This window comes from Labrus bergylta, chromosome 22 (genome assembly GCF_963930695.1).
Source record: "Labrus bergylta chromosome 22, fLabBer1.1, whole genome shotgun sequence".
Classification (NCBI taxonomy): domain Eukaryota; kingdom Metazoa; phylum Chordata; class Actinopteri; order Labriformes; family Labridae; genus Labrus; species Labrus bergylta.
In genome coordinates, this window is record NC_089216.1 from 17,137,770 (window position 1) to 17,207,597 (window position 69,828).

The 69,828-nt window shown below is 42.3% G+C and overlaps 7 protein-coding genes and 1 long non-coding RNA gene across 9 annotated transcripts; 5 read left to right on the forward strand and 3 right to left on the reverse strand.

Moving 5' to 3' along the window:
* Positions 1-5,539: 5,539 nt before the first annotated feature.
* Positions 5,540-9,849, forward strand: LOC136177462 (uncharacterized). The gene is made up of 3 exons (XM_065950769.1): positions 5,540-6,190; positions 7,251-9,608; positions 9,718-9,849. The coding sequence occupies exons 2-3, from the start codon at positions 7,265-7,267 to the stop codon at positions 9,762-9,764; spliced, it is 2,391 nt and encodes a 796-aa protein (XP_065806841.1). The 5' UTR covers positions 5,540-6,190; positions 7,251-7,264; the 3' UTR covers positions 9,765-9,849.
* Positions 9,850-12,922: 3,073 nt separating this feature from the next.
* On the reverse strand, positions 12,923-17,722 carry LOC114921845 (uncharacterized). The gene is made up of 2 exons (XR_003810157.2): positions 17,423-17,722; positions 12,923-14,112 (listed from the first exon to the last, which is right to left on the reverse strand). It is a non-coding gene; the product is annotated as an uncharacterized lncRNA (long non-coding RNA).
* rwdd (RWD domain containing 4) lies at positions 15,461-20,931 on the forward strand. The gene is made up of 7 exons (XM_065950615.1): positions 15,461-15,658; positions 16,327-16,407; positions 16,559-16,668; positions 18,704-18,854; positions 19,149-19,257; positions 20,183-20,232; positions 20,347-20,931. Exons 1-7 carry the CDS (start codon positions 15,635-15,637, stop codon positions 20,398-20,400), a joined length of 579 nt encoding a protein of 192 aa, XP_065806687.1. The 5' UTR covers positions 15,461-15,634; the 3' UTR covers positions 20,401-20,931.
* Positions 20,932-21,920: 989 nt separating this feature from the next.
* Positions 21,921-25,408, reverse strand: ing2 (inhibitor of growth family, member 2). Its single transcript, XM_020658949.3, has 2 exons — positions 25,103-25,408; positions 21,921-23,090 (listed from the first exon to the last, which is right to left on the reverse strand). Exons 1-2 carry the CDS (start codon positions 25,245-25,247, stop codon positions 22,390-22,392), a joined length of 846 nt encoding a protein of 281 aa, XP_020514605.1. The 5' UTR covers positions 25,248-25,408; the 3' UTR covers positions 21,921-22,389.
* Positions 25,409-29,741: 4,333 nt separating this feature from the next.
* On the forward strand, positions 29,742-42,899 carry cd68 (CD68 molecule). Its single transcript, XM_020658947.3, has 6 exons — positions 29,742-29,866; positions 34,256-34,704; positions 34,994-35,113; positions 36,455-36,518; positions 36,924-37,094; positions 39,948-42,899. The coding sequence occupies exons 1-6, from the start codon at positions 29,818-29,820 to the stop codon at positions 40,085-40,087; spliced, it is 993 nt and encodes a 330-aa protein (XP_020514603.1). The 5' UTR covers positions 29,742-29,817; the 3' UTR covers positions 40,088-42,899.
* Positions 42,900-43,397: 498 nt separating this feature from the next.
* Positions 43,398-48,291, forward strand: LOC110003387 (membrane-spanning 4-domains subfamily A member 4A). Its single transcript, XM_020658950.3, has 7 exons — positions 43,398-43,556; positions 43,792-43,913; positions 44,099-44,209; positions 44,867-44,920; positions 45,885-46,043; positions 47,504-47,626; positions 47,880-48,291. The coding sequence occupies exons 1-7, from the start codon at positions 43,550-43,552 to the stop codon at positions 47,916-47,918; spliced, it is 615 nt and encodes a 204-aa protein (XP_020514606.1). The 5' UTR covers positions 43,398-43,549; the 3' UTR covers positions 47,919-48,291.
* A 700-nt stretch (positions 48,292-48,991) lies between these two features.
* Positions 48,992-55,479, reverse strand: slx1b (SLX1 homolog B, structure-specific endonuclease subunit). The gene is made up of 5 exons (XM_020658951.3): positions 54,442-55,479; positions 53,311-53,362; positions 51,254-51,580; positions 50,022-50,237; positions 48,992-49,237 (listed from the first exon to the last, which is right to left on the reverse strand). Exons 1-5 carry the CDS (start codon positions 54,612-54,614, stop codon positions 49,208-49,210), a joined length of 798 nt encoding a protein of 265 aa, XP_020514607.2. The 5' UTR covers positions 54,615-55,479; the 3' UTR covers positions 48,992-49,207.
* A 138-nt stretch (positions 55,480-55,617) lies between these two features.
* zgc:112271 (uncharacterized protein LOC553698 homolog) lies at positions 55,618-58,417 on the forward strand. 2 transcript variants are annotated; one of them, XM_065950135.1, is made up of 4 exons: positions 55,618-55,687; positions 56,591-56,655; positions 56,994-57,091; positions 58,180-58,417. In XM_065950135.1, exons 1-4 carry the CDS (start codon positions 55,633-55,635, stop codon positions 58,277-58,279), a joined length of 318 nt encoding a protein of 105 aa, XP_065806207.1. In that variant the 5' UTR covers positions 55,618-55,632; the 3' UTR covers positions 58,280-58,417. The 2 variants fall into 2 exon arrangements, with proteins under 2 accessions (XP_065806207.1, XP_020514608.1); XM_020658952.3 differs by lacking the exon at positions 55,618-55,687 and adding an exon at positions 56,255-56,441.
* The last annotated feature ends 11,411 nt before the right edge of the window (positions 58,418-69,828 follow it).

Below are 69,828 nucleotides of genomic sequence, written 5' to 3' on the forward strand. Positions count from 1 at the left end.
TTAAAAAAGCCCAATACTTCCCTTTACAAGTCACTGGGATGGATGGAACAGAGCCAGTTTGATTAGGAGGGTAACACAAGGAGGAGGAGGATGAAGCCCGTGGTGGGAATAGACACGCCGTCATGCAGACAGCCTCGCTCTGAGCTGGTTTGTTTGACTCCAGATAAGAAGCATCTGTGTCTGCTGAAGTCCTCGAGCTGATCGTCACTCATTTCTGCAGAGCTGCATTCACGCTGAGTTAGCAGCTAGCTTAGGGGGGAAAGAGAAGCTGGATGTGGGGATGCTGATTTTACACGCTAGGCTAATGTGTCCAGTTACCAAAGGACAAGACAACAACACCAACTGCTTTGTTCCAACAGCAAAACAACCAATGAAATGAAAGCTCCGGCATGAGTTTGTTCGGCCTTCAGCTGCTACTGTGTCTTTCAACGTGGCGTTGCAGATATAGCGTAGCCACCTCATTTCCAGCAACGGGAGAAGAGAGCGACAGCAGATATCTAACATGTCCTCACCTCTGACCGCCGTTGGCTGTGACCTTTATACTGGTGTGACTAACATACCAGTATAAGATGCTGACACGCACGCCGTCACTACCAAGAGAGCAGCTGCCACCAACACACACTGCACGCGGCAGCACCATCTTTTCTTTGTCGTGAGGTCATAATGGAGCGTTTAAAGCAAACAGTGGTTAACTGGTCAGTAATTTAAGCTTGTGGAGTTCAGGGGAGGAATGGGTGAAGATACTCAGCCGTGATTGGTCATCATGGAGTTCATCGATTCAGAGTGGTCGTCACCTTTCGTCTTTTCCCAAAGTGATCTGACTCGATCCAGCGTACGTGTTGTTGAAACCCAAGTCATGTAGCCTGTTCACCATCTAAACTTCCATTTGGATCTTTCATTCCCGAACTTCTTTGTCGCTCCAGAAATAAGATGCTCTCGTTTCCGCCGCATGTTTGTTTTGTCTCCAGCTCACATGTCATCAGATTTATATAAATCTCCTCAGCTCCCACGGACAAAAGACGTCTAATGAGCTATCTCAGCCTCTTCCTTTATTTAAACATCAAACTGTTATGTTGGCAAACTCATGTATGAAATCAATAACAGTTAACTCCAATGATTGGGACAACATGTGCAAGAAGGAAACATCGGCTCACAGCTCATCACCGAGTTCAAACCGCTAACACGGAGCTGTTAGCTAAACGCAGCCTGGAGAAAGCGCGCTCTCTCTGCAGATGACTTATTTATACATGCCATATGTTTTCAGAGTGCTCTGTGTGTTTGCTTTGTCGTCTCTGAAGAGGAATCAAAAGTGCCAGTGACATCCTGTGTGAGAAAGACACTCAAACACATCCGCTCCGCTAATGTTATTAGCAGACCTGTCTAGGGAGCATGACACACTTCACACAACTCCAACAGGCCCAGTTTTTATCAGTCAGGGCTGAGCTGCATCCCCAAACGACACAAAGTCTGCATAAAGTTTACCCTCCTCTGCTCAGAACAAAGAACCCCTTCTCGCTCTTGTCTCCTCTGCAGAGTGCGAAAACGGAGCAAGTTATTCTGAGGTATCCTGGAGAGGGAGATGTTTATTTGGATTATCACATCTCCAGAGGAGAAGCTCGCCTCCCTCAGCCAATTTAGAGTTTGCCCTATAGGCCGGAAATCTTTTGCAGAGTGGATAAGTTAATTAAGAACAGTGAGGGGATGATAACGGCCTTGTATTCTGCTCCCGCTGTACAGTAATTGCATTTCATGCTCGGCTTTTATGGCAGGGGGTCGTCGTGTATCAGAGGACTGTGTTCAAAGAAGATAAAAACACTTAATTATTGTACAAGAGCAGACTGGAAGAGAGCCAACCAACAGACAAATATCTCAAACGTCTCCAGAACAGATGGGCCGAGAACAAAGCAAACTTTCGCCTGGTGTTACCTTCCGGAGCTCGACCTTCGGATCATTTTTTTTTTTTTTAAACTTAAATATGATCATGCAAATATTTGTCCTTCCAGACCTGTCTGAAAACAAAACACTGTCATATCTGGGTTAATTAAATCCTACGAGGGCAAAGCTCGTTTAATCTCCGTCCTCCTCCATGAACTGTATCCGAACTCTGAGGCCGACCAGATCCCGGTCTGATGACCTGTTAGCTAGGATCAGTACCAGGTCCCAGTTTGATGACCTGTTAGCTAAGGATCAGTACCAGGTCCCGGTCTGATGACCTGTTAGCTAGGATCAGTACCAGGTCCCAGTTTGATGACCTGTTAGCTAAGGATCAGTACCAGGTCCCGGTCTGATGACCTGTTAGCTACGGATCAGTACCAGGTCCCAGTCAAACATTAACTGATGAGGTGCCGTATGGACTAACGGTTATGTCGCGCGTCCTGTCTACAGAGGCTGCAGTTCGTGGCGGCCGTGGGTTTGGGTCCGAGCTCGGCCCTTTGCTGCATGTAATCCCCTCCTCTCTCTTCTCAACATTTCCCTGTCTCTCTTTCGTTATCCTCTCTGATTTAAGGTAAAAAAAAGGGCAGTTGTGGGGCGCGCTGGTGGAGCAATAGTTAGGGTGCACGTCCTATGTGTTGAGACTCTCGTCTCGAGCAGTAGGCCCGGGTTCACCTCCACCCGTGGCCCCCTTCCGCATGTCATTCCCCGCTCTCTCTCCCTGGTTTCCAACTCTATCCACTGTCCTCTCTCTGCATTAAAGGCACGAAAAGCCCCCAAAAAAGGGCAGTTGAACAAATTGGAACGATTCTAAAATGTTTGCACCCGTTAGGCATAAAGAACCCCAAACATGTAAGAGGTTGAAAAACAGAAGACTCTCTTTAAAGCCAGATGTCTTCATGAACATTAAAGCTTGGAAACACTTGATGAGGTCTGCATTGATTTATCGACTCTGTCTTGGCTTGCAAGCAGCCAAATGCAGCCAAACATTGTTACAAATATTGGTTATCAGCAAGTACAATCCAGAAATATTGACGTGAGTATATACATTTACCTCTGCTGTAGAGGGCAGAATCTCATTACCGAGAGCAACATGTTGTACGGCCCGAGTGCTCATTGGTTCTGTCAGTATGAGCTCATTAGTATGGAGAGGATGGAGGACAGGAGGGCTCACTTTCTGCTTCAGCTAAAAGAAACAAACATTTACCTTCTCTTCAATTACCTCTTCCACTGAATCCAATCTGACTGAAATTGACACGAAAGCTTGCTCCGTATCTGCTCTCATGGAAATGTTAATATTGGGGAGCAAAGAGAGGCACTCAGGCTTGCCGAGGTTGAACCGGTCTGAGCAAACCAATCGATCTTTACTGAAAGGAGGGGAGCGGTGATTGGACTCGGCTGGTCATGTTTTTTTTGTTTTTTTTGTCCAGTTTGATAAAAAGAAACAGGCTGCAGCTGAAACTTCAGGAAAGAAAGACTATTATAAAATCACCAAAACTTGGAATAGAAATCACTTTGGATGTTTTGCTGTTGGTTTTTCACCAAGGCCATAAGATACTTTTTTGTAGGTTTTGATGTGATACATCCCACCAATTTTGATGCATGTGGGGGCAAGCTGCTTCAGGGGCTGATTTTTGTTTTAACTCTGCAGGACACTGAAGAGACAATTTGCCAACATCATGATGCAGATCCAGGCTGGACTACTGCAACTCACTTGTAATTGGGATGCCTAGCAAGAGCCTCCAAAAGCTTGGGGGAGAATAGGTCTAAAACTGAGTGTGCGAAAAAAATATGATCACATCACATGGCTGTGGCTCAGTTGGTAGAGTCAGTCGTCTCTCAACAGGAAGGTTGGGGGTTATATCCCCAGCTCCTGCAGCCACATGTCCTATGTGTCCTTGGTCAAGACACTTAAACCCAGATTTCTCCCGCTGCTTTGTCAGCAACGTATGAATGGATGAGTTAATACTGATGGACTCTTTACTCAGCAGCCTCTACCATCAGTGTGTGAATGTGTAGCGGTGTAAAAGCGCTTTGAGTAGTCAGAAGACAAGAAAATAAATATACAAGTTCAAGTCCATTACACCCATCCTCCACAACCACCACTGGATTCCCGTTCACCCCAGCATCGAATAAAACTCTCCCTGCTGACCCATCAATGCATCCGTGGAAATGCCCCAACCTGCCTCAAGGACCTGCTCACCCCTCAAAACAGCCACAAGAAAGATCCGCTCCACCAACACCAACCGTCCCCAGTCCACCCAGTCTCCCCAGAACACACAATAGGTGATAGGCCTCACAGACCACCTGAGGGCGCAACAGACTTTCCTTTAAAGAAAAGCCTTCTTAATGCTTCCATCATCGCGTTTATTCTCTTGTTTTTGAATTTTTCTGCTCTTGATCATGTTTCCTTGATTCTGCAGCTCTTTGAGATTTGTATGAAAATGAAAAGTTATACTTTATTAAAGATTTTACAGATATGAAAACTATCTGTAACTCAGACTGACTGAGTATAAACTGACCTGCTTTGAAACAGTTTGACGAGGTCTCTAAATATCCCATTAGTCGTGTTTACGTCTTCATATATGAGACTTCCCATTCTTTCAACACATCAGCGTCACAGTGTCATGAAATATCAGGACCCCGAGAAGATACTGCAGGAAACTGGATCTTTTCTGAAGAAAGAACCACGCTGACCTGCAGGAAATTGTCGCTTTAGTGGAAATGTCTTTGTTCCCCTTTCATCTTTTTCACGCAGGCGGGCGGCTCCTGATACAACCTTTCAGAATAATCATTTCAACCACAGCCTCATTTAAATCCAATTACAAATGTAATACTGTAAATTAAAGACTTTAATCTCCTAAATGTACGACTTTAATCTCAAAATTGTAGACAATTTTTTTCTGTAACGTTGCCCTAATATACTCCATCGTATGATAACATATAGAACACAAAGTATTAGTATGAACACAATTAGTCAAAGCTGTTTTATGTTTCTTTAACCGACAGCATCTCCCAACAAAATATAGCAAAACACACAAAAAAAGTCCAACAAGTTAACTAAATTTACCTCAGCCTGGTACCTGAGCACATGTCAGAATCTGAATCAGATTTATGAATCAGATTTATTTAATTTATGAATCCAGGTAGAAATGTGGTCATTAGAGAAGCTCTTAACACAATATAGAAGCAGGAAATATAGAAATATAAACAGAGTAAGCTATAAGTACCAAAGTGCAGAGTAAATGAAGACATAATAAGCTTTGTACAAGCCCAGGGAATCTCATATACAGTTAGACATGCGTATTAGAGCAGAAAATTAACGACAGTGCAGGTAGACTAAAAATTTAAATCAGAAATATACAGTGTCCATTTAAATACAAAAATCAAAATAGATAAAAATAGGAGACATAAGTGGACAGTGATCAGACTATTTATTTATTTAAATAGGGACAGTGCACATTAATGAACATGACCATGTTAATTTGCCAGATTATTGCCACAGGCTAATTTCCACCTGTAGTCCCTTGGCAGGTTGGTGGTAAACAGGTAAACAAAGTAACATAAACCCAAGATGACAAGCAAAACCAATACAACAAGTAATGACTAAACAACAACATATACCTGTGGAATCTTATATTCTTTATACTTTTATGTTTGCTCATTAACTGATCCAATGCATTACACATAGCATTACACATATCACGTATACATGCACCGTGTCCTTATATGACCACTGCAACACACAAACCTTGCACGATACTCACCTCACCACAGGTGTTTTATCTCACGTACACAGACTCAACAACAGCTCCTTATAAGGACTATTTTTTAAACTCTCAAGGACAAGTTACTGCTACATTCACATATTTATACACTGACCACAAGGTGCTGACACAGATAAAGCTGCACCTGTTTCTTTGATTCTCCTCTGTAAGTTTCGATCACACTATATGCTCAAGTATATAAAGATTGTACGCCCCAAGAGCGGGCAGAGAACTTACTTTGTGTATCCTGTACGCATAGCTGAACTTCTCTCCATGCTGCATGTAATAAACTGGGTGACTTAGCAACTCAACAGTTTCTGAAAGTCTCTTTTATTTGCTCTCGTCCCAAGGTTCGGAGGGTTTTCTCTTTCTGCTGATTTTCTGCAGGCACAGTTCTACCACAATTACATGGCGACGAGGATGGGATTCCTAACATCAACCGGGTAGTTTCCTCCGAAACAACTTCTCCACCCAAATCAACTGAGGAATAGGTAAGTCAAACACCTTTTCTAAAGGTGTACTGTACTCCCTCAGAGACGTCTGAGGGAGTACAGTGAAAACAGAAATTAAGCAAAGAATTGCAAAAACAAGGATAAAGTAAAATGGCTATGCTGAAGTGATAAAATAAAACAAACAAATAAAAGGAACAATGGGAAAATCAACCAGTAAACTGAAGCCTGATGGCGAAGGTAATACTCCGGATAGATCAATCTTAATGCAAATAAAAACAGGGTACCCTGACATAAATTGGTTTAAAATTTTCAAACGTTGGAACAAAGAAACAGGAAAAGAATGGCCGGTACTGGGCACTTGCGACCCAAAGAAATGCGCAAAAGTGGATAAAATGTTGAAAGAAAAGTGGTGGGGAAAAGATGGCAAAGGAAAAGCAGGACCAAAGAAGAGTGAAGACCTCCATTGGGGGCTTGTGAAAGGTCATGTTGAAAAGAAAGCAGCAGTAAGTAGGGAGAGAACAGCGCTGAAAACAGCGGCTGAAATGTAAACTAAGACACAGAAATAAGGGAAAGAAAGACAAACGTAAACAATATTCTGGTGCTGTAAAACAAATGATTGTGCAACAGCCTCAGCAGGCTGCCCCTACCCAACCCTCCTCTCTCTCACAGACACAGTTTTTATCTCCAGCTCCCACACAGTGGCCAGTTTATCACCCCTTTCCAGCAGCTCAAGGAACCAACCCCTTTCACAGTCGAGAGCCACCCCAAGGTCAACAGGTAAGACCAGATCAATGTCTGTACTGTGGCCAAAGTGGACATTGGGCCAAAGACTGTAGATTGAAGGCCAGCCAACGAGGGCGTGGCCGAGGAGGAGCCCCAGGTTTAAACAAACCCGCCTACAGAAGTAACTGGGTTCCTCCTAGAGGAGGGGGCGGAGGTAGAGGCATGAATAGACAGCAAATGGGTTCCCCTGGTGGACCATTCCTGCACCCACAATAGGCCAGCGAGGCTCCACACCTAGGCTCACAGGGAAGTAAGCCACCCACACTTACACAAACACTAATTCCCCTTTTATTAGCTCCTCTTTCTGTTTCTCCAGATCCGAAGGCAGTGATGGAAATAAACAGGACCTCAACTGAGATGCTAGTAGACACTGGGGCTACTGTTTCTACCCTGACTCCCTCTGATGCAGCTGCTGCTAATGTTGCACCCACCACAGAAACCCTAAGTACCATAGGAGTGGCTGGAATTACGCAACAAAATTATGTCTCACAACCTGCTGCAGTGTCTTTTCAGGGTCAAAATCTGGAGCACTCTTTTCTACTTATGGGCGACAACTCACCAGTAAGTTTAATGGGAAGAGATTTATTAGGTAAGTTAAAAGCCACTTTGGTATGCCATGCTAATTCTGTTGAATTACAGCTCCCTCCAACTTCCCAGATGTCCATGACAGTTAACCAGCCTGGACTTTTCTACAGCCTAATGTATAATGACTTTCAGTCAGATATTATTATAAGAAGCATGGTGCCTTTTACATTTGATCTATTGCAGGAGTTTCTCTCAGACAGCCCAGACCTCCCTGATGTTTCCTCAGCTTGTGTCCCTCCACACCGCATGCACTGGACTTTGCACGTTGACCCTACAGGACGAGACCTTGAGTATTTCCATCATTTTTCTCCCTTCTTAGGACAGGCCTGTAGTGTTTTTGCGTGCACCATTTTGTTGTGTAAGCAGGGGGGTGCCCTATTGACACATCAATTGGGCCCAGTAGCCTCCAGCTTGTTCCAGCAACCTGACTCCGCCCCACACCTGACTCTCTACACCTGTGAAGGTTACGAGCCTAAAGACTTAGGTCCCATAGCAAAGACCTTACAGACTCTGACTCCAACCATCTCACATTTGTACCAAGGAATGGTGTACTCCCACTATGAGGGCGTGGCATGGACAGTGACAGTAGATGACTCATGGTTAGCTGATGACGAAGATCCTGTATGCACCATTTCACCTTTTAAGACCACTGACATGTCTCACCCTCTTTCTCTGTTCTCAGTTTCTGTTCCTCCTCAGTCCCCTGCCACAGCGGGAGTCCCAGACACATTGTGGTCTCAGTACTCTAATGAGTGTGGCCTAATGTTGTCTCATCCTCCTGTGTCAATTCCTGTAAAATCAGGTCTTGCTCCCAGAAAACAGCAGTACCCCCTCTCACAGGCCTCTCTGGAAGGCATTAAGCCTGTCATCGCTACCCTTTTAGACCAAGGAGTTTTGGTGCCGTGTCAGAGCCCCTGTAACACCCCTATTCTACCCGTTAAGAAACCTAACTCCCCTGACTGGCGGTTTGTTCAAGATCTCCGCCTGATTAATGACTATGTGGCTCCCATGACTCCTGTAGTACCCAGCCCCACCACCATCCTAACCTCTATTCCTCCCTCTACTCAGTGGTACTCTGTTGTTGACCTCTGTTCTGCTTTTTTCAGCATCCCTGTCTCCCCAGAGTCCCAGTACCTGTTTGCTTTCACCTACGGTGGGCATCAGTACACGTGGACTCGCCTCCCACAAGGTTTTATTCACAGCCCCACTCTTTTTGCCCGAGCTCTTCTTACAGATCTAGCTGACGTTCAACTCCCTGGAGGCAGTGCCTTGATCCAGTACGTGGACGACCTGTTGGTAGCCAGCCCCACCAAAGAGGCATGCGAAACGGACACAAGAGCTCTGTTGTTGTCATTGGCTGAGAAGGGACACAAGGCCAGCGCCACGAAAACCCAGCTGGTGCAACAAGAAGTGATCTACCTGGGCCATGTTCTCAAAGGTAACACCCGCCAAGTCAGTAGTAAACGTGTTTCTGCTGTTTTGAACATTCCAAAACCCCACACCAAGAAGCAGCTGAAGTCGTTCCTAGGCATCCTCGGGTACTCCAGACCATGGATCATGGACTTTGCCCCTCGAGCCAGGCCCCTTCAAGACATGCTCCTGCAGGCAGCTCCTGAGCACCTCCAATGGACGGAGGATGCAGAGACAGCGTTCACTGACTTAAAACAAGCACTTTCACAGGCCCCGGCGCTGGGTCTCCCTGATTACAGCAAACCTTTCCAGCTGTACGTTCACGAACGCAATGGGTTTGCCTCTGGTGTTCTCACTCAACAACATGGCTCTAACAAACGCCCAGTAGGTTACTATTCCACTCGCCTTGACAACACTGAGCTGGGTTTGCCCCCGTGTCTCCGAGCTGTGGCGGTTGCTGCTTTCATGGTAAGAACCGTGTCTGACCTGGTATTGGACTCTCAGTGTAAACTTTATGTTCCCCATGCAGTGAGTGCTCTGCTTACCAGAGCCAGCACACAACGCCTTTCCGCAGCCAGACAAAGTCATTATGAATTGTTGCTGCTGTCTATGCCTAATCTTACTATTCACAGATCTCCAACTCTCGATCCCTCTTCTCTCCTTCCTACTGCTGCTGACGGTGAGCCCCATGACTGCCAGGCGACGGTAACAATGACCTACACCATTCGTGAAGATCTCTTTGACACCCCTTTGTCTAACCCTGACCTTACCCTGTTCACTGACGGCAGCTCTTCTAGAAACCTGCAGGGCACCCTTGATTCAGGTTGGGCTGTAGTTTCTCCCACTGGCACCATTCTTACAGGTAAACTACCAGACCACTTCTCTGCTCAACAGGCGGAGCTAGTGGCTCTCACTCAGGCATGTATCTATGCAAAGAATAAATCTGTTAACATCTACACTGACTCTCGGTATGCTTTAGGTGTCTGCCTTGATTTTGGTGGAATCTGGAGACATCGTGATTTCTTAACATCTGCAGGCACCCCTATTAAAAATGCTTCCCTAGTAGAGGCTCTCCTAAAAGCTCTCCTTCTTCCTTCTAAAGTTGCTATTCTCAAATGTGACGCCCATACATCTTCCAAAGATCCTGTGAGCCTCTGTAACGCAAGAGCTGATACTGCAGCAAAAGCCGCTGCGGTGTCAGGAGCCCTCGCTCCCGTGTTGGCGACCTCAACACTGGTTTCTCCCAGCCCGGATCCCTCCGTCCATGACGTAGCTGCCTTACAGTTAGCTGCCGAACCCTTGGAACGATCTCACTGGCAGACAAAATGTGTTCTTGTAAATAATGTATATTACTCTGTCGACGGGCGCCCGTGTTGCCCTCAGTCGCTCCTCCCCTACCTCTTACAGATTGTTCACGGTGTGACACACGTGAACAAAGGGGGGATGGAAGCGATAATTAGACGTGTATGGTATGCAAATAATGTATCCCAGGCATGTGCTGATTTTGTACAAAGATGTGCCATTTGCCAACAACACAACGTTGGAAAGACAACAAAAGTGAAACAAGGTGCTCATCCTGCTCAACCAGGACCATTTTCAAATTTACAGATTGATTTTATCCAAATGCCAAAACACGGACGGTTTCAATACGTCCTGGTCATGGTGGACACATTCTCAGGATGGCCCGAAGCTTTTCCTACTGCAAAAGCAGACACAACAGCAGTATCAAAAGCCTTACTCAAAGAGTTCATTCCAAGGTTTGGTATCCCAGTATCCATTAATAGTGACAGAGGGACTCATTTTACTGGACAAATAGTGCAAGATGTTGTTACAGCACTAGGAATCAAACACCACCTGCACACACCTTACCATCCACAAAGTGCAGGGAAAGTTGAAAGGTTGAACCAGACTCTGAAACTCAACGACCTACATGGATCCACGCATCCCACTGTAAGAAGGTAACACCACCTGCTGCAACGGCTGACAAGACAGCATTAGAGCGTTGAGGAATTAGTCGACAGGAGTGTACGACGTGCTCTGCTCCTACAGCAGGCAACATGGCTCCAACTCCAACCCTCCTGCCATTGACTGAGAGGCAGCCACGCGGTCAGAAGAGATACAGGCCCAGATCATGGCATCCTTTTAGAAATCATAAAGGCCTGTGTGGCCTCCGAGGCACGACAGGTATCCTCCTAATTTTTGCTAGCATTGTGCTAGCACCTTGGTTATGGTATCAGCTGCAAGAAACTAACACTAAATCTGTAACCACTCCCACTAAACCCTCTCTCACCAACTCTACAGCACCCGATGTTAACACCACTTTTTCTCCACAGCAACAACCACGTGAAAGACGGTCTGTATCCTCTACCACTGTCTCTTGTTTCACACCTTCTCCCAAACAAACTCATAAGACCATTCCTCCTAGAAATCAGACCTCTAGCAGGCCTGACCTCCCTTAGTGAAGAAATGGCTGAAAACTCAGGTATAGATAACCCTTTCTCCTCATTGATGAGCAATTTGTTTGGTAAATGGAAAGGTCTAATTATGTCTGTCCTACTTTCAATTGCAGTCATGGCTGCGATTCTCATTCTCTGTGGTTGTTGCTGTATCCCATGTATTAGAGCTCTTATGACTCGCTTGATTGACTGTGCTATTTCACCCCCACATCCTGAAGATGCTGTGCAAAATTTCCCGCTGCTAGCGGTTAATGGTGATGCTAATGACGCTGATGATGAAAATGAAGGCTACCCCGATCTCAGTTTCTTCCCCTTTGATGAGTGATGTGTGAAGAATGTTTTATGTTTTATTTTATTTTGTTTTATTGTAGTTTGTTCTAAAGAACAAAAGGGGGGAATGTGGAATCTTATATTCTTTATACTTTTATGTTTGCTCATTAACTGATCCAATGCATTACACATAGCATTACACATATCACGTATACATGCACCGTGTCCTTATATGACCACTGCAACACACAAACCTTGCACGATACTCACCTCACCACAGGTGTTTTATCTCACGTACACAGACTCAACAACAGCTCCTTATAAGGACTATTTTTTAAACTCTCAAGGACAAGTTACTGCTACATTCACATATTTATACACTGACCACAAGGTGCTGACACAGATAAAGCTGCACCTGTTTCTTTGATCCTCCTCTGTAAGTTTCGATCACACTATATGCTCAAGTATATAAAGATTGTACGCCCCAAGAGCGGGCAGAGAACTTACTTTGTGTATCCTGTACGCATAGCTGAACTTCTCTCCATGCTGCATGTAATAAACTGGGTGACTTAGCAACTCAACAGTTTCTGAAAGTCTCTTTTATTTGCTCTCGTCCCAAGGTTCGGAGGGTTTTCTCTTTCTGCTGATTTTCTGCAGGCACAGTTCTACCACATACCGTTCATTAGTTAACAGAGACACATGAATATATATCAGTATAAAGATAAAGTAGAATAAAGTGATTGTAGTGCATGAAGACCAAATAAAGCAGAAGGCGGTTAAGGTGTATGGCATGTAGAAAAAGGAGGTAGATACATTGAACAAAGTTCATGTAGTGTGGAAAATAGTAGATATTGTATTGCACATAAAGCTCAATGATGACAGTGTTATCCAGCTTTTATCAGTACTGCTCATATGGATGACTGAGAAAACCTGGTGACCGGTTTACAGACAGATTGAACACTTACAGTTTTGAGTGTAAATGAGTCCAGGGTTATACTACAGTGTCGGACTCAGAGGGAGGAGTTATGAGTTATCAGAGAACCTATTCATGAAAATATTCAACCAGAAGATAAGCCAGCAAGGCCACCATACTCCAAACATTGAACACCTTCTGAAAGTTAAGCTCCAGGCGCCCCCTTGTGTCTCTGAAGAATAATGGAGTCCATCCGCTCCTATTTCCTCTGTGATCGGAACAGACATACAGTCCCCAAAGAGCACAAAATAAGCCATAACATGCAATTTAACAAAAAGACTACAAACTCCCTCCTCAAAGTGACCATGGGTTTAATAAGACATTCTGACGCAGCTCACTCATTATAATGATGCACTTCACTCTCAGTCTGGTCACACACTCAGTGAAAGCAGGAAATTACGAAGAGCACACAAGCAGCATGTCTGCAGATAAGAAGTTCTTTCAGTTGCAATAATAGTTTACAATGTGAGAGAGAGACAACAAGAACAGAAAACGATGTAAAATGTGAAAAGAATGAGAGAAGGTGTTTAGCAAATGCAGCCTTCAGCTACCACAAATACTTTTTAAAGGTGACATATTCTCCACCTCTTCAACCAGTTTAAATAAGTCTCAGAGCTCCTCAAAACATGTGTGTGAAGTTTCTTGTTCTAAATCCAGTCTGATCATGTCTATAAACCCCTCTATTTCAGCCCTGCTTAAAACAGACTGTTTCTGTGTCTGTACCTTTAAATAGGTAAAAGAGCTGTGTCTGACCACACCCCCTCTCTGGAAGGGCTTGGGTGTACTTCGGCTTTCTCGCTCCATGTCCAATTGTTTACGGTGAGAAAGCAGACTCAGAGGGCAGAACAACCACCTAGCTGTGGGAGTGTCACCCACCTGGGGGAGGGGTTACTGCCCTTTGTGATTTCATGAAGGGAAAATCTCCAAACAGCCTGTTTAAGCACACATTTTCTGAAAACTTTGTTCATCATTGGGGGGTTTGTAGACAGACTAGAGACACATATTGGAGTTAGAGAAACATGGTGAAGTGGATTTTACAGAATATTTGACCTTTTAAGGCATCAAATGTGGATTAGTCTGCAGATGAAATAGTCCCACTCTAAAGCAACATTTCTCTTTTTTGGCAAGGTTTTTTAAAAACTATAAAACTGGAAATCACAGAGCCCCTGTTTCAGAAGTGATGCTGAGCTTTATTATTTTTAGAAACATTTTTTAGGGACCAAAGAGGAGAGAGAGTTTTTAGTAATACAGTCACATTTAAAAAAAAAAGATCAGCCTCGTCCCTTAAAATATAAATAACGCTGAAAAGAACAAGTTCCCCTTTGTGTTCCTGGTTTATTAGAACAAGTAAACCCTCTGATCTTTTAAGACAAGAAGCAATAACTGAATCCTCTCCGCAGCTAAATCCAGAACCGTCTCAGCCTCCTCCTCTGTCTTCGTCTCTCTTCAGCCTCCTCCTCTTCCATCAGAAGCCGTCTCTCCACCTGAGGGGAATAACTCAGAGGATCAGTGTAATCACAAGTCAAACACCATGTGTCATATTGAGCTGCACAGTGGAAATTATCCCCGCTTCCCCCTCACCGAACTCTGCTGCTGGCTTTGAAACATGTCTCATCTGTCCGTGTACTCAGAGATAATTCACTTTTACATCAGTCAGATTAACTGTAACTTTAGGAGAGTGTTGCACCAGCCGTCTCTTCACAGGGAGGTGGGGATGCCGTCATCACAGAGTATATTTTAAATGTCTTACAGTAAAACCTTCTCTGTCATGAATCCTCTGACATTCAATCTAAGTTAACTCAACAGAAAAGTGAGAAAAAGTAAAATAATACAACAGGCGACCAGGAGGCATCCTGATCAGATGCCCGAACCACCTCAGCTGGCTCCTTCCAATATGAAGGAGTAGCAACAATCGCGTTTGTCCTTGTTTGCTTGTTTTAAAGGTCACATATTTTGCAAAATCCTCTTCTCCATGTTTCTCTAACACTAATATGTGTCTCTAGTCTGTCTACAACCCCCCCAATGATGAACAAAGTTTTCAGAAAATGTGAGCTCAAACAGGCCGTTTGGAGATTTTCCCTTCATGACATCACAAAGGGCAGTAACCCCTCCCCCAGGTGGGTGACACTCCCACAGCTAGGTGTTTGTTCTGCCCTCTGAGTCTGCCTTCTCACTGTAAACAATTGGACATGGAGCGAGAAAGCCCAAGCACACCCAAGCCCTTCCAGAGAGGGGCGTGAGATTTAGCTAGTAACAGAATCAAGTGTCTGATGATGACGTAGTATTGATTTGGTTTGGACAGTGAGTACATAAAAATAAAAACAATGTTTCATAAGTAAGTGAAACTTCTGAGTCAACATGTTGGCAAATAAGAGCACTAATCTCTTAACATCTAGAGGAGTGGGGACCTGTCTGAAAATGACTAAAACTTAACGAGTCGCTCTCATTGGATGATTATAAGAGCATGCAAAATGACTTGGAGGCGGACACATCTGGCTGCAGATGTTCTCTCGGATGTTTTATGGTTGCTTGTCGTTTTTCAGAAACTCTAATAAAGTCAAATTAATTAAAAAAAATCCAGGGTTCAGAAAATAGTTGACAAAATGAGCAGTACACATCAATATCCTTCGGAGCCCCGGAATCCCAAAGAAATAAAAAATATTCTCTTTAGTTTTTTAATTTGTTTAATTTTTGGGACTACGTGATATCCTGTGTAAACCTTTGTATGAATAATGTGGAGGGAAATTGTTTTTTTTTTTTTTGTTGTTTTTTTTAATTATTACGATTTCATCAATAATACTGCATCCTGCGATGACGCGGTCCACGCAGATCGCCTACCGCGCCTGCGTATTATATCATGGTGGCTCTGGCTGTTCCAGCTGGATAAGTTGTGAGGTTATAAACATAGTTAAGTTTAAATGAAACAAATGGGTCATTAAGTCCGGATTTTGTCCACTCTTTGAACTCTAAACGGAGAGTTCATACGACAGAAACTGAGGGGAAATCATGACAGCGAACGAGGATCAGGAGGTATGACTGGATGTTCCGTTAGCTAGCTGCTGTTAGCGGCTAAATGCTATCCAGTTGACACAAGCGTGACTGCTAGCATGTTAGCCTGAAAGACTTTATGCTCATTATACAGCAGAATGAGTAAACACATTTGATTTTATTCAATATTCAAGACCTCTATTTAGCCAACAACAGTCAGCTCGCAGTGTCAAATGTCTGTAGCTGCGCTTAAGCGCTAATTCCTAATGGAGAATACGTCACGCCAAATTCCGTTTAAAATATTGTTAAATTAATAGTTTTTGATTAAAAGACATTTTTTGGACAACAACAATTTAAATCGTTTTCTAATCACTTAAAAATGTTATCGGGGAAATTCGGCTTCTAGGTTTGTTATTACAGATCAACATAATGCTAATTACACAACGCAGTTCAACTGAGGCCAGCTGCCTCCACATCCTGTAAAAACAAAGGCTTACAGGTAGATAAAGGATAGAACTAGTGTCTGCTATTTATTGCCTGGAGGATAACATGTATGTTTGAGCTATAAGTGACAATTATGTCGTTTTAGAAGCCCAGTCTTGGTTCTTTCACCGTTTTTTTAATTAATCTTTTTTTTTTGAATGGGGTTTGGTGGGCAGTGGTTTGTTTTTATATCTTCTAACCTTGTATCTGACTCTCTTCTCTCACAGATGGAGCTGGAGGCTCTTCGCTCCATCTACGAGGGAGATGAGTGTTTCAAGGAAATCAGTCCAGTATCCTTTCAGTTCAGGGTGAGTACTGTCAGATTAAAAAGGCCTGAATTCAGGAGTAGGCATTTTAAGACAATGTTTGATTACTGCTACTTTAAATGACTGTGCTACATAGTCTATAATTAATGATCTGATGGCATCTTGGTGCTTTTATTTTCATGGTATTCATCAGATAGGAGAGCTCGAGGACACCAAAGCCTTCCTCCTGGACGTCAGCTGGCCGGAGACGTACCCCGAGACATCCCCTCAAATCACCCTAGATGCCTTCTTCAACAACAGAATGTAAGCTGCATGCACAGCGTTGTTTTATCAACTAGTCTGTAGCGTAACTGAAGGCTAGCAATTATTTGGTTTGTCAAAATTAGGCACCAAGGTCCTTCAAAATCTCAGGGCAGACATTATATATTTAAGGCCTAAATTAAATACGAAAATCACCTCGGTTTGTCAGATATGAGAGCAGTTATCAGGTCAACAGGTGTTGCAGCGATGGAAGAGGGCAAGAGAAGTGGTTCAGATAGAAGTGATTGTACCCGACCTAAAAAGCCTCTGCATGTTTCTAATAAGCTCCACGAGCAGAAACGTGCTCAAACTAGGATCAATATTGGAGATGCTTTGAAAAATGGAGAGAGGTTAGAACACAGAAAGGTTTACAGACCGATGCAGAGCTGGATAAACACTGAAGCTTCAGTATTCACCACATGGTGACCTGTGAGAGCATCGACTCTAGAGGAGGGGGCGGGGGGAGACAGCTCTCTACAATGTTTAGAATTTGGACTGCAGTACCCATTTTAAATACTAGGTGTCAGAGTTACACACTGCTCCTTTAAAGCAGAGATAAAAAAAAAAAGCTATGCTGGTTAAAAAAAAGTTGTGCTTGTTCTCATTTTGTCAGACAAAGTGAGAGCATTCATTCAATTTTAAGTTCAAATGTCCTAAAACTTTAAGTCCATGAAGCAAATGTTAAATGAGTCAAATGTGCCAGTGCACAGAATGAAACACAAATTAAACATGTGAACTAAAGGCTGTGTTTGAATACCTTGTGTGAGATGGGAGTCTTGAAGTTGTGAGTTTAAAGAGGGCGCTGAGGTGTTGAAAGTCAGTCTAAGAGGATCTCACAACTGCACGATCATCCAGGAAGTAAACTTTAAAACTCTAGCAAAATAAATAACAATCCGCCAACTCTTGTTGTCCACAAGCACGTCCTCTTAATCCTGGGCAGCACAAAAACTTTACACTCCTCCTGAAATCCAGCAAACACTCATCCATGTGTCAGTCCTTTTGTCTCCCCTCACACACACACACACCGACAGGTCCCAGGTGCTAGCAATCACCTCTCTCTCCTGTGCTGGGCCACACCCACTGCCTCACAGAAGCTCAGCTTCAACTTCATTTGTCCCCGAAGGGCGGGCTGGTTGGTTTTGCAGCAGGGTATTAAAATGACTGAAAAAATACATTTTAAAAAGCTAACGAGGTAAAAATGTTAAGAGGCATTGAATGTGGAAGCTTTGGAGAAACAACCGAGATCCTTGAGTGAAGCTCTGAGCAGCTTCCATTACAGACGGAATAAAGTGCTGAGTCAACAAGAAATATAAACATGTCACTGTTAAATATGAATTCCTAGTAGTAAAACTCACAAGTACACATTTTAACACAGTCAGATACATCCATTATCTTTACCTCGTTTTCCCATTTGGGGTTGTGGGGAGGCTGGATCCGATCCCAGCTGTCATTGGGCTGAGAGGCGGGGTTACACCCTGGAATGGTCGCCAGCCAATCACAGGGCTGACATATAGAGACAGACAACCAGACAACACATGAACGGGGAGAACATGTAAACTCCACACATACACACACATACTTAATACATACTATACAAAACCAAAATAATATAATATTAGCCTGCATACAGAAGAGAGAGGTGAAAATGTTTCCGACACAAACAGACCAAAGCAACACAGCCGAGGTCGGATACAAACTGAAACAATAGCATCATCATCACCGGTACCAGCATAACCAGCCCAAATATCTCTGGCACTGGGGGGGACAAAAGAGGGCCTGTATCTGTTGTTTTTTTTTTACCGAGGAAGGAAGTAACTGAAAGGTGAAGGGGGTGAGCACAGACAGCCTTCAGGGTGTCTGCTACGATTCTCTTAAGCTTTGGATGCTGAAGTGAAATCATAATATGAAATCAAAGTCTGGAAACACTTTGTGCATTTAACCCTGACAGGTCCTAAACGGTGTCCGCTTGTTGTCACCTTGATGCTGTATGTTTGGAGATGCTGTTTTTTCACATAACTGTGGTGTGGTGTCTCTCCAGCTCTGCAGAGACGAAGCAGCTCATCCTATCTCAGCTGGAGGAGCAGGTGGAGGCTAACCTGGGCACTGCCATGATGTACACTCTGTTTGAGTGGGCCAAAGAGAACCAGGAGAGCCTGATGGAGAACCACAAACCTGTGGTCACTGCTGTGGTCAGTCTAATGAACCAATACTACAACTACAACACCGTGACAGGGAACAAGCAGCACTGATTAGTCGGTCTGAAACTACTGTGGAAACAATGTGTTTGTTATAATCTGTGCATGATTTAAATTTGTATTTGCACGACACCAATGCTTGACGTATAATCCAAACAACAACAAAGACACGGTCCCATATTCGTCATCCACTCCCCTGTACTGTAAAGACTTTATCACTGTTGTACGGAACAGCCAGAGTCGTCAGGTTTCAATGAAATAGCTTGCAGATATTTCTTGTTGTTGCAGACGTCGCTATCGAGCGGTGACACGACGAACGCTGCCTCCACGACCAAGAAGAAGGAGAGGAAGGAGCAGCTGACGAAAGCTCAGAAGAGGAGAATCGTCAGCAAAACAGGTTCATAAGTCACACGTCTCACAGTACTGATACTGAGCATTCTCAAAATCTCAAATCAAGCAGTAGGGTAGTCGAGCTCTCAGCCTGCAGGGAAAGTTGTGAGGCACAGACTCCTAGCTTGCGAGCTCTCTGCCCGACTCCGCTGGTCACTCTTTAACTTTAATACAGGACTCTTTCAATCAAAAGAGAACTCCACAAGGTTTATTTATGGAACAATTTCCCACTGTTTTCAGTAAATGCACGATTAAGACCTCGTGAGGGAGAAAAGTCGCGCAGCCAGCCCGGTCCGTGTCGCCGTCTTTCCCAGCACAGCGAGCAATCAGCTTTCAATACACAATGAATGGGGATGTGTTTTTAATCGCATCGGGTTGCAGTTATTGTCAGCAGCACCTGTGGTAATGACGGCGCGTGTCAGCATTTTATTTTGGTATATTGGTCACACCAGTGTAAAAGACGCAGCCAACTTTTAAGACGGAGAAATAGGTATTAAAGTGCGTCTAATTCAGCGGATTTTACGGTACTAAAGGTAGTGAATGTGAGACAGAGCTGTAGCCTGTTCTGCTGGTCGAGCTTCGATTCTGCTCAGCCTCTCTGATGCATCCTGTCCCTTTGGATTTGACTTTCTTGTTTGGTTTCAAGACGAATTGAAAAGTGATTTGAACAGCCAGACATGGACTCACCACAACATCTGGCGTCTAAGGCTCCGTGTCCGTTGGATGTTTTTTGTTTCAGGCTGAAAAGAATGCCAGCTGGATGAAGCCTTTTTGTTTTTAAACGTTGATGAAACTTCGGATCTTCACAAATCAAATTCAAACCGAGTTAATTTTTCTCTACAATCTGTGGCTCTTAAAGTCAAACTTCATGCTGATGGGATCTCTGCTTGTGGAAATGATCTTATTCAAACTCTGATGATCTCTGCTTCCAGATAACAAAGGAGAACTGCCAAGAGGATGGAACTGGGTGGACGTGATAAAAGTAGGTGCTTTTCCTCATTTTCACCACAAGATGGAGCGCTTACTGTGAAAAGCATCTTTAACCTTTTCCTTATTTCCTCTTTCTTCCTCACATCACCTCATCCTGATCCTGCAGCATGTGAGTAACAACCAGCGGAATGAACTTAAAATCCTGACCACAGCTCTGTAGTTTCCCATCATTTATTATTCTTTTTCTTCTCAGCTGAGTAAAACAGGAGGAAAGGACGACGAGTAGCTGGGCTCGCTGTGATCTGCTGCTACATGATGAACTGAACTCTGTGCAGCCTGTCGATGCTGCAGATCCCGCCTCCATGCTGTCACATCCTTCAACAGAAACACTCAACATGTCCGCCCGCCCTCCACCCTGAGGAGAGGAGCAGACCCTCGGCAGACCAGTTTTCTGTTAAATAAGCCGCTCAGTCTGCCGTCAGGGTGCCGGACAGTTTCCTGTCACTGCCGTGTTTCTCAGGCCGACGAGCCGTAAATGTTGGATAATGTTTGGTAATGGATGTGTCAAAGTGTCGGGAAGCTTCCTGCTGTTGCGTTTAGGTATCATGTGACTCTGTGAAGGCAGAGAGTTTTTAAAAACACACAAATGTTACACCTCTCACCTGTCTCTTATTCTGACAGCTGATTGGTTCTGCCCAATGTTTGACAAACCTAACATTTTTATATTTAAATAAAAACAGATGTGGTCTAAGTGTTGTCGTCAGTTTGAATCATTCTGAGATTTTATAGAAGAGAGCTGAAGACCGGTCTCCACAACACTTGTCTCGGTCTCAGACTGGGCCGCCACCACTGATCATCTATTGGTCCACGTCATTACTGTGATTTGAAGGAAAACGCCTCTTTCTAAAAGATCATCCATCCATAATCTTGACTGCTTTTTTTGTTCTGGGTCGCGAGGGCTAGAGCCAATCCCAGCTGTCTCATTGAGCGAGAGTCGGGGTTACACCCTGAAATGGTCACTCACTTAGACTGTAACACCGGGAAGGTTGATAAAAATCCAACTACAAATAAATTGAAGTTATTTATAGTTTTAGAGGGCAGTGGTTAGCGCTGTCCGCTCACTGTCCCGTCTGTCAGGAGTCTCTCTGTGTGGAGTCTGCATGTTCTCCCCGTTCATGTGTGGGTTCTCTCCGGGTACTCCGGCTTCCTCACACAGTCCAAAAACATGCTCGTTAGGTTAACTGGTGACTCTAAATTGCCCGGAGGTGTGAGTGTGGCTGGTTGTCTGTCTATATGTCAGTCCTGTGATTGGCTGGAGAACGGTCCAGGGTGTAACCCCACCTCGCCCAATGACAGCTGTAATCGGCTCCAGGCCCCCCAAGAGCCTGAACGAGAAAAGCGGTAAAGATAATGAAAAGATAGATTTTCTTTTAGAAAGAGGTGTTTTCCTTCTAATCAGTTATCTTGTCTTGACCGGTCTGGATTTAAAATCCAGAGTCCACCCAGTCTGAGACCGAGACTAGACAGAGAAAAAACGCTTTAGATTCCTAGACGAGACCTAGACCTTCAAAAAGCGAATTCGAGACCGGTCTTGAGACCAAGACTGATTCAGGTACTGCGTCACCAGGTCATGAAGCAGACGCAGGTTGTCTTGCAAACTTTCTGAAGAACGAGGCAGACAGTGAACGAAGACACGGGAGAACCCAGACGTGCTGTTGTTGCAGAAACAGAGCAGAGAAGTGGACGACTATACTTTGTTTTAATGAATATAAAAAGAAATGTACACAAGAGTGAAAATGAAGCAATAAAAACAGAAAGTCCACAAACATGACGTGTTGTTCCAGTGTCCAGTCGACAATCGTCTCCTCCTTAAATATCTCTTTGTAAACATAAAACACGCCGAGGTCACGCTCTACACAACATTATCGTACAGAGACATTAAAGAGAAACGGAGCAGAAATATATCCTGATTGAAACGGGGGAAATAAACCAAAGGATGCGTTCTCTTCTGTCTTTCTTTTCAGTTAAAATAAAAACCCTCGGAGACGTCTGGAGTCTCGAGGACGACGGCAGCGTGAAGCTGATGATGTCACGTCCGCTCCTTGATTAATAATAAGCGCTGCTACTGACGGTGTTGGATTGTGCTCTAACAACATCACGAGTACTGTTTTCACTACGGCCGGCAGTCTGAACCCTGCAGGACGCCTCACTACCTCGACCTGCGGTCCTTTCTGTTTTTGTCCAGGCTTTTGTCCATCGTCTTTTCGTTGTCCCCCCGGCACTTGGGGCAGTACCACTTCCCCTTGGGCTTATACGTGAGCCCCACGCAGGAGAAGTGGAACCACTCGATGGGGCACTGGTCGTTGTCGCAGCCGATCATCTCGCCGTACGACACCTGCTCACAGAGGCAGTATGTGGGCTCGTTGGGGTCGATGGCGAAGTCGACGGGCGAGGCGTCCCGCTCCTGTTTGCTCTTACGCTTCTTCTTCTTCGCAGACTTTGACTTCTTCTCCCGGGGCGGAGGGATGGACAGCTCCTCCACGGGGTCGTCCACCAGAGAGCCGTTGGCCGACGGGTGGCTCGAGTCACGGCTCTCGCTGTTTCGTTGGCGTCGAGGTCGGCGGGCTGAGGTGCGTTCGGGAGCGGGGGAGTCCTGGACGCTAGAGCGACGCTCCGCGGGGAGGCGTTCGGCCTCGCTGGGCTCCTGCAGCGACAGAGAGTGAGAGTCCATCTGACGGGAGCGGTTCTCCACCAGCTCCGTCATCTGGGTCACCACGTGGATCTTCTCGTCGCCGAGCTCCTGGCTGGTGATGAGCGCCCTCTGCAGCAGGACCTGCAGACGCTTCCTCTGCGCCGCGTCCTGCTCGCCTTTGTACTTCTCAAACACTTCATCCACCTCCTGCAGCACCTCTGACAAAAGACAGGACGCAGACTCTTTTACTCATCAATTAAACTTTCAATCAATACATCAAAATATATCAGAAATGATTCATCAACAGCGGAGTTCTAGTATCTAAAATAATCTGCTCTCAATGAGTCATCGGTACAAAAACGTTGGAAAGCCGGGGTCAGAGGCTTCAGCCTGCAGGCGGTAATGGCTGCAATGTCATCCTTTAATTATCTGACGTGCTCACACTGTTATTCTAAGTGTCTGCTTTTAAACCTAAACCCCATTTTCAGCACAATTTGGGGTCTTATGGTGCATTTATGTGGCGTCGGACATATAGGAAAAACTAGTTGTAAACTGCACATGAACACCTGCTCAAGGAGGAACAACTCGGAAACTCTGAAAAGAATTACATGCCCAACTTCCTGACTTGACGTCAGAATCGTCATGACCTGGGGGGCAAAATATGTTTAGTAATGTTATCATACTTTTTTATCAATCTATCAATTGCAAATCAACTTTTTGCTCAAATATAACTTTTTAACACTGACCAGCTTCGTAGCATCAACGCTGATTTGTGCTGTTGTTACAACATTCAGACTTTACGATCTGAAATCAAGTGAAGTCACTGAAGTCGGAAGAACGACTTGGAAACTTGGACCACCCGAGCAGCATGTGAATGCAGCATAAATGTTACAAAAAGTGAACCACAGAGAAACCTCCAGTAATGGCTGCAACACAATCCCAAAGTTAGTCCAATAAACGATGTAGGCTCAGGTTGTTATTCTAAGCATTCATTGCATTTAAAGAGACACACACATCAAAACGGAGCGTTCTGAGAGAGCTGGTTTATACAGGATCACAAACCTCCTCTGGTGCTTGATTCATGTTATATTTTGACCAAATCACAGCACAGATGTTTCATTTAGACCACAGGGGACTGTTTGAAAAGGTGGAGAAGGGGGAGAATATGTCCTCTTTAAAAGTTAAAAACTTAGGAAGAGTGTATCCATCAGGGGTCAGTCATGCAAAATAAAGGACGTCGTCTGTAAACATTAAAGGAGGAGAAGAAGAAGTGGGAGGGCTAGAGCTGCAGGAAATGACGGCGGTGAGATGTTGAAGGGGGGTTGCTTCAGAGAAGAGGAGCTCTCCTCTCCGGCTCTGCAGCTCACAGTCGACGGGGCGGAGCGGAGTGCAGAGACGGTGTGAGCCCTCCGAGATGTCTCGTTTTATAACAATCCTAATATAATGCATCGCCTGTTCCTTCTGTGTCATTCGTACAATGTGTCCGAGGTGTGCAGGAGGTTATATGTAACAGCGGCTGGTTGCCAACTGCAGCTTAACCGTGCGTCAACATCAGCAACAATGAGGGTTGTTTGTGTTCCTCCCCCTGGTCATCGGGAACATTAATGAACACATTTTATAATCTACACAACACTGTTATTCCTTATTCTGAATATCGGCATGCATTACGAGAACCAAGAAGCCTTTTCTCCCGATGAATACTCAAGTTTATTCATTGTTTTCACAGTAATCCTCCGCGGTGACACCATAGTGGGCGGTAGTGTGTACATACTGAAAAAGTTGGGATTTAACCATTTATTATAGATAGATTTGAATTAGATTAATGCCGAATTATTCAGTGAACACTAATGATTCATATTATATCTTGGATGAGGTTATAAATAATGTGTCCGGAAGAGGCGAGGGAGAAATACGAAATTTAGGCATTTTCCGAAGGGAGTTTGGTGCAAGGCACAAAACAGCACGGACTGTAACTGGGCTATGCCTCCTTATGGATTGCTGACTTTTTCAAAAAGATAAATAGGTCGTTTAAGTTGTCGAACACATTTCGGTTAATCGAATTAATCGTTTTGGTCGTACAGCTGTAAACACAGGGCTCGGGCTTTTCCGTGAAATGGGAACACAAGGGTCGCGCCTGCTCCACCATTTCAGCTCAGCCTGCCAGACCGCTGTTAATGTTTGCCCGTTTTTAAAAACACACAGTTGTGATTAATGATAGAAACGCTGGTACCTTGATACTTTGCGTCGATTTCTCGGAGCAGGGAAACATTTCTTTGTATGTCCAGAGGCAGGGACTCCACACACTCCAGGTAATCCTCCACATAGTTGACCAGTTGCTGCGACTTGTCTGCTGTCGGGTAGTGATGGCCTAACATCGTCTCTGCGATGCATAGAGGCGCTGAAACAATATAGAGGAAATGTGAAAAATATTCTGTTAAAAAAACCAAATGCTTGTTGGCGACTTTGCAGCTTGTAGGGCAGTCCCAGGCAGCAGTTCACTTCAAACAAAACTCCAGCCACTGCGCATGCGGGAGTATTTTCCTTATATGGTATTGTACAGTTTCCTCGCGCTTGTCGTCACGGGAGGCTGGACCAGATGGGTTTGGAGCAGCAGGATTGGCGGAGAGTGACCTCATTATCATAACTTTTTTCCCGGGAAATTAAACCAATGGGGGAATTGAAAACACAGAGTTTCCATAGTTTAGACGGAGACCAAATGTGTTTTTGTTTAAAAGTCGACCAAATACGCAGATAAAAGTACAAAGACAAGTTTTATGTCTTCTAAGTCTTTGAATTGAATTCAAATTAAACAGTTTTTACGCCATGTTTACTCTGATATTCTCTAAATTTTGACAGCAAACACCTGTAATCTCATTTAGCCTACTGTCATGAGAAGCAGCAGGTTCTCATATTTCCTGTTTTTTCCAAACAGCATGTGACGTGAGTGAGTGTTAGCAACTTTAACCAATTAATGGCACATATTGCAGATATCCCAGTATCACACAGTAGCGCTTGGTAATATTTTAATTTGTTATAATTTGGCGCTTTGTTAGCAGTTTATTAGCTAACTGTAGCTAACAGGTTAGCTTAATATATTGTTCTAACTCTGAATATAGCAATTTCACTGTCAATTGTCTCCTCAGCAGGGGTGCTGCTTGTCAACAGGCAAGGCAGGGGCCCCAGACCAGTAGGGGGCCCCAGAGGGCTGACAAACTTTGGACCAAAGCAGCAACCCAAAATGTGAACATTTTGCAATGACAGAAGAAAACTTCCCTAAAGGGGCCCAATCTGACAGCATTCACTCTCATTGCTCTGCTGAATGCTGGTGGGAGGGCCCCCCAATTAACTTTTGTCCAGGGCCCCAACAGACTCTAGAATAGCCACTCCTCCTCAGTCGCTAATAAGTCAGGAAATAGTTAAAATCATGAGTATTGATAGATAAATTATAATTTGTAGGATTCTGTTTTTTTACTTGGCTGTATGATTTCTCAGCCCGAGTGTGTCAGAGGAGAATGCCCTGCCCTGTAAACGTTGCCTTCTTTCAAGAATATTCTGAACTGTCTGTAGATAAATGTAAATAAACACGAGTGTTAACCTCTGGAGCAGCTGCGGCTGATGTAGAGGTTCCTGCTTTAACCTGCGTCTGTTAGCACAGCTCATATTTAAACACTGTCTCTGTGAATCACGTGATTGCACCAGAATGTGTGATTCAGGGAAATAACTATTTCCTCTTTTCTGTGTCACATGGGGTCAGGAAATATCTTCTCTGCTTTTTCTATTCCTGCCAACAGGAAACATTAAAACCTGTTAAAACACTTCACAACACATCTCTCTTTACTGCGATACAGAATAAATCATATTACTAATGACCATGAACACGTTTACTGCATGTTGAAACAGCTCAGTCTGTCCAATAGGTGCTTCTACCACAGCCATTTATAGTTTAAAGTATACACACTAAAAAATGCTGGGTCAAAATTGACCCAATACGGGTTAACTCGTAACCCAACGCTGGGTCAATCTAGCACCTACACAGCACTGGGTCATTTTGACCCAGCTGTGCTGGGTTGCAAAGAATGACCCAGCTAACACAACAAATATTACCACCCTTGTCCGTCTACAAGTGCTGGTTTTAAAGGTCCAATCAGTAAGATGTGTAGTGAGTGAAACGATAAAGGTATCTTACTATATGATCAGACATTAATGAAACATGTTGAAGTGCTGGCCTCTCTGACATCAATGCAGCAGCCAGTATGTCCTCCTTCTAACTTTAGATTCTGGTCCTGAATGATCTGGATTTGTTTGGACCAGAGAAGGTAGGCGGTTTTAAGACACCCCCACACCGCCGTTTTGGACGCCCCTCGGTTTGCCAGATATAAGAGCAGTTATCAGGTCAACAGGTGTTGCAGCGATGGAAGCGGGCAAGAGAAGTGGTTCAGATAGAAGTGATTGTACCCGACCTAAAAAGCCTCTGCATGTTAATAAACTCCACGAGCAGAAATGTGTTTTGCCTTCAAATTACTCTCTTGAAATCCACGGGGTATTTGAAAGTGGTGCGTTTTTTGTGTTTTTCCTTTATTACGCTGTCACATGGGAAGTAATGATTCTTTAGACCAATCAATGGAGTGAAGTGTATCTAGCTCCACCCTTTAGGGTCGAATCTGCATGCTTGGTACCCCCACAGAAGGGGAGCAAAAAAGTAGGACAGTATGGATCAGTTATTTTGGGACTCTTCTTCCAAACTTTTGACAGAGGAAACAGCTGTGTACCGTACCGCTTGGTGAAATGGGGCTTAACACTACAACAAATAGGCTACTCGAACTACAAATATGGCTACCACAAGTACACATAATAACAATATTATTACTACAACTACTGCTACTACTTCTGCAGGTTTTACACTCCTTCTAGAAGTACAATATGTTTCCCTCGCTGCAGCTTTGGTTGTAAATATGTCTGAAAAGCTGCAATTTTCAAAAGCTTCAGTACTTTTCTTTAGCTACTATCGATCATTAAAATAACAGATTGTATTGTTTTAGAAGACGTGGTGTCATAAAAGTATCGACAGCTGCCATAACTTGAACCACATCTACCAATAGCATTTCAATGTGCGTGCATGTTGAAGTGCCGACGTTTTGTGTGTGTGTGTGTGTGTGTGTGTGTGTGTGTGTGTGTGTGTGTGTGTGTGTGTGTGTGTGTGTGTAATTAGCACACAAAACCTGCCTGCATTACAGGGCAATTAGACTCCACATCACATCCACACATGTAAGCCCCTCAGTGATCTGTATTCCATGTTTGTTTACTCTGTTTATTTCTCTGAATCAGACCCCCTCTTCACTCTTTTTAACGTCTCCTTCCTGTGTGTGGCACAGTTTCGTTTCACGTCGGTGGAAAAAGATCACGCAACCTTTAACAGCAGTTTTTATCGCCCTGAGTTTCTGCCTGCAGTCACTTTCGTTTCCTGAACACTAAAAGACAAAGTCTAAAAAGTTACCGCTTGTGGACACGAGTGTTTCCGGCCAATGCTTTCAAAATAAAACGTTTTTTTTGTTACAGGGGTTTACAAAGTTTGCCACGGTAAGGACCCCCAAACATAATTAGCCTCCGACGGGGACCTCTCTCCTGCAACATTTCATTTCAGCTCGAACATGACGACTGGCATGAAAAATTCTTCATATATTTCCTTATTATACAAACTGTATAAACTTTAGTGATCTTGTTATTCATTCATTGTCAATGTCTTTTTTTAAAAGTTTGACTAAAGTTAAGTTTTTAACTTTTCGCGTCTTTATGGTAGATACAGGACAGTGGATAGAGTTGGAAATCAAGGAGAGAAAGAGTGGGGAATGACATGCTGGAAAGATGCCACAGGTCAGATGTGAACCCAGGCCTCCGCCTGCAGGACCAGCCTCCATTCATGGGACGCCCACAACAACCATTACATCAACATTTACTAAAACAACCTCTCTATAGAAGTACCCGAACACAGTTTGTTGTCATTGGGTTCAGATCTTAGAAAAGAGAAAAAAATTCATCGGCTGACTTCAGAGCAAACGTAGCGAGTAATGAGAACATTCATAGAAATGTCGGGGAGTCAGAAGTGCAACATGAAAATGCATCAATGGGATGGTAAACAGACTTGAGCTTGTATATTTCTTTTCTCGTCTTCTGTGCTGTGCTGTGTAAAGAGTCCATCAGTATTAACTCATCCATTCACACACATTCATACACCGCCGACCAAGCAGTGGGAGCAAGTGGGAGCAGCTGCCACAATGATGCATGTCCACCGAGAGCTTCCATAGTTTTTTCAAATCTATGAACACAAAATTGGGGGGGAAGACAACCTGAAAAAAGATTTGAAAGATCTAAAATAACTATGGCTTTAATGTTATTATTTGAATCTCAAACCAACACTCCCAACCCGCACTCTCAGGTCTTCTTCTGTTCAGCTCACTGCACCGCTCGTCCGCTGGGGTCAAGAGCCTTCAGCTGCTCTGCCCCCTCGTTGCCGTCTCTGGAACTTCCTCCCACCAGACAGACATCGGTACATCAACTCTCTCTCCAAACAAACCATCTTTTGAAAACTGGCATAATCAGTCTGACCGTTATCCATCCCGTCTCATGAATCCTCTTTACGATTTTATACTCTGTTTTTATTATTATTATGAAACCCTCTTCCAAATATTCACATTTTAAAATGAATAAAAAACAATCTAAATTAATTTATAATTCAACAGGAATGATATTATAGTGCATTATATTGTTTTTAAATCAATGTTTGTGTTGACTCTTGTCGATGCTTTTATTTCTCAAGTCACACTTCCTTTTGACGCGGGGCATCTCGCGCAGCTTGACGCAGCCGTTTGTTTATGAGCGCAGACGCAGCGTTGTTTTGCTCACATTGATCCGGAGTGAGCAGAAGGTGAACAGAAAGTACCTGTCAGCATGAAGAGAAGCGCTGTGTTCGTGTTTGTGGCCGTCTGTGCTCTCTCAGGTAACACCTTTATTCTCTCACACTTCACGCGCTCATCTGGTCAGGACGTCTTTTTTTTACTACTTTAATAAAAACCTTATGTTAAAAACTTTTTTTTTTTTTTAAACAAAGCAGAATAGTTTTCCTTCACTATAAGTCGGGGCTTTGATGTTTTTAATGATATATTGCAGCTTTCATGCGGTTATAAAGCAGTCTGTTCAGGTTCTCTGTCCTCGCGCTATAAATGACACTCGTCATGATTTAATGAGACCTCCGCGCGACTTCCTGGATTGTTTAGGGAACAGAAAATTTCCGCAGTCTGTCGAACTTGTTGCAGGTCTGAGTCACATGTCTGCTGACAGAACACAGATGTTTTTTTAAAGGGATAAGATGAATCTGCAACTTTTCAAGCAGAAACTCCGCAGCTGCAAATAAACACACAAACAAACAAACAGCAATGATTTCAGGCTGGAATAATTGAATCATTTATATTATTCAGAACACTCAGAACAAGAGCTTTAAAAATTACATTAATTAGACTTTCAACAGGGTTTTGGATAAATGTACGGAGGCCCAGAGAGGACATGCTCCAGTACATTTTATTCACTAGGATTTTCTGTGATTTCAGCCGTTTCCTCAAATCTCGACTTCTTTATCTCGTAAATCAGGATCAAAACGCTGATTTAACACACTGAGAATGACTTATGTTCTGAAGCTCTTAAAAGATTGACTCGTTATCCCAGGAAAAGCAGAGTCGTTTCCCCGAGGTCAAGACCTCCACTGACTGGCTATTTTTTCACGCCATTACTTAGATTAGAAGATAAAACACCTGTTATGGTCAAAGAGAGGGAAACGCCCGCTGCACACAAGATGATTTATGGCATTTATGGTCTTGGTCTTGACTTGGTCTGGATCCCTAAATGTCTTGGTCTTGTCTCGGTCTTGCCCTGCCTCTGTCTTGGTCTTGTCTCGGTCTCGCCCTGCCTTGGTCTTAGTCTTGATGTGGTCTGGATCCCTAAATGTCACTCTGGTCTCAGGTATGTCTTGGTCTTTGTTAGCGTGATCTTGACTACAACACCAAGATTGTTTATAATTTTCTCTTCAAAAACAGGTTTAAACTTGTACAGATTATTCTTGTACTTTTAAACCCGGGGGACAATATTTTTAAATATTTGGTCTCTTAATAATTTAGTCACAAAAAGTTTTGGACTTACTCCACAATTTCTCATTACTGCTGAAATAACTGGAACATAATCCTGAGCCTGGACAAAGTTCATCCACTCAAAGTTGTTGTTTTTGTCCCTGAGAGGCTCTAAAAACAAACTAAGCGATAAAGGCAGAAACTGACGTCACATCGCTCCCTTGAAAGCCACCAAAATCCTTCTTTGAGCTTGCATAGCACAGGAGTTGCTGCTCTGCCACTGACTTGATCGGTTGGTTTGTTCATTTTACACCAGCTACCCCACGAGACGATTTTCAAATCGCACAGATTTTAGACCGTGAGACCACACATCTTCAGTTTGTAGCAACGATTCCACGCTACACAAGATCTCGCTGAAGCATTTTTTAGTGTGTATACTTTAAACTATAAATGGCTGTGGTAGAAGCACCTGTTGGACAGACTGAGCTGTTTTAACATGCAGTAAACGTGTTCATGGTCATTAGTAATATGACAAATATGACCGTCAGAAGAAAAACAAACATGGAGGACGGTGGGCATCGTCAGCTGGCTGTCCTGGCGTGTGTTCTGTTTTGCAGCAAAAATTAGATAAAGAATATGAGTGAATATTGTGTTTATGGTCACTGTCATGCTTGTGAGCTGTAAAAGTGACGCAACAATCGGCTGGTGATGCTTCCCGGTCTGCTCGCTCTCATTGGCTATTTCAGGGATTTCTTCAGAGGCAGCCCGACGCCATCGCAGTGTTTCCCCTACCATTATATTGGGGGGACAAAGTTGCACAACAACATGAACAATGTGACCAGTTTGGGCAATACTAGATCAGCAACTCTCATTTTAGTCAAGGTAAAATTTCAGTTTTTGTCAATGGAGTTTTGTGGATTTGAAAAAGACCAAACACATCCTCTCCCTCTTGAACAAAAGGTCTCTCTCTCTCTCTGTCTGTAGGGATCCTCTCTGTATTGTTGTATTTTTAGAGGCCGTCCTGTGATTGGTTGTACTCTGGATGTAACGGCTGCAGGATTACATTGCAGCCGTTACATCAGGATCTACAGCTGCTGGCTGAGGCAGTCTGCTGGAGCTTTTCCAAAACCTTAACTTTTAGTCCATAAAACCCCAAAAATGAAGAAATAGCTCCCAGGTTTTTAGTGTTCAAATTAACTGGAGGTCTTTGTTGATCCGTCTGACTCAAACTGAACTCAGTCAGCAACATAACAGAGGTTACCTGACACCTTTTAGTAGAGCTGAGTCATAACTGAATCTTTTGAATAAGCACTTTGTGAACTTGGAGATAAACCGTGCACTGAAAACAAACACACTGCTGTGCCATAAATGTGTGTCATGACCTGTATACCTCAGCTGAAGTCAACATGACGCTGTCATGGTATTAAGCGGAGTCAATCTTATTATCATTTCACAGTTTGTTTACAAGACAACGTGTTCAAAGACCTGCAGCAGACATTCAAGGTGAACTCTCCAAAAACCAGGTCACTTGAATAAGAAAAGCTCCAGATGATTAATGCCCGACCCTGCAAATCTCCTTAAACTCAGGCTGTTTATTTTAGCCTTTTTTGGACTCTGCCACCATTAGGTCATTTAGAAATCCTCCAATGTGACCTTTTTCCTTTCGTTTATGCAACTCATATTGTTATCAGCGAGAAGTAGTATTTTCTTCTTAACCAGGATGTTCATTCAACAGGAAACGTGGCATTTAAAGGAAGAATATGCAATTTTTCACACTCAAATGTATCAGAAATCAAATATGTCCTCTGAAAATAACTCTGTGAGTCATGACTGTCTACAGTGAGTGTGACACCCAAGTCCCACTGTCTGTGATGTTTTCCCAGCCGTAACTACAGCGTGCTTACATGGATGGGACGGCCGGCTACTCACCTTGCATATAAAAGTTGTTAAATTGAGGGACTAGAGAAAAGAAAATAACATACTGTACTTACTGCTTAATTGAATGTCACATAAGCGTTTTTAGATTACGATCATTTTGTGTAAATTTACATGCAGTGTGAAGATACAAGCATAATAAAGATTGCTAGCATTAGCATGCTAACACAACAATGCAGTGATGCAAGTATGAAATCTACAAAGTAAATAAATGAACATCTTCTGCTCTGAGTATCTTTTCCTGCAACCGAATCAGAAAGACAGTTTGGCTTATTGTTGCTGACAAAGAGCAATTAAACTAATTGGAAATAGGAAGAAAGAAATGTGCAACCGAATGCTGAATGTTGTCAGAGGTCTAAATATTTAAAAAAAGGAAAAGGACTCATTGCCGAAACCAAAACAATCAATTGTTCAGAAGTCTAAAAAACTCCATTAATGTCCAATAAAACTCCAATGTATAAACCAGGAAGAAACCCAAGGAGAAGCTGCAGGAAAGGAATATACCTGGTGGGATAAGAACTACAAAGTAAAACGGGAAACACTTAAAGTTTAAAGGCAGAGGTGGTGATTTCCTACAGATATACTTTTTTAGATTTTGGTTGAAATTGTCTTTAGGTCCTCAAAGAAGAAATAAATGAAAATAATTGACTGGCAAGGGCGACATTTAATCATTTAGTCGCACACATTCCTAATAACAGCTATACTTAAACGCATGAAATTATAAGTGTTGAGTTTTTAGCTTGTTAGTTAGCTCCCAAATGACCAAAAACAACTATGAGAAAAAGATAATCAAACCTACATCAAGGGACATTAGTCTACCCCATTTGGCAGTTAAAGTTATTACACCAACACAGTCAATGCATGCTTCCCTTCAGTTCCTTCAGGGCAAAGCTAAACCAATCGTTAACCATGCAGGTATTTACTGTCAAGACTGTCCTTTGTGAAAACAGTCCCTTTAAAATGTAGTTTTGTATCTGGAGCTTCAGAAACTGTTTCTTTGAATGTCCCGCTGTAAATCAAGTTGCTGTAGCCTCCACTGCCGTTCAGCTTACCAAATAAAATCTATTGCTGGTAGACGTAAACGGAATCAGTACTTGAGCAGCAGTTCAGGAATGTTGAGTCAGATTTCTCTTTATCCTGCCAGATACAGAGAGATTTAGCTGGTGATGATAGGCTAAATCAGCAAGCTGGGAACTGCTTTGGCAGAAGCTTAACTGTAATGGTTCCTTCTATGTATGTAAAAGTCCCACCGTCCATTTTTGGGGAGTTGAAGTTGGGAAATGGTGTATGCAAATCCAATTATTTCATTTGTCTCTCTTTCTCTTTGTTTGAAGCACTGTCATTGGCTGAAGATGAAGTGGAATCCGAACCATCTGTAACTGTGGCCCCTGCCATTGAGTTTAGCCCGGCAGCTTCAACAGCTAAGACTACAACCAAAGAGCCTCCAACTACCAAGCCCCAAACAACCAAGGCTCCAACTACCAAGCCCCAAACTACCAAGGCTCCAACCAAGGCTCCAACTACCAAGCCCCAAACTACCAAGGCCTCAACAACCAAGGCTCCAACTACCAAGCCCCAAACTACCAAGGCCTCAACAACCAAGGTTCCAACTACCAAGCCCAAAACTACCAAGGCCCCAACAACCACTGCCAAGCCTACAACCTCTCCTCCTAAACCTACTCCCTCCACCAACTTGACTGTTGGAAACTACACGGTGAAGAAAGACAAATCAATTTGCCTGATGGCTCAGATGGCACTGCAGATTCGCCTCGCAACACCAAAGGTACAGATCAGCAGTCACGAGCGAAAAACGTGCATTTCACGATGTATTAAACCATTTAGCAACTCGTGAACATGAATTGAACTTTCTGTAAAAGACGATGATTCAGCTTTTAGCACAGCAGTTGTGTCAACATCCCATTTTAAGGAATTGAGAAATGTCTTTGGGCAAGTTTTGGTTTCCTCCTCATGATGACTGTGGATGTTCTGTGTCAAATGACAATTATTAATCATACATGACAATAGTGTTCCTACCTTTGAGAATGTTCTGATACAAGCTGTTCATTTTTCAGGAAAATGGGACCTTCATCGTTCAGCCAAATTCAACCAAAGTGGATGGAGACTGTAAGGAGCCTAAAGCTAACCTTACCCTCACCTTCAAGGAGGGCTTCATCACCTTCCTCTTCAACATGGTACTTTGATTTTCTCCTCATTTTAAAACATATTAAAGTATAACTAGAGATCTCCAAAGAGGAGGCAGTTGAGCTCAAGTTTAACACAACTAAGCCGATCAGTGTTTTAAAGAGCAACATTTAGTTTGACTTGCAATTTATGTATAGAAACTGTAATCAGAAGAGATTTTTCAAAAAGGGGAAGTTCAGTCCACAAGCTTGCTGTAAAAGCATGTGACAGGGAGAGTGCCTCTCTCCACAACTCTTGTGTGATTCATTTTGTGTTTTTTTCACGTGTGTCATCGCCAAATTACTTATATAAACTGTGTGATGACATGAGCAAATACAGGCAGGTAACCTTTATCTCATGTTCATAAACTTTAGAAATGCCCTGCAACCAATGCCGTAACTGTGGTCCATGACAACAGACCTTAAACAAGGGTTTTGTTTTGTTTTGTTATCCTTGTTTTGAATCAACTGCCAAACCCAATATTGGCTACAACCATAGATTGTTTATAAGTGAATGTAGCGACTGTCATGTCAGGCATTGGTTTGAGGACTTTTTGTGGCATTTTGGGCAATTGCCATGTTGTTATTTAAGGGCCTAAAGTCCAAAAGTGACCATATTTGGCCAAGAGGGTGGGGCTACAGAGGAAGGAGGATAATCACTTAACGCTTGCTTGGTTGGAAGCAGCTGCCATGTTGATACTTTTATCATTTTAGATAGTAGAAAAAAACTGTTTCTAAAGGGCCGACATCAAGTTCTTCAGAGTTTCTTTTAGCAATGTGTCAATCAAACTTCAACCATTGGTGTTGCAAAAACTCAACCTACAGTCTTGACGTTTGGAGCCAGAACTGACCATATTTGGATTAGAGCATGGAGAGGGAGAGAAGCATGGTGTTAGCGAAGTCTGGTTAGCAAATATGTCATCTCAAATGGGATCCTTATTTTGGCTAGCACAAATATGGACCATATTAAGACAAGAGGGTGGAGCTGGAGATGAGCAAGGGGTTATCATCTAGCACTAGCACAAGTTTGCTCTGTTAGCTTCTAGCCCTGTTAGCAGGATTTATCCTTGATTCACAGCAACGTTCGTTTTAAATTGGAGCGAAATTGGGAAATTGGATGCTTTGCTTGATCAGGCTTTAAACAAAAGAACACAAAGCTAACTTGTAGCAGTGTGGATTAGTACAACTGGATATTAACAAAGTTTAACAAAGTATTTAGAAGGTCAATGTTCAGGTAGCAGCTAGCCCAAACCAATGCGTCACATTTCATTGCATTTGGGTTGTAAAGTACTTCATGTAGCACCTTGCAAACATGTTGAAAACTTGTCCCGTTTTCTTTCTTGACATCCTCAGAGCTCTGAAGACGTCTACGTTCACAATCTGTCCTTCAGCCTGGCCTACCCCTTAGCCAAAGACGGTAAGTAGAATTAATCACATTTTATTCCACTTTCTCAACATGATTTACTGCCGTATTATTGACTAAACTTTAGACTCTCTAATTGGGTCACAGCGTGTGCACTGATATTTCGGCTGCTGCTGGGGGTTGTGCAACTCTGGCAAATATTAACATAGACAAGAAGCATTGGAGAGCCAACTACTTCCTGTTTTGTGTGTGTGTGTGTGTGTGTGTGCTTTCAAATAGGGTTTAGAAATAATCTGTGGAATTACTGTTAGGCAAGTGAATTACTGTTAAGCAGGAACCAACCAACCTACTTTCAGTGAAATGCGGTCCAACAAGTTTGCTTCTATATCTGAACATCAGTCTTTGTTTTGATTTGATGTCCTGAACACACCTAAGCTTTGCTTTGTGTCCCCGCTGCAGCCAACAAGTTCAATGGCTTCAACTCGTCAGTGCGACTCTTCGCCGCAAAGATCGGACACTCCTACTCCTGCAAGAGCGAGTCAGTGAACATCGGGAATGGACTGTACCTGGACATCACCAAGGACAGGATGCAGGCCTTCAACCTGACCAAGAGCAATGAGTTCGGCCTGCGTAAGTGTCCTCATCAGACTCAGTGGTATTTAAGGCGACAGGTTGGGTTAGCTGTTAAACATAGGAAAACATGCACATACATCACTCATAGGAAACATATCACTGCTCTATCAATCCTTTACTTTGACTGAAGGACTTCTACTTGTAGTGGAAATCTTTCACAGTGTGGTAAGAGTACTACAGACATGTTGTCACAGGAGAGCTGGGATTTAACTTTTCAAACAGCTTTGTAAACATCTTCATAAAAGGAAGAATTATGAAACCACATAATAAACAATAATACGTTTATTTAGTTTAGTTTCACAAAATATTACCACAACGGTGATAACAGCAGTGCAAATTTTAAAACAAAGAACACAGAAAAACTACATTTCTTGCTAAATTACATCTTATAATAGCATCCAGTTTAAATGTGGACTAAAGCAGATTTGAAAAGGTGAGTCTTAGAGTGCATTCACACCTGAGCTTTCTGGTGCTCTCTGTCAGATAGTCCGTTTGGTTTGGGGGTTTGTGAACGCTCAAATGAAATCTGGTGCAGACCCAAGAAAAAAATTGGAAGTCTCATTTAGCTTTTCAAGTGCACCAGCGTTCAGTTCGCCATCAGTGAGATCGAAGTCAGAACCAAACAAGGGGAGTGAACCAAAAAGCAGTGCATTGTGGGTTGAAGCATTGCTAACAACACCAGTCCTCCTTGCAGGTTAACGTCCACATGCCCGTGCTAAATGTGGTTACATCACAGCAGTTTTGCACGCATTGTGGCGGCAGAAAACTAGTGAAAGCAAGTGGACAATCAAAATACCTTAGACGTCCTACCTCTAAACAACACAAACATTGGTGACTCGTCAAGAAAAACTTCTACTGTGGATCCAGTACTGTAACAGTCCACACTCGGTGATGTAATGTTGACCAAACGTGTACAAGCTGTTGTCTTAAATCAAACATGAGCAAGCACAGATTGTGTCACAAGTTAACACGGCAAGCTCGTCTTTCTACTCGACTTCCAAGCTGTGTTTGAACGCCTCCCTCAGACTGTGTGTGTCTCTTTAAGACTGTGTGTCAGTACAAACACTCCCCAATCCATGAGATTCATAACGACAGCGTGGGGCCGGACGATATAAATCTTGATTTTCTCTCTAACTTACTCCACTGCTCCTCTAGGGCTCCCGTAGTTCCTCCCTTCCCCTGTCGTTCCTCCCCTCCCTCGTTGTTCCCTTCCTACAGAGTGGCTGAATGGCCTCAGGTATGTGATAACCAGCCACAAGTATTCTGCTGAAGTTACTCTGCCTCCTCTGTACGTCTGCTGGATCCTGAAACTACACATACACTTTGACAAGTTCACAGATCACACTTTTACCCCTAAAGAGAAATGCAGGTTACTGTACTAACCCTCATTTGTTGTAAGATTTATTTTTTGGGGCATTTTGTGCCTTTTATTAGAGAGTCAGGACAGTGGATAGAGTCGGAAATCAGGGAGAAAGACAGTAGGGAATGACTTGCGGGAAAGGAGCCACAGGTCGGATTTGAACCTGGGTCGCCCATTTAGAGGACTACAGCCTCCATACATGGGGCGCGCGCACTAACCACTGAGTCACCAGTGCCCCATTTGTAGTTCTTTTGAAGAAGAAAACAAACCGATTAAAATCTGAATCCAGTTTGGTGAGAAAAAATCTGATTTTATTTTGAGGCAAAATTGCCCGGCCCTAACGACATAAATACTGCCTTAAAATGTTGGACTGACTAAAATGAGTCGTTTTAGACAAACATCTGCAAAGTCTCTTCAAAGGGACTCTTTCCTCGTAACCTGAACGTCTCTGAACGCTCTGATAAATTCTTATAACCGGGTAGCGAGCAGCGTAGTAGCGTGATTATTATAAACAAGGGTCCTCAAAAGCCGAGTCTGCCGGTGTATCACAAACCCTTTTCACACATACACATAAACTCCGGAGAGTTTCTCAAAGATTCAGACCCCTAGTATTTTATCCGCAGAAAATCTGAGTGAGCTGATGTCTGAACGCGGCCGAATATACTCCGGAGATTTCAATTTGAGCCAATGAGAAGAGAAAGACGTTTATATACAGTGACTGCCTAAAGTGTCTGCACGCGACCACTATGATCTCCTTGCACGTAATTAAACGGCTGCATTATGTTTTCTGTTCGTCAGTATGTTGTTCTCCTCTCTTTTGTGGATGTCATTCTATTGGATTACACATAGCATTGATATAAAGGCAAATATTCTCATTATAACGTCGTGTAGCGGACTATGTTGCTTCGGCCGCTACTTCGGCATTGTTTATTTACGTCACGTCTTACCTCAGGAAATCCCCCGAGCCCCCTCCCCTCTGACAGGGATAGTCCCCTGCTGTGAGGAGCATATGTGAATGGCTAGGTTGGGAGAATCTCCGGAGAAGTCCTCCTGTAAATATTTAGATGTTATCCGGAGTGCATATGTGAAAACGGCAACAGTTAAGCCCACTAGCTAACTTTCCGCTACCAGTGGCCACCATTTCAGGTCCTACAACAGGACTCTGACAGATGAGCCCACCACCATCGCACACTGCACGCCACCAGACGTGATTGGAAAATTCATCCCCATTCATTGTGTATTGCAAGGTGATTGCAGAAACTTCAGGTTGTAGAAGAAAGATACTTTAAAGACCTGAAAAAACAAACTGCGACTTATGAACTGGATTTTATGATTCTTTAGATTTAAACGTGAAACACTTAAAACAGGGTTATTTATAATTCTGTATTTACTGTGTTCAGGATACTATATGTTCAGGTCATAAGTCATAAAAGCTCCATGATGATTTTCAGAAGTTAACCTGACTCGTATGTAAATGTTGTTTTTCCCAGCTGACCTGTGTCCCGCCGATCAGCCTGATTACCGCGTCGCTGTGGCGGTTGGAGTGACGTTGCTTGTGCTCATCGTCATCGTGGTGGTGGCCTACTTGCTGGGCCGCCGAAGGAGGACCGACGGATACCAGACTCTGTGAGGTCACCCAGAGGTCACTCCTTTTTGTAAACGAAGTGATCTTTCTCAGGGGTTAAAGGGCACTTCCACTAACCTGCCTTTCTTCTGCTTTTTTTTTTTTTTTTGTTCAAAGTTATTGTTTGAACTACGAAGTTGTGTGTTTAGAAACCGGAGTCTGCCACTGCTATAACTGACAGTGATTTCTTACAATCAATAATAAACCAATCCATCTCGATGCTGTTGTAAATTTAGAACAAAGAAGTTGTTTTGTTGGAACTTTTTCCTGTATTTATATACTGATGGAAAATTAGAATTTTAAAATGGAGTCTAAATAAATATATTTTTAAAGAAATTTACATTAGACTTTTTTTCCTTTCATGTTCTGTCTCACGATTGACTTCAGACGTAAGCATTTGGACGTGGGATTGTTTAAAGGTCACATATTCCCCTCCTCTTCAATCAGTGTAATTAAGTCTCAGAGCTCCTCAAAACATGTGTGTGAAGTTTCTTGTTCTAAATCCACTCTGATCCTGTTTTTAATCATGTCTATAAACCCCTCTATTTCAGCCCTGATCAGAACAGACTGTTTCTGTGTCTGTACCTTTAAATGTAAATGAGCTGTGTCTGACCACGCAGAATTTTAACTTTGTTAGATAGCAGTAATTAAAGTTATTGTGGAAAAAGCAAATGTAAAAAGTGAAAAACTTCCAATTCAGAGTTTTAAAACCAAAAAGTTTGACTCATCCTTTTCCATATGAAGTAAAAAGCTTGTCGGTTGAGCGCTTTTGGTTTTATTTTTCCAGTGGCAGACTCCATACATTTATTGTTTTCTAAAATCACCTTTAAATTGAAGGATTGTCTCACTTTGTTACAAAAAATAGTTTTTTTCTACTGGCAGGGGCGTGTCCAGGCTTTTTTAACTGGGGTGGCCCACGTGGGGCACTGACTTATGTGGGGGTGGCATGACTTTTGTGGGCACATTTAACATTTAATTATAAAAATTACACGCTTTCTATCCCCAGAACAGAACAGAAATGTTCTTAACTTTCTTCTTTAGGGACTCAAAAACAAAGATGTTCAAAGTCACAATTTTAAGTATTTAGAAAATTGCATGCAAAATTGTGAGCCGTCTGACTTGCAAAAATAATTTTATTGGCAATTAAGTCAATCACAGCTTAGAAAGTGTGCATGAAGTTTTCCTTGGAAATTTGTATGGAAAGAGCAAAGTTTGAAAAGTTTTTTTATTTGCCCCTAATTAATTTCTATTAGCCTGTTGTAAACAACCAGACTAGTGGATTGGTACTTAAGTCCCACCTCTGATTAGGCAACTAGCCAATCATAGATTTTGATTTTGGGGTGGCACCTTGGGTGGCCAATGGGATTTCAAGGGGGCCCATGTCACCAAGTACCACCACTCTTGACACACCTGTTTACTGGGACACTAAGAACAATGATGTGAATGTTGACACATATGAGCTGACATCTTCATATAAAAACTGACAAACAAGTGTCATTAGATTAAGTCCTGGTTGTCTCCTTTTTCTAACAGGTGTGTTATTGTGTAATGTGAGAACTGCTACTTTTTATTAAATATCAGTCTAAATCAATGTTACTTTATCTTAGAAATTGGATCTGGAAGTTAAGTGTAGGTACCAGATGTGCTCGGGGTCCTTCGCCTGCGTTTTTATGATGATGAAGCACATTGTGATTGTACATCAGAGTCAGTGAGAGAGATCAATGTCTCCTTATGAAAGAAAAACTCAAACACACAGCGCCCAAACTGCCTTAAATGTTAGACTCAAATCTTCTAGTGTGTAGCCAGCCTAAATTTAGATTTCAATTTCTGTCATATCTAAAATGTATTAACTTTTTCTCTACAATACTGTGATTTGTCTACGTTGTAATTGTGTTTAAATGTTTTAAAGAATCAAAGGGTATGTATTCTGGCATTTGTTTTTTGTAAAGGGAAGTTTGTTAGCATTATTAATCAGCACACATGAATGATGATTTAAACAATAATTTCATTGATTGCTGAACTAACTGATTTTGTCTTTTTTATACTGTATGCAGATGATGCTTTCTTTTTTTAAAGAGCTGGGTGTGCAATGAGTGTAACCTGATTGAGGAGTCCATCTCACCAATATAATTCCACCTTGATTTGCCAATTGTCTTTCAGGAATAGTTTGACTTTTTTGGGAACACACCTATCTGTAATATCAAAATTTCTAGCATTGATGTTAGCCAGAGAGTAGGCAAAGGGTAGCCAGTTAACTGTAACGTAGCCAAGCTGAATTTAAATGGCGTTGGTTGTAATTTTCTAATTGACAGCCAACCAAATAATTGGCCAGATCAATGAATCATGAATTCTGCTTCTCAACTGATTAATGAGCTTCTTGCTAAATGATCAAATTAAAAAGCAACATTGATTATCCTCCTGTAGCTGTAACAGTTTAATGAGTTCAGGTTAAATTACGTTTTAAATCTTTTGTCACAGTAGGCCTAAATAAAAACATGTTACATGGAGGTTATTCACGCTTCACTAAAAGTTGACTCCATGGAGTAAAATAGTCAAATCCTCTTAAAATCTCAACTTCTGGACGAATAACACACACACACAGACAAATTATGTATCTGTGTGGGTTCGTTTCTTTCTTTTACTTTATTAATGACAGTCGTAGTACAGTGAAGATTACAGCCGCTGTTCCCAGTTCTGTCCACCAGGTGCTGCTGTTGAGTTAGAAAGCGAGGACACCCTGTGTGTGTTTGATTATCCACAGTGTGAGCACCTTTTCCTTTGTTTACTTCCTGTACCAATAAAGACTCATATATTTCTACTTGTGTGTGTTTATTTATGATCTAAGTATTACAATGATTTCATTTACTTTTCATTTGGATTTTTATTGTTTTCTTCAAACACCAAAGACAGGATGGTCAAACACTTACAGTAATTATAATAAATACAGTCAATATTTTCATACAATACTCCTTCATAATAATCTCAATCAACTCTGGGGGAAAATTATAAATATTAATGTAAAGGAATAAACACATAATTCTGCATATGTTGAATATACAGACACATTTTACATCGGTTCAACCAATAATTAAAATAAAATACATTTAAAGATGACATACTGAAACGTGACAACTTAATTATATTAAGATATACATAAAAAAGTTGGGAATGATTGCAACAGTTTACATGGTGATGAAGACGGTGCATAAATCTGTTGTTGTTAAATCGTCTATTTTTATGCTAAATGAGAAAGTTCAGTGAAGGGAATCAGCCAATCAGAATCCTCGTATCAAACAGCTGATCGTGCAGATGGACTCGTGTTGCAGTCTATGGTTGCAGGACGGACTCGGGGCGGGACTCGGACACTCAGATCCACAAAGTTGTTGCAAAACTTCCTGCAGCCTCCGAAAAGACGCGGAAAACGGGAAGACGTCAGTTTGAGGACATTTGATCGGACTTTCTGTGAACATGGCAGGTAAGAAGAGACGCTTTTTCAAATCAATATCTTTGCTGAAAGAGCTCAAACTCTGCGTGGAGATTCATGTTTGTTCAGAGTGATGAAATCCAGATGTTGTTTTCAGCTGGAGAGCATGACTTCCGCTGCTCGAGTTCTGCATGCACTTCTCTTTTACCCCCATGCAGAATAGAATGGGGGTAGGCTAATAGAAATGCGATGAATGTCGATATTTAACACCTGTGTTCGTTTCCAGATGAAGAGGCCGTGATGGAGGAGGGCATGAGTGCCGCTCAGAGCCCTCTGGTTCAAGTTTCCTTCCAGAGAAACGTCAACAGGAAGCAGAAATACCTGGAGGCTGAGCCCAAGTTCCTGGGGGTAGTGTGTGTGTGTGTGTGTGTGTGTGTGTGTGTGTGTGTGTGTGTGTGTGTGTGTGTGTGTGTGTGTGTGTGTGTGTGTGTGTGTGTGTGTGTGTGTGTGTGTGTGTGTGTGTGTGTGTGTGTGTGAGAGAGAGAGAGAGAGAGAGTGTGTGATAATTTGAAGTGTTCTCTGTGCTGTTCCAGGTGACTCAGATCAGCCTGAGTGCTTATCAGATCCTCTGTGTGAGTGTGTTTCTGGCCAATGACCTGAGCCAGATCGACGCTGACATACCTTTCTTCATCGCATCCCTACTGGTGAGCACGAGCACGCCGTGAGATGTGAACACTCGCAGCAGCACGTAAACATTGTATAACAAACCCTGACAGGCTTCTTAACGGAGCTGACAGCTGAGACAAGAGAAAGAGGCGTGTGTAGATCTGAAATCTCTGTTCACAAATCTGTTTATGCCTGCTGTTCTGCAATCTGTGGGCACGGTTTCGCAATCCCGATTTCTTTCTTGGTAGAGGAAGGACAGCTCCACTTTATCTGGCTTTAAGGGGAGATTTACTGTGTCTGTTCTTACCCTTAAATCCAGATAAGTTGTACTTGGCAGATAAAATCACAGTGGAAATGGTTCAATCCATGTTGTCTAAAGAAATAACTCGCGTTTACAAATCCATTCCATGACCCAAAAAATGTATGAAACCGTGACCACAGTTTATGAATGTGTCAAAGTCGAGCTGCGACCTCCGCTGTTAGAAAGAATGAAGCCGAAGCTGAAGTGTAAAATCCTAATGTTGTGGTGTGTGTGTGTGTGTGTGTGTGTGTGTGTGTGTGTGTGTGTGTGTGTGTGTGTGTGTGTGTGTGTGTGTGTGTGTGTGTGTGTGTGTGTGTGTGTGTGTGTGTGTGTGTGTGTGTGTGTGTGTGTGTGTGTGTGTGTGTGTGTGTGTTCGTTCGTTCGTTCTTCACAGGTTGTTATCGCTGGGAGCGTCGCTGTAGCTGCTCAGAACCTTCACCTGCCAACAGTGAGTTACATTCATGACAAACTAAACTTTGTCAAATGTCTGCAGGAAAACGAGCACCACTAGTCTGAGCCCTCTCCCTCTACGGAGGTCTGATGAGTCCATTGTGTGTGACGCCAGCCCACTGACCCTGCCAACGCTCAATTAGTGGATACGTGCGTCTTCCTGCAACGGTCTGCCTGCTGGTCTCAGTGATCATGACATGACAGTCAGGGGTGGATCAGTCATCAAACTTTGGATGAAGATCAGAGTTTTGGGACGACTTGACTCAAACTGCAGCTTTAACTTCCTGAACTTCTGTTTCGTTTTGTTACTGAACTGAAGATTTTCAGTTGTTTTTAAATAACAAGTTCGGATCAGAATGTTTTGTCACTATCACAACCTTCATTTGGTTCACCTCTCCTCGGCTACACCTCACGCTGTTTGCCCTATAAATATTTGTTTGAGGCTAGACAGTGTGCAGGAGTTAATCTTGGGATTGGTAATTCTCTAAAGCCACGCCCCTCACTTACATGTACGAGCGCCGTTGCTCCAGAAGACGACCTCAGCTCATCTCTTGCATTGTGTAGAAACTACGTCGTCTCATGTCTCATTCAGCCGTAAGTAAACTCACAGTATAAACTCTGTCATCAGTGACGCGCTTTGGGTGTGAGCTAGAGCACACAAGAGGTAGAGAACGAGCAGGGAGACAGGGAGGCGTCTGATTGGTTCATCAGATTGGTACCTCGTGGCAGACATTGGTTTAAGTTTTTAGAGGCTTACAACTGCTACAGATGACGGATTTTCTTTGTTCCTTTTTCAGAGAACATGAGTTATTAATTTCTGTCAGGACCTTAAGACAAGTTCAACCAACATCTTAAAAAAGTGGATCTGGAGGAAATTACCAACCCTGACTTGAACTTAAAAATCAAAAATATTAATTTACTGTATTGAATTTCCCCCCTGTGCGTGCATGTGTTTGTGTCAGCTCAGAGCCTGTTTCGGGATGCAGCTCGTGGCGTGCGGAGCGTCCATCTTTAACATGGTGTGGACGCTGATTAAAATGGAGACGATGTATTATTACTGCTGGCACTACGATTACGACAACGCCACCATCCACATCGGAGAAATCTGCCACAAGATTGAAGTGAGTAAGAACCGTTTACACACTTATTCAACTATTTCATATCAAAAGTCATGAACTGGTGTAGTTTCTGCTCTTGGAATGAGGAAGTAAACAACAGCCCAGCGGACGCCAAACGCTGCTCCAGTGAAGCGTCCACTTAGAGTCTGAAAAAAGCTGAGTTGAGATTAATTTAGATTTTCATGATTCAGAGAATCAACAAAGATAACTGGTGGTCTCTTTGTGTGGTTTGGTCTGGTTGGGATTATTTCCTCTGTTACGATTGGATGCTGCCGGCGGTCACTTCGACCTCTGACCACTTTTTGAAGGTCTCGGTCTCCTCTTGGAATCGAAAGAATGTCTCGGTCTTAGCGTGGGGGGACTCCGGATTTTAAATCAAGACCACCACTTGTCGGCTATTTGTCCACGTCATCACTGTAATCAGAAGGAAAACGCGTCTTTCTAAAAGAACAAATAACTTCATTTCATTTGTAGTTTGATTTTTATCCCCCGGTTTCCTTCCCAGTGTTAAGCTTTAAGTGAGTTACACGCCCCCTCAAGATGATTTTTCTGTGATGTGTATGGTCTTGGTCTTGTCTCGGGTATGTCTTGATGACAACACTAGTACGAGGTTTCATAATCAGCCTCTCTCTTCAAAAACACTCAACTCAGATTTCAACTCAGAAAGCGGACTGAAGGTGTTGACTCTGTGGAGACTCCGAACCATCTGAGCACGCAAACACCAACCTCCTTATATAACCTCCCAGCCCAGCTGATCGCCATCAGCTGATCGTCATCAGCTGATCATCATCAGTCAGCTGATGGAGAACATCTCAGGTGTGCTCAATAGATCCTGATGAGGAGGAAACCAGGGACAGCAGTGTTTCCCCTAGGTTTACAGCGTTGGGGGGGAGGAGACAAGCCGACACGGCGACACGACGACACAAACACTAATATAATGGTAGGGGAAACACTGGACAGAGTTCCTCTGGATTCTTCTTCAAACTCCACGGGATTTTCTTTTAGGTTTTCCTCCTCCTGTTCAAAAAGAATATCCCTTTACACACATACTCAGATATCAAAAACATCTCCGTCCACCTGAAAACACAAAACGCACTGGAAAGGCTGTCATGTGCACGCCAAGTCAACAACAGTGTTTTTGCCATTCCTCTGCACTGACAATTTTGTTTACAAAGTTGTCCAATCAGGTCGTCTCTGCTCATCACCATAGTGGAGAGTAACTGTGTGTGAGCATGTAAAAAAAATCCAGTTAGCAACGTTAGCACCAGCGCTAGTTCGGTGACGTCTGCCATCGCTCTAATCTCGTGTAAACTAAAGTGACAGCGTCGCACGATGACCTCAAGCGGAGGAGAAACCGCCACACATCGTGACGTTACAAGAACTAAACTCTCAGAAGTCTCTATGTAAAGTCTCACTTTCTCTGCAACATATTTTAATTTCTACAAACCTCTTCTCTGTTCCAGAACTCTCAGTCCCATTTCTTCGCCGAGGGGATCGTCATTCAGGTTGCTCTGTTGGCCATCTCAGCAACTTTGGTCGCCTATTGCTGCAAGGTGGCCAACTGCTGCCATCCAGCTCCTAAAGTGGTGAGTAGACCCTGACCATGACTCCCTGAAGAACCACAGACACCTACCTACCCTGCCTGAGATGACTGGGCTATATTTAAATACGGAGGCGATGGAGCAGCTTTACTTTAGGAGAAGACTGTATTTTATTTTGAAGGAGGAAGCTGCTCAATCCATCTTTAAGCTCTGTATTTTATTTTGAAGGAACAAAGCTGCTGACTCTACCTGTAAATAATCGTGTTATTTTTGTTCTTGTTCCTTTTGTCCCTCTCAGCCTGTGATCACCATTCAAGCCCCGCCTGTCCAACAGTGAGGACGCAGAAGACGGATGGACAGCTACATAATAACGCTACATTATGCTGAAGCTTCACAAATCAGTTTATTATACTAACGATGAGTCAAAGGGTTAAAATGTCACATTAACTGTAACTTTTCCTTTTTAACCTTTTTTAAACATTTATTTGCCACCAAACAGAATCAAAACACATTCAGTGACCAGCGCTAGAACATGGGTCTACATTTAGCTGTTAGCACTTCAATTGTGTTTTTTTAACTTTCATCCATTCAGCTTAATAACAGAAAAATATCGCAGGATAATATTGCAGCTTTTGATTTTGCATATTGGATTGTATGTAGAAAATATTTGTACCACAAACTTGATTTTCAATAAAGTTACTTCACTGTCATGTCATGTCACTGACCAATCAAAAAAAAAAAGGGGCGGGACTTGTGGGGAAATAATCACAATCAGACCAAACCACACAAAAGATACCACCAATCTTCTTTGATTCTCTAAATCGATGCTCACACAGGTCACCATGTGGTGGATACTGAAGCTTCAGTGTTTATCCAGCTCTGCATCAGTCTCTAAACCTTTCTGTGTTCTAACCTCTCTCCATTTTTCTAAAGCATCTCCAATATTGATCCTAGTTTGAGCACGTTTCTGCTCGTGGAGCTTATTAGAAACATGCAGAGGCTTTTTAGGTCGGTACAATCACTTCTATCTGAACCAGTCCTCTTGCCCGCTTCCATCACTGCAACACCTGTTGACCTGATAACTGCTCTCATATCTGGCAAACCGAGGGGCGTCCAAAACAGCCGTGTGGGGGTGTCTTAAAACCGCCTACCTTCTCTAGTTAAAACAAATCCAGATCATTCAGGACCAGAATCTAAAGTTAGCCAGCATACTGGCTGCTGCATTGTTGTCAGAGAAGCCAGCACTTCAACATAACATGTTTCCTTAATGTCTGATCATATAGTAAGATCACTTTATCATTTCACTCACTACACATCTTACTGATTGGACATTTAAAACAAACACGTCTTCAACAAACAAAACAGTATCTGTGCACTCAGCCGTCACTAATTAATCAATGTGAAACAAAATGACACTAAATCTTTTTATTTGTAACAAAATACATTTAAATGTTTCTTTTTCACACATAATTCATAAATAAAACAGTTTTAAAAAACTTCATGATCAGCATTTTTGAAAAAGAGTCAGTGGAAGGATCCCAGAGCGATGTTGGATTACTTATGTGTGTGTGCTCCACAGTTCATCAGGAAGGAAATAAAAGTTCATTGTCTGCAGATTCCACTTCCTCAAATCTGCAGCTCGTCGGCCCAGTGACTCTGTAGGAGAGCAGAGGAAGAAGCAAACATTCAAACCAGTGCTATATGTGATGGTTTCTGTGATGGAGTTTGGTACGGACAGAAAGTGTAAAGGCCTTGACACACCAAGCAGACGGCAAAGAACAAGAGACGACGAAGGCCGCTTCACGTCTTGGTTAAAAAGTTGCACTTGAACACACCATAAAGACTACAGCTGACGACCAACCACCACTTACGTTCTGCTCATGCGTGAGAGGAAATACCTCTCTATACCAGCAGGCGGTGGTAGTCCGTTATGATACCAGAAGACCATTTTCACACCGCTGTCGCTCACCACTCGTATTATAGGTAGACTACTAATGGAGAATAATGTCTGATAAAAAGTAGAAAATGGCGTTGGTCTTTAGTGGAAAAAGAAAAGAAGAGGAGGAGGAGACAAATAAGGGGAAACCGCACTAATGGGTGACAGCATGGATACTACAGCGGCATGCTCAAGGGGCTTTACAGAACCTGAGAGAGCTGGAGAGAAATGAAACCTCCCAACAGCCAATCAGAGAGATTCCTCTCACCGACCGCTGATTCAATCGAATCGGCCAAAAAGAGGCCGACGGGTAGAGACGGAGCCGGACACAGTAAAAACTAGGTCGACGACTGCTCACCGACAGTCCATCTAGGACCGATGGCCGGCGATCTCCTCGGTGTGTCAGGGCCTTCAGAGTGGTTTCTTTTCGTTTGAACATACAGCATGTGTGGTCAGATGTGTCGCTCATAATCAGACGTCTGTGAACATCCCGTCGTCACTCACCTGGGACGCAGACGGTGCCATCTCCTCCAGGTCTCCGAGGCAGCCGTGTTTGTGTCGGATGAGACTCCCCCACAGCACGGAGCGCCGGCATGACGGACATTCCCCCTCCACTGGGATGAGGTGCGACGCCTCCGACTTGAGGAAGTGTTTGGCAAGGCAGATAACGTGACTGCTCATCGAACAGGTCGGGTGGAAACACCTCAGCTTCTCTGACACCTGAGCAAAACAAATAAACAGTAATAGTTGTACTCATGTCCCATCTGTTAGCAAGGAGGAGGCGGAGCTTACGACCAACACTGAAGCCAGTCAGTAGGGGGAGGTCTAAATGTTTTTGGCTTCACTTTGGGGGAGCTGTCATGTTGTCCATCTTTTAAACAGTCTATAATTGAGACCTTTAACTCATGAGGAAAAAATATTCACAGAGGGAATAAATCACCTGAGGAGTTTATCATAGACTTCTATAGAGCTCAACAGTGTGGTTCCCTGTTCTTTTTCTCCATAGCAGATTTGATTATTAGCCATGATGTCATAACCATCACAGGTAGATTGACCACGAGCTACCCAAGTGTAGAACGATGGTTTATGTTCCTGTAGGAAACACGAGTTCGTCTGATAGCAACCTTGTTTAAAAAAAACAAGATTTATTTCCGATATCGGGGCAAAGAACTACACTACCCACGATCATAGAGTGTCTCTGATTGGTTGAGCTTGCTGTTACCATGGCAATGTTTCCCGCCCCTCGGCACCATATATGCGAACAGAGTAGTTTCGCTAACACGAAATGTACTAATAACCTTGTCATGCCACGGTGAACACAACACATAGGATACACGTTATTGTCCCAAATTTGTCTTGGACTCAAAGTGCCGCAAACAACACATGTAAACAGAGAAATACAAACTCACGTCCGGGTCATGAGCAGAGCAACGCCACTGGAAAACGTCCAATGTAGGAGGACTTCTTCCTTTTGTCACATCCTACCTGTGTACAAATAATGTTTTTCGGCAAATGCTGAAATTATGACGTAATATAGACCAAAGCTCGATGTTTGAATTACTGCCAAAGTGTAGATTTAGGAATTTTTTAATTTTTTAAGTTGTTTGCAGCCAGTAAGTGGGTCAACCTCAACGATGAGCTTCCTCACAAAAATGTCATCATGCAGACACAGTTTGGTAACCGCTGCATTTATAAAAGCAGAGCGCTGTTAACCTGACCGCAGATCAGATTTCTACCTTGACGCGTCCTCGACAGAGAGAACACCGCGTCGTCTCCTCCTCCTCTCCTCCAGACGACGGCAGTGGCGGCTGCTTCATTTTCTTGGCCCTCACGCTCCCGAAAGCGATGGGGACGTGTAGCGGCGGCTGCAGGCCCGGCTCAAACTCCATCCTGTACTCCTGTTTGAGCCAGCGGGCCGTCAGAGGCAGCCTGCTCCACGGCGCCACCCGCAGCATGTTGGAGACGACGCGCCAGTGGAACTGCAGGCTTGACTCTTTCCTGTAGCGCCGCGAGACGTGGGATAGACGGCGGGAGGAGTGAGGGTGCTGCCACGCCCACTCAAACTGAAACAACATTAAAGAGAGGGAATAAAATAATTAAAAAGATCCACATCGTTCTCTCTGCTCACTCTGCTCCCAGTGTGGACATTTATACTGGAAACTATTTTGTCCCTTCAGGCTCACTGTAGATAGTCGTCCTCAGTGTCTCCCTGTAGTCTCAGTGATGTTAAAGAAGGACACTGCTGCATCTTTGAATATCTCATTTCACTTCAACAAACTCTCAGACAGCTCAGCTGACGAGTCCAAAGTAATATCCACCTTATGACATCACACATTGACCTTATGACATCACACATTGACCTTTGTTACCGTTCCTTTGAGATGTTTGACCTCAGTTTGGGATCCCTAACCACTTCCTGTTTCTGTGCTTAACTTCATGTCCTAACCTTCCATTTACAGGAAGGGCCTTACTTTATTTCAAAATAAAAGCACACAGTAAAGTACTCTCAGCTTAAGGCAGAGCAAAACTTCAAAATAAAAGCCTAACAGGTTTTACTCGGGAAATGAACTGGCACCTCTCCGCACCAGGACTGAAACCCAAACCCAGTCCTGTCAGTCAGTCCCATTCAGGAGTGTGATGGTGATCAATGCTCTCTCTTTATGATCAATCAGAACTGTACAAAAACGAGCGTGTCAAAGCTGTTGAGGCTGAGAAAGTCTCAGAGTGAAGAAACGAGTGATAATCCTTTTCCACAGAATATTTCTGAGAACGTTTGAGCCAGAAAAACCAAACTGAGGATTTAAAATGTGAAAGTCTCCACTCGGCGGGTTTTAGGATTTCATCGAAACAACAATCTGCTTAGTGATGCATGGATCGTATTTCTGATTCAGAAAATCATAGAAGTTTTCTCCAGATACTGTTTAATACTGTGTTTGTTTGTGTGTGTGTGTGTGTGTGTGTGTGTGTGAGTGTGTGGACTTAGACGTCACAGATATTAATACTGGAAACATCTGAAGCAGCACCTTTCTGAAATATTGTTACAGAGACACCTAGAGGTACATTGGAGAACTGCAGAGGGGACCTAAGACTTAATTTTAAAGTTGATTTGAGAACATGAGCCGTTCATTATGTCGACATATATACAGTAACTGGTTAAACTGGTGACTGGACAATCAGAAATTATAGAATTCACAGCAAGTAAAACGTAACCTGACACTTTAATGGATGTTTTTAACAGATTAAAATCAAAGAGGAAGGATTGTATTTGCAATATGGCTGAAAAAAGATGTGTGATTACTCAAATTATATTGGCCCTATCTTGAAGAGTGTTTTTTAAATTCTTGTTTTAAACCCCCCCGAGGCTTTGTGATCGTTTAGCAGGAGAAAATAGCAAACAGTTTGATGAAGCATCTCATGAACATCTTTCAAATTGTTTTATTTATTTTAATTCTATATACTTTATTAATCCATGAGGGGTCACACACATCGGCCCGAAACAAAAATACACAATCAGGACCTGTGGACATGCACTAGTGGAGTGATGTTAGAGTGGGAGGTGGGGGGAGAAGACAAGTTAGGTAAAGAGGGAGTTCAACAATCAGAATCTTTCTACGACGTTATAAAACGAAGAGCACTCTGATAAGTGGCATTCAGCGCCTTGCCTTATGTCAGCAGGCTTATTTTATTTCACGTGTAGGAGCACGTGTAACGCCCAAAGTTCCTTGGGACGAATAAAGTATTTCAGATTCTAATTTTAAAAATGTACAGTCAGTTAAAAAAAACATCTCCTTACCCTCAGGGCGGCGATATCAGAGGGAAAGCCGTGTATGATGAGGACCATCTCCCTGCAAATCAAACAGAGAAAAGGCTGAATGGATCAAAATGTCTGTATGGAAAACAAATGATTAGGAGCGTTTATATTAACCGTAATAAACTGTGCAGATGATACACAAGGCAAGTCAGGAAGAATCTAAATCTGTTGGATGATGCAAAGCGGGTCCTGGACATTACTGAGGAGGAGTTAAGATGTTACACTGAAGGAAACACTGATGCAAACACAGACTGTGTCCAAGTAATAGAGCAGAATATTACAGGGGAATGGATCACATTGGGTGGACACTGTAAATATGATATTTAGTGTCCAATTTTTTATTTATTTTTAACCAGGTTGGTCCCATAAGAACCTCTTTTTCAAGGGAGACCAGGACAAGACAGGCAGCAGCAGAAACACAGAATTACAGACAGAGACACAAAGAGAGACAAAGTACAATTTACAATTATAGAACCATCTATTATATCATCTAGAAGCAGTCAGATCTGGGAGTCAGTAGTTAAAGCAGTCGAGCTGAAAACATTGGCATCCTGTAGAATCTGCTTTCATGTCTTTCATTTTACATTTAAAATAATTTAAGGACTCCAGCTCCTTGAGTTTTAAGTCATTCTGCAACAGATTCCAGGCTGAGGGTGCAGAACACCCAAAAGCCCGTTTCCCAATTTCTGTTTGAGCGTTTGGGACAGAGAGCATAAAGAGGTCCTGAGAACGTAAAGAATACTGCGTGATAAAAACTCATAGATAGTGAGGACTTATATATGAAGGTTTATCAGTGAAGGAGCCTAAAGCGGGCCATCCAACCCGAGAGTTCAACTCACAACGGTGAGTCAGAGTTTGTAATGAACCTCAAGGATGCATGGTAAGTTGTATCAGCCATATGGAGACATATATATGTATATTAGGTTAATGTACAACAATTATGTGCACTGTTGTTGAACTAATAAAATACAGCATTTAACGATGCCAACAGCCATAAAACTCAAAAGAGAAGAAGGACATAAAGAGAGTAATACGTGCAGATTATCACTGATGATTTGAACTGCATGTCCCTCCTCTTGTGTGTTTATTGAAGTGTAAATATGAAGATCATACCACGGTCCTCTGCCGCTGGTCCTCTTCGCTCCTCCTCGGTGTCTCCCGGCGTTGTGTTGTCCGATCCTCCGCTCAGGGTTCACCGTGAAGCCGATATAAATCCGTCCTTTAAATTTAGGATTAATACAGTACAGCATGTACACACCGAAGAAACTCTCCACCTCCACTACCATCGTGCTCTATCTTCATCTACTCTGACTTTCAACGAGTCTGATAATAAAACTATCATGACGTTAGCTGGCAAATAATGCCAATAACGAACTAAATAAAGATAAAATCGTTGTAAAATGTCACCAGAGAAGCACTTCACACTACACTTCAAATTAAGCTAAGCTGAAACGTTTATATTTATTTACATGAATCATTTTTTAACATTAACGTCGGCATTCTGTTAGGACCCCTTAGAAATTGTGATTTGCCACTTTAAATCTTTATTCCGCCTCTTTCATGTTCACTCCGTATCTGATTGGCTGTAGCCGCCAGTGCTCGAACGTGATTGGCTGTTACTTTGCGAAATAAGGTTTAAAAAAACATTTAAATCCAACATTTTCGATTATTATTAAAGAGAATAGAGATTAAATGTCAGATCATAAATATGGTTCTACATAATGTTTTAACCAATTTAAAAAAAGATAGTATCAAACTACTTCCGGTGTTGTATGTTGTCTGGTTCCCACATTGTCTGGTTACCGAACGGACCCGACAGCAGATGTTTCCGACTTTGGAGAGGAAACGTAGCTGACCTGGAGAATGCCTGTCTGATCATATTTGCGCTGATTTCAAGTCGCGTTTTAAATCTACTGCGGTAAATATGATTGTATGAGTGAGCACTACATCCCAGCCACCTAAGAAAAATACAAAATAAAGAAAATATAATCCATGTTCATGATCGCGCCGAGCTGGAGTCTATCTCACTAAAATAAAGTTAACAAACAATTACCTGTGTCCTGCCTTACAAGCGTGCACCACCTGAACGTTGTACATTTATCAAATCCATTACGTATTTGTTTATGATGTCCGCCTCCTGGTCACATTTTAGTTTGGCTGCTTCTACAACAACTGGTTACCTCGGTTTTATCTTCACCTACCCGTACATAAAGTCACAAAGAAAGTCACTTTGAAACCAGAACGATCTGACTCGTTATACCAGGGATCTCCAACCTTTCTTCATCTGAGAGCTACTTTCACAAAATGAAAGTGAGCTACATCACATCGCTTGCATTTATTTACACGCATTTTTTCTCTGGTGAGATCGACTCCAGCTCGACACGATCATGCATACATTTTATTTTATTTTATCGCAAGTGTCGTGTATAGTGCCCACTTATACAATCAGAAGTGGCCGTGGACATTTACATTTGAAAAGCATGGCAATAGAAATGTTCAGGTAGCTTTTCTACGATCAACCCAGCAGTCTCCTGTCATGTGAATCAAACAGTGGCTCAGTGTTTGTTTTGAAATAGATCGTCACTGTTTCAAAGTATTTATTTGTCAAAATGGGTAGTGGTGTAGAGGTTTGTTATGTTGTGGTCTGTAAGGCTGTAGTCTCGCGAAAAATCCTTTATATGTGCGGGTATTTGAAGACAAACCGAGGTAACCAGTTGTTGTAGGAGCAGCCAAACTAAAATGTGACCAGGAGGCGGACATCATAAACGAATACGTAATGGAATTGATGAAATGTCACTGTTCAGGTGGTGCACGCTGTAAAGCAGGATACAGGTGATTAGGCGTTAATTTTGTTTTAGTGAGATCGACTCCAGCTCGGCGCGATCATGAACATGTATTATATTTTCTTTATTTTGCATTTTTATTGGGTGGCTGGGATGAAGTGCTCAATCATACAATCATATTTACCGCAGTAGATTGCGACTTGAAATCAGTTAAATTATAATCTTAATCATTCAGGCATTCGCCAGGTCAGCTACGTTTCGTCTCGGTGATTGTAACATCTGCTGTCGCCATGACAAACCTTTGACGTTTGTAAACGTAAATGTAAAAAGGTAACCAGTTAAACTGAAAACCAGACAACATACAACACCGGTGTTAGCATGCTATCTATTGAATGGACTTGATTAGTAACTACAAACATCGCCGGTGTAGAATAATAACAACTGATTTACTAACGTAACCGTGTGTTTCGTGAATGCAGACATGGCGATCACAGCTGATCACATCAAAGATAAACTTATAAAGGAGCTCGCGGCAGTGCACGTGGTAGGTTTCCTGTTTATATATGTCATTAAATGTCTCGTATTTGTTGTTGTAGCTCTTAAATCACCCTGCAAGAAGTGGACAGGACACTGAAAACTTAATGTCATGGTGTTTAAACCACAGACTGTAAAAAAGAAAACAGAAAACACAGCAGCACTAAATTTACTGATTTTTAAATGCAGTTTGGTTGAGCAGTGTTTCCTTTGTTTAGCTGCTCCCAAACGTTACTAAAACAATAAGGGATATAAACAGTGAGTGTTTTTCTTAGTACAGGGGATTTTGACACAGAAATGTCAGCATGACTATAAGTTAACAATTTGTCTGTATTGTGTCTGCCTCAGGATGTGGAGGATACGTCACAAAACAGATGTGCTGCCAGCTTCAAAGTCCTGGTGGTGTCGCCCCAGTTTGAGGGCAAGCAGCTGCTACAGAGACACAGGTACAACACAGTGTGTGTTTGTAGTTATCAATCAGTTGTTTATTTTTTAATCCTTTGGAACTCATTGTAATGTGTTTATGCTGAAGCTTAACGAAGCACTGCTGCAGACGGGGTCAGTTGAAACCAGACATAGACATAGATGTTGACCTATTAAGTTGATCCTCATTTTAACACAGCGGGAGACTAAAAAGAATGATGTGGAAGTAGCAGACTGAGCATCAGAGTCCTCTATACAATGCCATAATGAGAATATGTGTCTTTCTATCAATGCTACTTGTAGTTGAACAGAATCTCAATGTGATCTAAAGAGTGGAGAAGAACATACTGGAGAACAGGAAACATAATGCAGCAGGTTCATTAGAGCACAGAGATGGTAGAGGTGGCGTGCAGACAGTCTATGGTCGTGCAGCGATCACAGGGAATAAACGTCACCACCCCCTCCCACTCGCTCTAGGTCAGCTGTTTGTGTGATCACATGACGCTCAGCATCAAAGGAGGAGCTGCATGTGTGAACACACTAATATAGTGTTACAATGCTGGATGATCAAACTAAACGTGGTCAAAGTTTCAGATCATGAGGTAAACGTATGTTGGAGTAATCCCAGGATGAGTCTGCAGAGGGCCCTGAACGACTTGCTCTGTGAATCACGCCATAGTTCCGCGATATGAAACCAAGAATTTCACCAGACGGCTTCAAGCCTCTACGTAAACCACTGAAACCTCTTACATAGACTCTCTTCTCCCAGCTCTGGAGAGCAGCCCTCCCCTGGCAGCCCTGCAGCATTCTGCCCCCCCAGGAAGGCTTCCAGAAAGCTGGCCAATCAGAAGAGAGTGGGCACATGGGGAGGGTGGCCCTTGAAGAGACAGCAGCTGAAAGAGGCTGAAATGAGTGTTTTTACTGACTCCAGTATCAGATCAATAAGATCATTAAAGCTGCTCTAAAGGTTTCACAGACTGACAACATGAGAGGAGAACATGAGTCCCAAATAATGTTATTTGTTGATTTGAGAAGTTGTCCCCCATGTCTCAGACGTTAAACATGTTCTGTTTTTGTGCTCATAGCGTGTCTGTGTATTTTGTTCTCACAGGATGGTGAACACGTGTCTCGCCGACGAGCTGAAAGAAATCCACGCGTTCGAACAGAAGACGCTCACACCTGAACAGTGGGAGAAACAGAAAGCACAGTGACACGCGCACACACACAACCCTTACTCTCTCTGATATGTGGACAGAAAATATAAACTCTCCTTCACTTCCTGTAAATGATCAGCAGTGATGAAAACACAAACATGTTCTGGTGGCAATAAAAAACACCTGATGATATAATATTTTGTCTGTTTGTTATTTCCTGCTAATGGCTGACGTCAGAAACATAATATTAAGACTGTTGAACATATAAAACAAAATGGATTTCAGAGCAGCTTGAACAAAAGCTTCAACGACAAAACATAGTTGACCTGATTGACAGGTGGGCGCGGTGTAACTGTTTGTCAGGAGGTTTAAAACCCGCCTCAGCTCCAGCTCTCAGCCTGTTGTTAGGTTGACTGAAAGTTAGACTGAGACAGCATTTCCAGCACGGAGACCGCCATCGATGAGACTCCAGCGCCCCCTGCAGGAACAGACGGGTGACGTCACTCAGGCTTTGTTAATATTTACAATCTATGGATTTTAATCAATATTTGCAAAACGATATTTTGACAACCTCATAGCAGACACAGCCTCTCGCCCCCCCTGAGATCTCTGGTGCCCCCCCTAGGAGGGCCCAGACCCCAGGTTGGGAATCAAAGGTGAAGTGTGTGCGTTTGGAGGATTATAATGTCAAAAATTATTTTTATCTGCAGTATATAACAACATAAAACAATACACTTTTAACAGCTGTAAAATCCAGGTGTGTATTTCTGATAATCTCTCCTCATGAACATGTCATTAGACATGCAGCTGAGCGACTCTCTGTGTGTTTTCAGTGTATTAATAAACAGGGTTATTCTTATTCTAATGTGTGCTCTTATTTCAGGGTGGACAACATGACAATGAGTTTGTGATTTAGACCCCAGCAGTAGATTGATCAAAAACAAATCTGAATAACCCACAGAGATGAGGAGGAACTAAACCAAATACAGCCCAGCAGCTGATGTGATATCAAAAATAGTTCCAAATAGTTGGATTAGAACAGCCCAAACAGAAACGCTAGAAGCAGAACACATTATCTCTTGAATTATAGTGTTTTCAGTCAGAGCCTCGTTTACTGGCTTCATTTGAAAGAAACCGTCTTCTTTGTCCCCTAACTGTACTGCAACAGTCTGGACTAAGTCTTGCAAACTTTTCACCCAAACCATGCTATGTATGTGATGTATATATATTATAGCACTTAATTAAAACCCAAGTTATAAGTAGGATACATAAAAACTATAAAATCGTCATGAATCAAAAAAAGTTATCACAGTCAAGTCAAAGTGAAAAATTAATGAATACTGTTTAAGATATAAAGATATATTTTCACTATAGATGTACATTTTTTATTTCATAAATGGTTCTGTTCTTTTTAGCTGTTAAATATTTTTCAATATCTAGTAGACCAACCAACGTTCGAGCTGAGGGGTAGAGGGCGGGGCTTAGCTGAAGTCTAAAACAGATGGTTGGTGAGCGCTAATAGAAGCAAAACAAACAAGCGAAAAATGAGAGAAATTGTGCCTCTCCAGGTCGGCCAGTGCGGGAATCAGATTGGTAACAAGGTTAGTACAGCTTGTGTTTTGTGCGATTGAAATCGATGTATTTTAGAAAAGATACGCCGCGTCCTCTGTGCTTTTGTGAACGTGTAATTCAAACCTTAAATCTCAAGAGCTGCCCTTATGGGTTGTGATGCGTCGAATTGTAACGAATATAAATCAATTTTACTTAATTTACAAATCCGATAAATTGTGTTAATGATTTGTACGCCGGTTGTTTGAAGAACTCAACCGTTAGATATCAGTTAACCACCGCGGATAGGATTGACCGTTGAGTGGTTAAAATCATTATTTTCATCTAATTCGGTGACGTAATTGTTCCCGCAATGCGAAATATAGGAAGTGAGTGTTTTCGCTCGTCTTGGCCTGTAATGTTATGTAAATTGAACAAAGGTCTGCCTGTTAATGGTTGAAAAATGTCCGCAGAAGTGACCGTCCATTGGCTTGGTAACGGTCACCGGCTCTTGTTGGCGGTTAATGACGTAGCTAGGAATTTTCGAATTCATAACCAGCCAATAGGCGATGAGACTGCTGAACGGCAGGAAGTTGTAGTTGAACAATTATCTAATCAACCTCTATAGAACTGCTACATCAGCTTTAAAAATTAAAGAAACCCATACATAATGACCTTCATAAATATTAATATATTTCAGTTTTGGGAGGTGATCAGTGATGAGCACGGCATTGACCCAACTGGCACATACCACGGTGACAGTGACCTGCAGCTAAACAAGATCGATGTCTACTTCAATCATGGTCCAAGGTCCAAGGTCTTAAGGTCTATTAGATGTTTTAATCAGTGGGCGCTGATGTGGATTTCCTTGTTGTTGATATGTTTGATGATGAAGAAATTCGCCGTTGAGACTGACTTGCTTTCAAAGAGTATAATTTTATTTAAGCAAGAAACAGAGTCACTGGTCACGTCTGACCAGGAGGATCAAGAAGCCAATAATGATCTCTCCCGAACATACAGAGACAATCGCCTATATGCATCTAAACATCTGCTTTTCGTCATGGGTCATAAAAAACATCATGTAACACATCCATATTTGGCAATACTCCTACACAACACCTCAGTGTAAACATTCAACTTGAGGGGACTCCTAAATCTCCTTCAGATACAAACTCTCTCCAGATGTACACGTTATAAATAATAATCAATAATAATTATAATAATAATTATCTCTGTCCTAGTTAAGTCAGACACTTCATAGTCCCCCCTAGCGAGACTATAGTCTCGCAAACGAGAAAAATTATACAATTATGATGTTAATTAGCCTCATAAGAATCACTTCTGTCCATGTTTAACCTTAGCAATATAGTAAAAAAAATTATTTGTGGAGTGTGAGAGCGAAAAACCCATCAGGCAACTATCTTTCTTTATTATCCATCAAACAATCTAGACAGGAAAACTCTCTCACGGTCCCTCTGCCCCAGGCAACCACCTATAGTACTCCAAACCAATTAAAAAGAAAAGGGTTATGAAAACTTTTTAGGATGATATATAAATGCATACATAAAAAACCTCAGAAATAAAATCTAAAAATTGTCCAAAGTCAGGCTGGTCGACCCATCGCACCTTCCAATGGACCTCTCCCTACCTAACACCACTTTCCCTAAGGATCGATAAAGAAAGAAAACACCTGAGGTCCCAATATATGCATCTTATACAGTTCCAGAAAAATATGTCTTGCTAAAAATATCTAAAGTATCTGTAAAGTAAAACGTGCATAATATTTATCAATATTACAAGTTACATTGTAATAAAGAAAATCCAATACTATAAAAACATTTGTATATATCAAACTGTTGCTTTTTAGCAGCATCAGCTTCTACTGTAATAAACCTTCATTGATTTTTCAATCGAAACCCCTCATCGTGATGTCTTCATTCAGGTTTCCGTTGTCCATTTCCATCCTCCATTTTCTTAACTTTGGTTGTTTCAACTCCATTAATCTGGAAGGATCTCTGGACAATCAGCCACCCTCACATTGGTCTCCCAAATATCATCCTGGGAAGAAAAATCAACAGCCAGTATCTTTGTACATACAAAACATCAAAAATATTAATTTTGATATCATACTTTCACATTATTCCACTACATGATTAACATATACATGATTAATATACATGATTAAAATATTCAATTCCCCCCTTTTATCAATTCACTTCCAGTTCAAAATAATAGTGAGTCAATGTTGAATTCAGATATTCAAAAATGGATATTTCTCTCCAATCTCTATGACCTCCCCACCTTCACTTAGGTCATTACCACTCAGTAGCGGCATCTGAATGTTTTCTCCTGGCATCACAACTCCTACCCATCTCAATATCATAGCCTTAGCAAAGGTCAACAACAGCGTACAAAAACAAAACATCACACAAAGTGATAGAAGGGTAGCCACCAAAATCTGAACCACTATAGCTCCTACTGGTCCTAATTGGTCTTGTAACCAGGTATTCGCAGACCATCCCGCTCTTTCTGATGGACCAAATGAATTCCTAATTAGTTTCAAAGCATCTATGACACTAGTCATATTGTCAGCGGCATCAGGAATCAAAGTATAACAGGCGTCTCCGGTTAGATTCAAAGCTACACAGAGGCCACCTTGTTTGGCCAAAATGTAATCAAGAGCCATGTCATGTTTCAGCAACGTCAATCGATGACTCCTCTGAGTATTTGACAAATATTCAAAACCTTTTATGGTCTCGTTTGCAAAACCTTGCAGGGTATATGTAATATTATCAATATGATCAGCTAAGTATGTAACACCATACCATGGAAACAATCCTATTCCCCATTTCTCTCCCAAACTTATCCTCCAATGATAAGACTCCAAGTTGTGAAATTGTGCCAAATCTCTTTTCTTTCTACTGCCAGAGATTGTCGTAGAGTTATCCTCATCAGACCCTTGTCCCTTCTGAATAACAAAAACATCATTCGGAAGTTTCAACTGTGCCATATAACAACATCCAACCCAACCATAAGGTAAAAATAAGTCCACCAGATATCTTTAAATGTTCCTATGGTAAAATTACCCGGTAAAGTTTGATTCTTTACACTTAGAGTTTTACTCAGTCGGCGATGTGGTGCATGAAAGGTCACTGTATACATGTCATCAATAGCCCTTTGATCACGTCGTCCAAATTGCATCATATAGTTATCACATTCTGATATTCCCATAAACATACCATCTCCACCATGAGTACCATTTGAACAAAAACAAGATTTAACCTTCACAGGTGTCACTTCCATAGGATCAGGGACTGCTGTCGTAATATCTTCATACTGATCAAGGAGATTTATATATGATAAGTTCTTCAACCAAGCACAAAGATGTTGAGGTGTAAATAGATGCACCGACAAGGCCATCCAATGATCACTTGGTGCTTGTTGCTTAAATACCAACCACGATAGCGCATAATTTTGACATTCAGAAGTTAAAGGTTCTGGTACCGTCTCTAGAATTGAAGGCCATGTGCCTGGTGCTGGAACTCTCACGACACACGGACCATTCAAATTACTAGCCAATCTAACAGAGTGAGTCAACTGTTCGTACCACATATTTCTACTTGCCCACGGGTCTGCAATTTGCAACACCGAGGAATCAAACCCATAAGCTTTCCATTGGGTTTCACGCTTCTCTAATGCATGAAGATGTTTAGTCATACCTTCTGATGTCCCGTCAGCATCTACAAAATCATCAATCAGATTCGACATAGTCATCTGAATTGTTTCAGCTGCCTTAACTAATGTAGATGTAGCAACAGATGTCAACATCATACCTACAGACTTTGTAGACACTGAAGAACTCATCATTGTTTCATTGATAGTAGATCCCATCTTTACAACCTCACTTGTAAAATTACTAGGAGTAACAGAAGTAGAAATTGTCATCATTGCTGTTGTAACATCCTTTTTTACCAAAGTCGCAGCTAGAGTAGTAACCAAAGTTGATACGTTAATACTACTAATTATTCTCTGAGCTGCAGTAGTAGACGTCATCTGTTCATCAGTCACCCTTGGAGTGACTAGTTGCTTTTGAACCTCTTAAGCCACCGTAATTACTTCAATAGGATCTAGGCCTTCTACCACAAGCATTATCTTACGAGTTCTATACCCTTTTACCCAATAATTGTGATATGGTACAAATTTAAACTCTGGATCCAAATAAGTGCATGTATATTCTCCCTGATCTTCCCGTTACATTGATTAGGACAAGTGTACAGTCGTCTACAACCCTAAACAACCTTATGTGATTATACAAAATATACTTTCTTTGATCATGAGGCACACTATTAACGTCAGGTCCTGTTAGCACTATTTCTTCACCACGAGCATTTTTCCAATTAGGGGGATTATTACCATCATTATTCCATTTTCCACATTTACATGGAAGGTGAGCTGAATTCCCTAACGTAGCTTTAATCACAATGTTTACAGGAATTTGAGTTGTAGAAATCATCTGTGGCGCAGCTGTATTTAGACGCAATAGCTCTGTGACGTCAGTAACCTTCAGTTTTGAAAAGGTGGATGTCTGCTTTATTTTCTCAATCAGCGGGAGAGTTGATATGGTAGTTGACAGTTGTCCTACTTCAACAACCAGGGGTTTTGCAATTCTAGTTTCATTTAGTACCACTAAAGTCACAATACTGTTTCTGTAACCTAACCCCGATTGGACACTATGCTCTCCCATATTTACTAATTTTGGGTCATAATATGTACACTTATAGTCACCTTGATCTTCAATCTGAGATCTACGTAGATAAAGACTACAGTCTCCCTCAATCTTTGACCTTCTTCGATCATTAAGCAACACATACTTTTCTAGTGGTGATGTCCCCGATAAATCAATAACCTTACCATGGCTATCTTCCCACTTGACTCGGAATTTCCCTTTCCCATTATTTTCCTTTGTACACTGACATGGGAGCTGAACTGACTTTCCCAAAGTCACTTCTACTCTAGTCCTCGTAACGTTTTGGTCTAACCTTTCTTCGGGTTGGCCTTGGACTCCTTGGTCCAACTGGGTCTGTGGATTTTCCTGTAGAGGCATCACAGCCCTCTGGAGTCTTTGACGACTCATGCTCTCTGGAAATAGACTCTGTTGTTTTTGGGACATGTTGTAAATCAATGTCACCAAATCGTCTTTCTTGCTCATGGACTGACAAGTCATCCCTGACATCATCAAAAGTGTGATCAAAATCATCATGTATAGCCCCAACATGGTCAATCCCTTCTTCCGGATCTTGACCTTGGGGGTCTGCATGAACCTCTGCTGCTTCTGCAGCTTCTGTTGGCTCTCTTGCGCTTTCAACCTCTTCTGTTGGCGCTTTAACACAATGTGATAAATGATACCAGGTAGGAGACCCTTTAACCTGGACTGCAGTTCCCGTACTGCGGACAACTTCAAATGGTCCTTCGCAGCGTTCGTTAAACCACTTCCTCCTAAACACCTTCACGAACACCTTGTCTCCAGGTTGCACTGCATTCATCTTTTGCTCATCGAGTCTCTCTTGCACCTCCTCTTGTTTTTGCCTGTCAGAGACATATGTGTATATTCTCTTATGTAAAGCAGCCATGTAATTAACATACACTCGCATTTCATCTTCTAAAAGGGCTAAACTTGGACCCTTGCCACTTGTGCTCAAACAAGGTGTCGGCATCCGTCTGCCCATTGCCAACTCATGGGTTGTCATGCACAAATCACGGAGCCCACTTGAACGACACACCATTAACGCCAGCGGAAGCGCTTCCACCCAATTCAAACCTGTGTGTTGGCAGATTTTAACAATGCGGTTTTTTAACACACCATTCATTTTTTCACAAGCACCTTGGCTTTGCGGATGATAAACAGCCCCTAGACGTTGTTTAATTCCCAATTTTTGCAGAATTAGTCTTACTGTTTTATCCACGAACTCTTTCCCATTATCTGAGGATATGCGGTCTGGGAGTCCCCACCTGCTTATAACCTCACGACACAAAAACTTGGCAACAGACTGAGCATCTTTCTGCTTGGTTGGACAGGCCTCGGGCACACCTTGAAAATCTGTCCACAACAACTAACATGTATCTTTTACCTCCTACCGGGCTTATCATGTCAACAAAATCCACAACTAACTCACGCGTAGGACCTGTTAGTGTCCTAACATTGTTTTTTTAGACAAATAGTACACCTGCTTATGACATAATCATGGGTTATGTACATTTCTTGTATAAGTCTATTTTTTAATTGCACAGTTTAAGCTTGTTTCATCTTGGGGGATTCTTTTAAATCTTTTTTCGGGTTAATATATATGTATGAGAGAGGGGGTCGGTTTTGTGGTTAATTTGTAACAAATGTTTCATGTCATGTACGTCATTGTAACCTGCTACTGGATGCTTTGAATTTCCTTCGGGATCAATAAAGTATCTATCTATCTAGCTATCTGCTCAAGCAATATAGTAACCAAAAACCATATTCTTTCGTAATCTTTCTTCTAACTCCCCCCTTGCACAAACCATGTGCTTCCTGAATCATCAGACCTAGCAGGTCTAACAATTTCCTTATCTGAGCATTCACTTATCTCTCTACTTCCTATCTGTGGTTGGTCAAAAACTGACTGTGGAAAAGGTGCAGTGGGGATCATGGATAACAGCTGACATTTTTCCAATACCTGGATATTAAGGGACATTGCCATACACAGTGATAGTAAGTTCCTACTTCTTTTTTACACTTCACACAGAGGGCGGAGATCTGAGGACTAATTTTGTTTAAAAATTGTGGTGTTCGCTGAAGTCTATGTAATATTCTGTATTGGCTCTCTTTGAGTCGATTACATGTAAAGATCTTTCTAGCTGAAACAAAGGTACCTGACCACGCCTCTGCACTAAGTTCAACCTCCAAGTCCCTTTCCCATAATTCCCTAGTTCTCTCAACCCTATCACAATTAATAGGATGTAATTTGTCATAAAAAAGGGAAATTATTTTTCTGTCGTTGAGCGCATTTAAACTAAAATTGAGAAGAAAACTTTCAATTGAGCTCAACAATGGTTGATCAGTGGGGAAAATCAGATCTGATTGGACAAAATGTCTAACTTGGAGAAAACCAAAGAAGTGACTATTTGGTATTCTGTATTTGGTCTTGAGTTGATTGAATGACATAAAATCACCATTTTGAAATAAATCAGACAAAAATCTTAGACCCTTTGAATACCAGTCATTGAAAATACTTTTCCCTATACCTGGAGAGAAGGCTTTATTTTGAGTCAGAGGTTGTAATGCTGATGAGAAACCTCTCCAGCCAATGTGTTTCGTAATATCTCTCCATACATATTCTAAGTGTGCTAAACATGACAGCGTTGTTTTTAACATCTGCTGGCAGTTCGCCAGCATCAGTTGAGAGGAGACTGAAAGGAGAGATAGGGGAACAGCACCATGAATCTGCTAGAGGCTCCCCTTGATGTATAAAATGGTTTAGCCAGCGTGATATTATCCTGCCGTGGCAGGCCCAATTGTAATATAGAAAATTAGGAAGTGCTTGACCCCCCCCTGTCTATTGGCAACTGTAAGGTCTTCATCTTTAGCCTAGATTTCTTGCCATGCCATATACATTTTGAAAGAGATCTTTCGATATCCAAAATAACTCTTCTATTGATCTTAAGTGGCAGCATTTGCATTGGGTACGACATCCTGGGAAGTACATTCATCTTAACCAAGCTTATTCTACCCATCCATGACAGAGGACGATCAAACCATCTGCTGATGTCATTTTTAACTGCTTTCAAAGTTGGAATAAAATTGAGTTTATACAATTATTTTATGTCTGCTGATACTCTAATCCCCAGATAGGTAAAGCCTGAAATTGACCACCTGAACGGAAAATTAACAAGGGTATCCGGGACACCAAAGTCTCCGAGAGGCAAGGCCTCTGATTTGTCATAATTAATTTTGTAACCTGAAATTTGGCCAAATTCACTTATAATCGATTCCAATACTGGTATGGAGCTCTCTGGATTAGTAATAAACAACAATATATCATCAGCATAAAGCGAGATCCTGTATTCTGTGTCTCCCAATGTGACACCAGAAAAAAAACGGTGGGTTCTAATGGCCTCTGCGAGAGGCTCAAGTGCAAGTGCGAATAAAAGCGGCGAAAGGGGACAGCCCTGGCGTGTGCCTCTATTCAGAGGGAACATCTCAGACACTGAACCATTTACCAGAACTCTTGCAGACGGAGATCTATATAGGAGCTTAACCCATGTAGTAAAACCAGAACCTAAACCAAACCTGTTAAGAACATCAAATAGATACTCCCACTCCACCCGATCAAAAGCTTTTTCTGCATCCAATGAAACAGCAAGAATCCTTTTTTTTGTATTTTGTGAAAATTGTATAACATTCAGTAGCCGACGGACATTGGAGTGGGAGTACCTACCTTTTATAAACCCTGTCTGGTCTGATCCAACCAAGAAGGGCAAGACCTCCTCCAGTCTTCGAGCCAGAAGCTTGGATAATATTTTGCTATCAACTCCGAGTAAGCTTATTGGTCTGTAAGAAGCACAGCTATCTGAGGGTTTATCTTTTTTTTAAATCAAGGAGATGTGGGCAAGATTTAGAGTTGGTGGAAGTGTTCCCCTTTCAAAAGATTCTATAAACATGTTAATTAAAGGTCCAACCACCAACCTGGACATTTTTTTATAAAATTCAGGGCCGAACCCGTCAGGACCTGGGGCTTTTCCACTTTGTAGAGATTTAATAGTATCTAAAACTTCCTGTGTTGTGATTGGTCTGCATAGATCATTTCTGTTTGTTTCAGACAGAGTTGGGAGATTTATTTTATCAAAAAATCGTTTTCTCAGCATCGAAGTGTTTTGACACTCAGAAGAGTAAAGGTTTTGGTAAAATGTTTTCATTATTTTACTGATAACTTTGGTTTCAAAATGTTGTTTCCTCTTGAAATCTTTGAGTGATGGGATTACACAAGACCCTTCCCGGCCTTTTGCAAGACTGGCAAGGAGCCTGCCAGGTTTGTTTCCAGATTCAAATAATCTATGCTTAGCAAAAAAAATAGCTGATTCTGCTTTTTGGGTTAGAAGTTGATCTAAGGCAGAGCGCGCTGCTTCTATTTTAAACACTGATACGGAGGAAGAGGTTTTAAAGACTCTATCCAAGGTTTTAATTTGCTGCTCAAGCTCTAACTGTTTCGCTAGTGCATTTTTCCTCTTAGCAGCTGTATAAGAAATGATGCCCCCCCCTCAGAAAAGCCTTGCCTGTTTCCCATAAAGTAGATGCACACCGAGTAGATGCAGATACATCAGGTGATTCATTAGTGGAAATAAAAAGTTCCCATTGTTTTTCTAAGTATGTTACAAATTCAGGATCGCTGAGAAGAGATGAATTTAGGCGCCAGTGTCTAGATAAAGGGTCATAATAAGGTGGTAGGAGTTCTATAGAAACTAATGAATGAGCCGAAAGGACACATGCATCAATAGAGCAGGATTTAGTCCTGTCGAGTGTTGATCTTGAAACAAATAAATAGTCAATTCTTGAGAAAGACCGATGAGGGCGAGAGAAAAAAGTAAAATCTTTCTCTCGAGGACTAATGATTCTCCATGCATCAAATAAGCCTAGATCTAGACATAGATCCTTTGTGGCTTTTGCCATCCTGGATAGAGGTAAAGTTTTAGATGGACTGTGGTCCATTTCTGGAACCAATCCGCAATTGAAATCTCCTCCTAATATAACAAAAGGGGGGCAAATAGAAGATATATCAGCCAGTAACTTTGAATAAAATGAGCTGTCAAAAGTATTGGGGGCATAAGCACTTCCCATGAGAACATGTTCTCCATATAAAAACCCAGTAATTACAACATACCTTCCTTCTGTATCGTGAATAACTTTTTCAAGTTTAAAACTCATATTTTTGTGGATGAGAATTGCCACCCCTCTACTTTTTGAGTTGAATGAGGAATAAAAGATTTGGCCGACCCAATCACGTTTTAACTTCAGGTGTTCAAGGTCTGTAAGG

Bases quoted from the DNA above. Each gene is read 5' to 3' on its own strand.
- LOC136177462 (XM_065950769.1), top strand. From the start codon at position 7,265: ATGGAAATAAACAGGACCTCAACTGAGATGCTAGTAGACACTGGGGCT. The intron at 9,609-9,717 runs GTGAGCCCCATG...CACTGACGGCAG, and splicing joins CCTTCCTACTGCTGCTGACG to CTCTTCTAGAAACCTGCAGG.
- rwdd (XM_065950615.1), top strand. From the start codon at position 15,635: ATGACAGCGAACGAGGATCAGGAG. The intron at 16,408-16,558 runs GTGAGTACTGTC...GGTATTCATCAG, and splicing joins CAGTATCCTTTCAGTTCAGG to ATAGGAGAGCTCGAGGACAC. The intron at 20,233-20,346 runs GTAGGTGCTTTT...CTGATCCTGCAG, and splicing joins ACTGGGTGGACGTGATAAAA to CATGTGAGTAACAACCAGCG.
- ing2 (XM_020658949.3), bottom strand. From the start codon at position 25,247: ATGTTAGGCCATCACTACCCGACAGCAGACAAGTCGCAGCAACTGGTC. The intron at 23,091-25,102 runs GTACCAGCGTTT...GTCTTTTGTCAG, and splicing joins AATCGACGCAAAGTATCAAG to AGGTGCTGCAGGAGGTGGAT.
- cd68 (XM_020658947.3), top strand. From the start codon at position 29,818: ATGAAGAGAAGCGCTGTGTTCGTGTTTGTGGCCGTCTGTGCTCTCTCA. The intron at 34,705-34,993 runs GTACAGATCAGC...TTCATTTTTCAG, and splicing joins TTCGCCTCGCAACACCAAAG to GAAAATGGGACCTTCATCGT. The intron at 35,114-36,454 runs GTACTTTGATTT...TGACATCCTCAG, and splicing joins TCACCTTCCTCTTCAACATG to AGCTCTGAAGACGTCTACGT.
- LOC110003387 (XM_020658950.3), top strand. The intron at 44,921-45,884 runs GTGAGTTACATT...TGTTTGTGTCAG, and splicing joins AGAACCTTCACCTGCCAACA to CTCAGAGCCTGTTTCGGGAT. The intron at 47,627-47,879 runs GTGAGTAGACCC...TGTCCCTCTCAG, and splicing joins GCCATCCAGCTCCTAAAGTG to CCTGTGATCACCATTCAAGC.
- slx1b (XM_020658951.3), bottom strand. From the start codon at position 54,614: ATGGTAGTGGAGGTGGAGAGTTTCTTCGGTGTGTACATGCTGTACTGT. The intron at 53,363-54,441 runs GTATGATCTTCA...TTTGATTTGCAG, and splicing joins ACCAGCGGCAGAGGACCGTG to GGAGATGGTCCTCATCATAC. The intron at 51,581-53,310 runs GTAAGGAGATGT...ATGTTGTTTCAG, and splicing joins CTGATATCGCCGCCCTGAGG to TTTGAGTGGGCGTGGCAGCA.
- zgc:112271 (XM_065950135.1), top strand. From the start codon at position 55,633: ATGAAAGTGAGCTACATCACATCGCTTGCATTTATTTACACGCATTTT. The intron at 55,688-56,590 runs GTGAGATCGACT...TCGTGAATGCAG, and splicing joins TTACACGCATTTTTTCTCTG to ACATGGCGATCACAGCTGAT. The intron at 57,092-58,179 runs GTACAACACAGT...TTGTTCTCACAG, and splicing joins CAGCTGCTACAGAGACACAG to GATGGTGAACACGTGTCTCG.